The sequence below is a fragment of the Glycine max genome, chromosome 8, assembly GCF_000004515.6.
Source record: "Glycine max cultivar Williams 82 chromosome 8, Glycine_max_v4.0, whole genome shotgun sequence".
Classification (NCBI taxonomy): Eukaryota; Viridiplantae; Streptophyta; class Magnoliopsida; order Fabales; family Fabaceae; genus Glycine; species Glycine max.
Window position 1 is genome coordinate 36,413,441 of NC_038244.2, and position 72,089 is coordinate 36,485,529.

At 32.7% G+C, this 72,089-nt stretch overlaps 2 protein-coding genes and 1 pseudogene across 4 annotated transcripts; 1 reads left to right on the top strand and 2 right to left on the bottom strand.

Moving 5' to 3' along the window:
* Positions 1 to 18,233: 18,233 nt before the first annotated feature.
* Positions 18,234 to 20,122, bottom strand: LOC100797876 (probable mitochondrial import inner membrane translocase subunit TIM21; annotated as a pseudogene).
* A 127-nt stretch (positions 20,123 to 20,249) lies between these two features.
* Positions 20,250 to 20,770, bottom strand: LOC113002331 (protein phosphatase 1 regulatory inhibitor subunit PPP1R7 homolog). The gene is made up of 2 exons (XM_041018445.1): positions 20,522 to 20,770; positions 20,250 to 20,388 (listed from the first exon to the last, which is right to left on the bottom strand). The coding sequence occupies exons 1-2, from the start codon at positions 20,768 to 20,770 to the stop codon at positions 20,359 to 20,361; spliced, it is 279 nt and encodes a 92-aa protein (XP_040874379.1). The 3' UTR covers positions 20,250 to 20,358.
* Positions 20,771 to 22,398: 1,628 nt separating this feature from the next.
* On the top strand, positions 22,399 to 33,281 carry LOC100792782 (uncharacterized). 3 transcript variants are annotated; one of them, NM_001254437.1, is given in 4 exon segments: positions 22,514 to 22,764; positions 23,525 to 23,816; positions 25,678 to 25,728; positions 32,836 to 33,281. In NM_001254437.1, coding segments are annotated over 4 exon segments (975 nt in total). In that variant the 5' UTR covers positions 22,514 to 22,525; the 3' UTR covers positions 33,229 to 33,281.
* The last annotated feature ends 38,808 nt before the right edge of the window (positions 33,282 to 72,089 follow it).

Consider the following 72,089-nt stretch of genomic DNA (forward strand, 5'->3'; position numbering starts at 1 on the left):
TTACAAACTCGAAGGGTGACCTGAATCGGGCGTCAACCCTGTAGCCTGCCTTAGTGCGTGAAGGCTAAAAAAGGCCCTTGACTTCTTGTGTCCTCACACCCCAACGATGTCATCTCGCTTCCTCTTAGCCAAAATGGAGGAAGGAACATTGGGGGAGACCTCATCAACACTAGTAATAGGCCTAACCTCAATGGCAGGTTGACCCCTCTTTTTAGCAGGAGGAATGGCAGCAGACGATGACACAGTCCCACTAGCAGGTCACACTAAGTGTTAGTCTAGGCCGATACCTAATTCATACACCAAAAAGGAAGAAAAAGTAGTACATTTATCGTCCAAGGTAGCAAGGGGATTGCTCATCTATGGAAGAGACAAAATGCCCCGTGCGTCCAATGAGGCCGACAGCTGCTCCAAAAATAGCTTTGTTGACCCTCTCCACAAGGGTCAACAGATCCTTGTTGAAAGACTTAAACCTGGTAGGATCAAGCTGCTACTAGAACGGGAAGCGGGGCTCCCTGTCCCGGTTAAAGATCAATGGCAGGCCATCAGTCATGATGTTAGTAGCCAGAACCTTAAGGAAATGGTCCTTCAAACGAAAAAACACATTCGAGTCAAACTTGAACAACTTCTTGGACAGGATGTTCAAGGAGATCCAACCATTTTTGTCCATTAACTCCATCTAGAAAAAATACAAAAACACCAGCACACTGGGCCGAATGTTGAAGAAAGGGCATAGGACCTCAAAGGCCCTCACCATGGCCCAACTATTAGGGTGGAGTTGAGAATGGGCCACGTTCAAGTGCTCAAGAAGAGCACACTGGAATGCGGTCAAGAGGAGAACTAAACCCAAGACCTTGAAAAGACACATGTACATGAAAAAGATGGGTGGATTGTTTGATGCTGCCCTCAGAAAAGAGAAGTCATCACTCCCACAAGCTTGGACGACTATCTTGCAAGAGTCTACAGGACTTGCCAATTTTACTTGGAGTTGCAATACAGTGATGCTCGCCACAAACGTAATGAATGACCGATACTTCAAAACATCATCCTTTACCCATTCAAAACCAGCAACGACAGGGGGGACTATGGCGACCCAATACTATGGCTACATCGCACAAGGGAGGACGCCCTAATGTCTTCACAACCACTTATCCTTGCTCCCCTAGAAACAAAAGGGGGGAGAATCATAGTGACCAGGACAGATTTCTCGACTAGGGAAGCAACGGAAGGTTACGCCTTCCTGTGGAGGCCAGAAGTGCCTCCACCAGCATGGCACAAAACCCTCAACCTTTCTGAGGAAGAGGATCCACTGTTAGAAGCCCCATGATGATTGCCCTCTAAGGAGGAACTGCCGATGGAGATGACCTTTTGGTCCACTAGGTGTTGCTGAATCGAACCCTCAGAGTCACTACCGCCCATGCCAATGACGGAGTTAGAAAGGAAAAAAGACATGATCAAAGGAAAATACCTTGAAAAGAGAAGAAGACAAATGAAGAAGAATCACAAATCGTGAGCACAAGAAGAAAAGAGATTTTGAGAGAGAGATAGAAAAAGTCAGAAAATGGTGACAATTAGAAATCAAACATCGACTCCATTTAAAAGGGAGGCAGACTCTTCAGTAATTGGCAAGAGCTGAAATGGTGCCCTAAAATTTCGCACCACAACGCAGCTCCACTCAACCACGATCTGTGTCTCCAGTACGTACCCACTCCATGAGTGACACGTATGCAAGATAACAAAAGATAAAACGTAACGTTTGTCTTCAATGCATTCTCTAATGGTCAGAAAATGGCAGAATCGTCAAATACAAAGACTTCTTTCACCTGACACATCAGACCTCACTTGTGAAACTAAAAGCATGTCCACCCTGAATAACTTGACAGAAGCAACCTAGACAACACTTGTCCAGGCTGGGGGGCCTTGACAAGCATAACAGACCTATAATTCTCACACCTGCTGAAACTCGCGACCCTCCTACCTATTAAGGCTACTACCCCCGACATCAGGCAATCTCCCACGCCACGGGACAATTACCCTCGACACAAGAATATCTCTTTCGACATTGGACAACCTCTTTCAGCCACAAGCCGGCTCAGAGCTCGGGGAACTTATGTATTGTTCACGGTCCACAAAATACATGTGGCAAGCTATGTGACACTCTATTACACACGTCAACCTTCCGTGTCATCCCTGGCACAGGAGCATGTACATCTTGCTCTTACCAGCCAAGCTCTCAACTGATAGATTATATCTAAGCTACACATTATCTATAAGCCTCAATTATCTATTGGCTATTATCTACAAGCCGATAATTATATGCAATGGTTGTTACACCATTGTAACAGGCCCTACAAACAAGGACCACAACTTCCACTCTACACTATAAATACCATGTTCTTGCGAACTCTTTTCATACTCACTTATACTCTCCTAACTCACGTACTTACTTGAGCATCAAAGTCCTCTGCTTTGTAGGTTCCCACTTTTGTCCTCTTAGCATAGGCTACTCTGAGTCCGATGTGCGAAGTTCAAGAATCCACCTTAGCCACGTTCACCATGACATTTGCCAGCACTAGATTTTGGTAAGTATAACTGCTTATCTATAGATTTTTTTAATAAATAAATATTTAAATCTTAATTTTTTTTTTAAATCATTATATTATTTATTCACCTTAGGAAAATATATATGGTTGTAATTTAAACTTTTATAATTTTTATTTATAACTTTTAAATAAAAGTTATACTCTTTATCTATAATTTTTAATTATAAATTATAATGAAAATGTTGGAAAATATTTAAAATATTATACTTAGAAGTTGTAAAATAACTGAAAATTGTTTACCTCAAGTTTTTTTTATAATAACTATTTAATTACCTAAACTGAATTATAAAAAGGATTTTAATATTTTATAATTTTCATCATTAAATTTCAATTAACAAATATAAAATTTTAATTTTGATATGAAAGAGAAATTAAAGATGATGCATTAGATGTGATAGTCATAACATGAAGGATAAAATTTTAGAATAAGACAATTGTCTAAATTCTATTGGTGATTATATATAGGGTTATTTAACCCCATTTTGACTTAGGGTAAGTTAAACAAACCCTTAATTTTTAATAAATTATAACATTTGTAATAATTAATTAATACCAACAATTAATAATATATCATGTTATTATAATTACTTAATACCATGGCAATATATACCATGCATTCAACTCAATCTGATCTTTGGTACTAAATTCCAAATAGATAAAAAAAAATATTTTTTTTTCTCATCATTGTCGTGTTTGAGCTTCATATAGTCATATTCAACACAACCATCACCTACGTAAATTGGTTGAAGATAAAAAAAGATTAAGTAAAATTCTACAACCTTCATTGGCGACAAAAATTATTTTTTCTAAAGGCACAAGCGGTATGTCATCACTCATTGTGATGACTTTAGGATCACTAGGGCATTCAAACATTATCCCTTCGTATGATGGAATCATGTCACCATCGCAATACACATGAACGGATACACTCTCCATATTTTAAGCAATATGGTGAATATCAGACAAAGATTATGAGTTGCATCTAATCCTTGTTGCTATTTATATTAGGTGATCAACAGTTCTCTCATGATTTATACCAACGGCTGAGATCACATCGAAAATATAAATAGTTTACAAGTCTTAATTTATTACGGCTGGTTTGCAAAATTCGAAAAAAGTAGTGTTCAATCAAATTGTCTTGTAAAAAGCATCATTCAGTCACATTGTTTTAAAAAAAAAGCAATGCGAGATCAAATTGTCTGGGAAAAAGCAAAGTGAGGTAGAATTCATAATTGTGAAATTTCAGTTAATTTGATAGTCAATTTGGCTAAGAATGATTTCAATTTCTTTACTTTACTGTTGTTTTTCATGAAATAATAAAGATATTAATATCTTTGCAGTTTGTGATTAGCATAATTTAGAAGATTTCAAGTGCTTTGGAGGAAAATTGATGCGAAAATTGGAAGAAAAAGTCTTGAAGAAAAATTGGAAGAATTGGACAGCTCACTTAGCACGCAATCCAGGCTTAGCGGGAAAACTCAGGCTTAGTGTGAAGAATGTGAATGTATGTATACATGATTTTGATGATGTCAAAGAAGAATCTAACAAGGCTGCTTCAAATGATAAGCATTTGCTTCAAGAATAATTCAAGATTGCTTCAACAAACAAAGCCTTGTTTCAAGATTCACTAAAGACCAAGCCTTGCCTTAAAACAAAGTGCTTTCAAGACATGCAAGGCTCTGGTAATCGATTACCAGGAAGTGTAATCGATTACCAGAAGACAGGGTTGAGAAATAGCTGTTGAAAAAGGTTCTGAATTTGAATTTTCAACATGTAATCGATTACCGTATGTCTGTAATCGATTACCAGCAACGAAACTTTGGAAATTCAAATTCAAAAGTCATAACCCTTCAAATTATAACTGTGTAATCGATTACACAAACATTATAATCGATTACCAGTGGAAAGTTTTTAGAAAATCTGCCAACAGTCACATCTTTTCATTAGATTTGTGAATGGTCATCAAAGGCCTATAAATAGGTGACTTGGGCACGAATTTTAGATAGAGAGTTTTGCTTGGCAAAAATGTCTTATCCTCTCAAAAGACAGTGAGAGAGATTCCAAAAGAACTTCATTGTCAAATGCTTTCTCAAAAGAAATCCTTGGCCAAACACTTGCAAAATCTATAAGGATTCCTACATGATCTTTATTGTAATATTCTTCTCTTGAAGAGAGAATTCTTCTTCTATTCTTCTTATTCAATGAGATTGGTTAAGAGACTGTGAGTCTCTTGTTGTAAAGCATCTGAACACAAGGGATGGGTTGTCCCTGTGTGGTTCAGACTTTGTAAAGGATTTTACAAAGATAGTGGAAATCTCAAGTGGGTTGCTTGAGTACTGGACGTAGGCACGGGTTGTGGCCGAACCAGTATAAAACTGTGTTTGCATTCTCTCTTCCCTTATCTTATTTATTTTGTTGCAATCAATTGTGTCTTGCATGTTTAAAGAACATTGTTAAATTGATTGTTGTTGCTTCTTCTGTATTCTAAGCCTATCCCTCTTAAGATTATTGAGGCCACAAGGTCCAACAAGTGGTATCAGAGCAGGATTCTTGTATAAAGTTTAAAAACTTCAAGAATAGATATGGCCTCATCCAAATTTCCATTTTCTGAGGGAAATTCTATCAATAGGCTCTTATGTTCAATGGTGAGGGTTATCATTATTGGAAAACCCGAATACAGATCTTTATAGAAGCCATAGATCTAAAGATATGGGAAGCCATTGAATTTGATTCCTTTATTCCTACAATGGTAGAGAGAAATGCAACTATATAAAAAAAAAACTAGAGAAGAAAGAAGATGATGATGAAAGAAGAAAGAAGAAGATTCCTCTTTAGCCCCAAAATGCTAAGTGCGATCAAATTGGGCACATGAGATTCAATTGTCCTGTGTTTAAAAGAAGAATGGAAAAATCCGACAAGATGAATTTCAAAGGGAAGAAAGAAAAGAAAGGATACATGACTTGGGAAGATAATGTCATAAATTATTCAAGTGATTCAGAGTAGAAAATCATAAGTCTGGGTATCATGATGAAAGACTATGAAAATGGAGAAGAGCAAAGTCGATACATTGATAGCAATTTCTCCAAACACATGACATGCATCAAAGTTTATTCATATTTCTCTCCAAGATAAATGAATATGCGATATATGGAGACAACAAACAAAGGCCACTTGATCAACAACCCCAACAAGTAATATCAAATGATACCAACAGGTCACTTGTCTTTGATTGATTACTTTTGATGCTTGTTTTCTACTTGAGTTTAGACTGTCCTTGATGATTGTGATTGAATTTGATTGACTGTGTTTGATGATTGATTGATTGTATTTTTTTATTGTGTGTTTGATTGTCTTTGATGTTTGTTCCTGATTGAGTTTTTGATTGTTTTTAAAGAATCTATTAAACTTTTCAAATTAGTTTCATGTTTTAAGAAAACTATTTAATTTAGAAAAGGAAATTTTGAAATTGAAATTTGAAAAGTTAAATTTGAAAATTGAAAATTAAAATTTGAAATTTGAAATTAAAATTTGGAAGTTGGAAGTTGGAAGTAGTTATTGGAAGTTGAAAGTTAAAAATGGAAGTTGGAAGTTGGAAGTGGAGGTTACTGGAAGTTGGAAGTTGGAAATGAAAGTTATTAGAAGTTGAAAGTTGAAAATGGAGGTTGGAAGTTGGAAGGGGGAAGCTACTAAAAGTTGAAATTGGAAGTTGGAATTTAAAATTTAAAATTTAAATTTAAAAAAAAAATTGAAATTTGAAATTTGAATTTTGAATTTTGAATTTTGAATTTTTTTTAATAATAGAAATTATTGTGTATAGTTAGTTGATTGTTAATTTAATTAATTTGATTTGAAATATTTGATGATTGATTGTGTTTGATTGATGTGTTATTGTACTTGTTTTTGCTTGATTAATATTGAATGATTGTTTTAATGCCTTTTGGTATCACTTGATTCTCATACATTGCAACAAGTGGTAACATCTTTCTCCTTTCTATTCATGATTTGTTTTTGATGTTGACAAAGGGGGAGAGAAAGATAAAAGATAAAATAGTAAGAAAAATTATCTATTGTTTTATGAGACAACTTTTTATATATGAAAAATATGAAATCTTCAATTGTCTCATATAAGCAATCATTGTAAAATCAAGGGGGAGTAAACTATATGCAAATAGATATTTTCTTTGTTGTTGCTCCTAACCTACAGGTGGTTGTCATCATCAAAAAGGGGGAGAATGTAAATCATGAAGATTTTGATGATATCAAGAAGAATTTGCTTGAGAAATAAGGAGATGTAAATCATTCAAGCTTTGATGGTGTCGAGAAGAAATCACATGTTTGTCATCATCAAAAAGGGGGAGAATGTGAATGTATGTATACATGATTTTGATGATGTCAAAGAAGAATCTAACAAGGCTGCTTCAAATGATAAGCATTTGCTTCAAGAATAATTCAAGATTGCTTCAACAAACAAAGCCTTGTTTCAAGATTCACTAAAGACCAAGCCTTGCCTTAAAACAAAGTGCTTTCAAGACATGCAAGGCTCTGGTAATCGATTACCAGGAAGTGTAATCGATTACCAGAAGACAGGGTTGAGAAATAGCTGTTGAAAAAGGTTCTGAATTTGAATTTTCAACATGTAATCGATTACCGTATGTCTGTAATCGATTACCAGCAACGAAACTTTGGAAATTCAAATTCAAAAGTCATAACCCTTCAAATTATAACTGTGTAATCGATTACACAAACATTATAATCGATTACCAGTGGAAAGTTTTTAGAAAATCTGCCAACAGTCACATCTTTTCATTAGATTTGTGAATGGTCATCAAAGGCCTATAAATAGGTGACTTGGGCACGAATTTTAGATAGAGAGTTTTGCTTGGCAAAAATGTCTTATCCTCTCAAAAGACAGTGAGAGAGATTCCAAAAGAACTTCATTGTCAAATGCTTTCTCAAAAGAAATCCTTGGCCAAACACTTGCAAAATCTATAAGGATTCCTACATGATCTTTATTGTAATATTCTTCTCTTGAAGAGAGAATTCTTCTTCTATTCTTCTTATTCAATGAGATTGGTTAAGAGACTGTGAGTCTCTTGTTGTAAAGCATCTGAACACAAGGGATGGGTTGTCCCTGTGTGGTTCAGACTTTGTAAAGGATTTTACAAAGATAGTGGAAATCTCAAGTGGGTTGCTTGAGTACTGGACGTAGGCACGGGTTGTGGCCGAACCAGTATAAAACTGTGTTTGCATTCTCTCTTCCCTTATCTTATTTATTTTGTTGCAATCAATTGTGTCTTGCATGTTTAAAGAACATTGTTAAATTGATTGTTGTTGCTTCTTCTGTATTCTAAGCCTATCCCTCTTAAGATTATTGAGGCCACAAGGTCCAACAAAGAAGGCCACAAGGAAGCCCAAAGGTGTGCTTAGCGCGAAAGCCTGCGCTCAACGTGAAGTCAACATGAAAAATAAGCTACCTTAGTCCTATAAAAGGAGTAGGAAGCAGAAGGGAAAGAAACAATCTACACGTCAGGATACCAATCCCTAAACCACCCCAGAGACTCAGAGCTCTCTAATGAATACATCCTAAATCTGAGTATCTCTAATAGGGGAAACCCTCTATCTATGTCCATTATTCCCTTCTCCTCCTCTATCCATCCCTCTTCTTCTATTCACATCAGCCCCTAAATTGTAAATCTTCTCATGACAATGAGAGGCTAAACCCCCTTAATTAGGGCCTGGCAGGCCTAAAAAGCCAAAAGATGTAGTATATGCTTCATATCTATCAATGCAAACAAGTGTTTTCTTTCCTATTATCCTTTCTTATTTTAATTTCATGTATCATTCATCCTTGCATCATCTATAGGGGTTAGACACTTGAAAGAGAGTAATCCTTAGTAGAAATACAAGGAAGGTCTTATATGCATAAATTTTAGATACATTTTTGCTTTAAGTTAGTGCATCAGAGATACTTTTGCTTTATGCCAGTGCGTTAGAGACATTTTTGCTTTATGTCAGTGCGTCAGAAACACTTTTGTTTTACACCAATGTGTTACAAACACTTTTTCTTTACGTTGGGGAATCCAATGCTTCAAACCCTAACCCTAGGTCATAAACCTTGAACCCTAACCCTTATATATAGAAGTCATATTCACCTTCATTTAACACATTTGCACAACACTTTCTTTCTCTATTACTTTCTTCCAACTTTGTTAACACAATACACATGTCTTCCTCATCTATTAATTGGTTAGTGTGCTATAATGATTAAATAATCAAAACAAACAAAGACATTTCAATGCCCCTGTCCAACGTTCTTTCAAACAAAAAGAGACCTCACACTTGAAGCCTTGAAAAGAAAAATCCACCAAAGGATCTGAATTCAACCACTGGACCAAGTTTGTGATATTTCATTTCGATACCCACATCTAGTTGGGACAAAATGCTCAAGTTTACATTTTACATTAGTATAACTTGTTGACGATTAATACGTCAAAGGTATGATTGTTGTTGCACGCCAACATGAGGTTTTTAAATGCATTGAATTGTATGCAAACATCTAGCTACATACACTTCACATCTAGAACCTTCAACCAATATCTCATAAACCCCAATATTATTCAAATCCCTAGTCCCATGTTTCACATACATCTGATGCAACCCAAGAAAATTTATTTGAACCAAACACATATTCATTTACTCAATTTCTTTCCGCACCATTTTCCACCAATTGTTAGACTCACTGACATTTGGTGTTATTGAGTATCAACCTCACCATTACTAGAGTACCCCTACAGCAGAGCCTACCTCATCAACCTAACCAAATGAGCTTGAGTTTATAACAGAGCTTGACTTACCTAACGAAGAAATTGGTCCCTTTAGTGAGGATGAAGACAAAGTTTTACGCGATCAATCTCAAGAAGATCATGAGAAAGAAGTTAAGAATGTTTCTCCAATAACAACCATACCACCATATTATATGCCACCACACATGCATAATGTTGTCCTCGAATCTAATTTTGAAGATTCTAAATATGATCATACATTGGATCGCGAATAAGTCCAACATCTGGTGTGGAGTCTCTTTGAAGGGATGCATTGTAAAAAAAAAAAGAAGAAGTATAACATGCTTTGCAGCAGTATCATGTGAGCAAAGGAGCTAACTACAAGACATAACTATCAAACTCAACAAAGCTAATTATCATTTGTGATGACGATGGTTGTGCTTGGAGGTATAGGACAACATACATCCTGGCATGTAACAAGTGTGAAATATAAAAGCTTTGAGAACCCCATACATGTTCAAATCCATCAATCTCCCAAGATAATGGAAAGTTATCTTATATGCTCTACGATAACTATTAAAGATAGTTCCACGATTTATTGAGATTGTTACAAGCTATACATGAATTTCTTCTTGATATGGTCGTGGAGAAGGAAAAACTACCAATGCTGATGTAAGCTCCATTGGAGCTTGTAGGCCTACGATCTTCTTCATCAATGGATTCCTTTGCTTCTTGGAAGATGAATGGCAGTGGAATGGAGAAAGGAAGAGAGAGAGAGGAGACGCCACTTTAAGGAGAAGATGAGTCTAGAAGAAGCTCACCACCATAGGAGGCCATGGATAAGAGCTTGGAGGAAGAAGGAGATGAATGAAGGGAGAGGGAGAGAAGAGCACGAAATTTTATGCTTTAAATGAGCTCTGAAATCTGAAGTTTAATATTCAAATGATCAAAGTTAAAAAAAATGCACACACATGACCTCTATTTATAGCCTAAGTGTCACACAAAATTGGAGGGAAATTTGAATTTGAAATTGAATTTGTGGAGCCAAAATTTCACTAATTATGATTAGTGAATTTTAGTTATGGTTCAGCCCACTAATCCAAGATCAATTCCAAGATTCTCCACTAAGTGTGCTTAGGTGTCATGAGGCATGTAAAGCATGAAGGACATGCACAAAGTGTGACTATATGATGTGGCAATGAGGTGTAGTAAGCAAATGCTCACCTCCCCCTCTAAAATTTAATTGGATTGAGCTTCTACCAATTCAATTAAATTTATTTCCCAACACCCATCAAATATTCACTTAGTGCATGTGAAATTATAAAACTACCCCTAATACAAAAACTAGTCTAGGTGCCCTAAAATACAAGGGCTAAAAAATCCTATATTTCTAGGGTACCCTACCTACATTATGGAGCCCTAAATACAAGGCCCAAAAATAATGAAACCTTAATCTAATATTTACAAAGATAAGTGGACTCGTACTTAGCCTATGGGCCCGAAATCTACCCTAAGGCTCATAACAACCCTAGGGCCTTCTCTTGCATCTCTGGCCCAATCTATTTGGAGTTTTCTATCCAATGCCCTTGTGGCATAGGATTGCATCAAATGCCACCACAAGCAGGTCAAACAATAGAAGGTTTTGTGAAATTCCATTGCCTTTTATGGAGTTTCAAGGTGTGTATTGATGGGTTTCAATATTGCAAGCCTATAGTTCAAGTCAATGGAATATGATTGTATGGTAAGTACAAGGAACCACCCTCCTTGTGGCAATTGCACAAGATGACAACAATAAAATCCTTCCAATAGCCTTTGCCATTGTTGAGAGTGAAACAATAGAAGCATGACTTTTCTTCCTAAAAAATTTTAAAAAGGCATGTCACCCCACAAGATGGTATATGTTTGATTTCAAATAGGCACAAGTCAATAAAAAATGCCTACTCAAGACGTAATAGTGGGTGGGCGACGCAAAATTCTATACATGTGTTCTGCATTCGACACATTGAACATAATTACATAAGAAGGTTCAAGAACAATGACACCAAAAAACTAATTATCAATATGTGTGAGTGTCAAACTTCTTCTCTGTATAGTAAATATCACTTAATTTTGTATTATGAATAATAATTGAAATTTTATGTTTATAACTAGTCAGTATTATGCAAGGACGAAACCTCAATTCAATCACTATTATAAAACTTTGAGGGAGGAGGCACAAGCTGAACTAGCAATTAATTGGCTTAGGGAGATTCCACAAGAAATGTGGACTCTCACATAGAATGGTGGTCGGCGATGGGGGCACATGACCATCAATCTTGTTGAGTCAATTAATTAAGTACTCAAGAAAACATGAAATTTACCAATATGTGCGCTAGTAAAATCAACCTATACAAGGTGAAATGCATTGTTCAACCAAAGAGGGAGAGAAGTCGCAACAATGATTACATCTAGCCAAGTTTATACACAAGTACTAAACAAGGCTATGGAAGATGCACAAAGAAAGGCAAACTCTCATATTATTCTTAAGTTTGATTGATGTGACACAAGTTCTTAGTCCAAGAGATAATTAACCTGAGAGAGATTCAACTTGCTGGAAATTTCACGGTCAGGTTGGATGGAAGGTGGTGTGACTGTGGAAAATTCCAAAAATGCACATGTTTTGTTCTCATGTTGTTACTTCTTGTAAGCATGCTCAACATGAGTATAGGAACTATATACATCCTATGTATATATTGGAAAATGTCTCTAACGTGTACAAAGAATTGTTTGGGGAATTTCACAATGAAGCATATTGGACACCGTGTCACAAGCCAAGAATTTGCCTCGACCTAAAGATGAAAAGAAATTCTAAAGATTGTTTTGTCTCCTCTCGTATACACACCAAAATGGATATCCAAGAACTAGGTCAACCAAAACGATGTTCCATATGTCGCATTCCAGGTCATTCAAAAAATAAATACCCCCACTGTGTAGGCTCAAGCCAACAACGTTAAGTTTATATCATATTATTTGTATTTTAAAAAATTTGTTGTATTGTTTCAAACTTAAATATTTTGTTCTATTGTTTGTAATTTCATATTTATTTTGTAACTTAAATATTTTAGTTTAACTCAACTTGTTGGTTAAATATTTTTTTAATTTCAATTAAGTTGTTGATTAATTATGTATTTTAATAATCAAATAAAATAAAAATCAAAGAATTTCAACCCTTCAAAAAATGATAAAATATAAAATATGCAAAAAAAAATTAAAAATAACATGCAAAATAATATTATTTTCAATGTAAACAAAACATAAATATAGATAACACACAAAAATATAAAATACAAAAACAATTTAATAAAAAGAAAAAAAATATAAAAATCAATTAAGAATGAGTTCCCTAGAAATTGATTTCTTAACGTTTTGAAAAAAAAAAAAAACAACAAAGAAATGTAGTTAAACCGTATAAAAAAATGTAGTTAAGAAATCGATTTCTTAACTAAGAAAAAAAAAAACAGCATGTGAGAGATTGATTTGGAGGGAATTAATTTCTTTGAATATTGTGTTGTATCATTCATGTAAATAATTTTTTAGATATATTATTTGAGTAAAAAAATCAGTTAATGTTCACAATTATCACAAATAAGATTTGAGATGGTTCGAGAAGTGTTGAATTTGCTTAAAGACATTTCTAGCAATATTTTTTGTCTTTGCAATGACCTAATGAATACTTCAAACTATAAATACACGGGCAAAAGTCACCATTGTTATGTCAGCTAAAAGAAAAATAGAAGATAGAAGCTGGAGGGAGATCCAAAATCAACAGTTGATCATCGATCATCATTATTAGTAGTCCTTGTCTTGGCTAGAGAATCTACCACTTGGTTTTCCTTCACGCGGAGACTGGGTCAGCACAAAACTAAGAAAATCACAAAACAAATTTTAGCTCCAGATGACGCAAGAAGGTTGAATGTGCATAAGACATTCATAGCATTCTTCATAGCCTTTGCAATGACTTCTCTCATTAATACCTCAAACCTACAAAAATGAAAAAAAAAGTTGTTTATGCTGCAACCTAAAATTGGTCAAGTAGCTAGAATTGACGTATATTAACAAGCTATGCGCAATTAATGTCATTCCTCAACATAAAAGAGATAGCATTCAACAATTTATTTTGTTTCCATATATGAATACTAAATTAGAGACATGGACTGTTTAACATTAACTATAGCCATATAATAAAATGGTAAATGTGTCAATTGAACCGATGTTTAATACCTTTAATTAAGGTATATATTTTTATCATACTACTTGGCTAGAGGCCTGGTATTAGATAAGCCCTGCCAACTATTAAAAAGTACCACAACATCCTCAAGATTTAGAAATGATAAAATTAATTTGTAATTTTGTGTCATGTTTTGAATTTGTGTGTGATGATTATTTTAAAATATATTTTATAAACATTTTAAATCAATAATAAGAATAAAAAACTTTTAATATGTATATAATATTTAATATCTTTAAGCATGATAGAAAATACTTTTTATTTGTTGGCATCACCAAATCAAATTGTTTTTCTCTCTTTCTTTTAATTTTCTTCATTACCCACGGATTTTTATGTAACCCACGAATTTTATAATCAATGTAAAAATTGTTGGTAAAATCTGTTGATAAGTTTATAAACACGGACAGAAAAAATCCGAAGGTCAAATCCATCGGTAAATAACAAAATTGCCCATGCATTTAAATCCGTATGTAAAACCTATCGAAAAAGATCACATACCGACATATTTCAATCTATCGATAAGTTTCCATCAGTAACATTAAAATACCAACGAATTTGAATCCGTTGGTGAAAATTCATCACTAATTAGTCTTTTTCTTGTAGTGAGGTGATTGCTATTGTAGCAATGGTTTGTACCCTAGTTATGTGATTAAGGTGGTGGCTCCACTTGTAGAAGTTGTGAGAGCTCTAATTCTGTTAGCTTGTGTTTTGGCAACACATATTTGAGGTCACTTTACATCTAAAGTGCATTGTTTTGTTTTACAATCTACATCAAGAAGATAGGTAGTGGTGACATATATTATGTTGGTACTTTGCATTGTTGTTTTACTTAAATGAAAGTAAAATACCTTATCCAGTGTTGGTTTTTCTTCTTGAGTACACACTACTAAAAAATAAACTTTTAACATCGATTGTTTTTGACATTTAATATCGATTTTTAACCGATGTTGAAACTACCGACGTTAACATTATCAATGTTAATATCGATTTTCAAAAAACCGATGTTAACATACACTACATAACATCAATTATTACGAAAACGGATGCCGTATGTAAGAAATATATTAAAAAAAAAGCAAAAACAACATCGATTTTGATTAAAACAGATGTTGTAAGGTGCATAACAACATCGTTTCTTAAAAAAATGATGTTGAATTGTGTATTCTGAAACGCGTTTTACATCGGTTCTAAAAAAATGATATAAAAAGTGCCTTTATAACATCTATTTTTTATAAAACCAATGTTAATTTATGTATTCTAAAGTGTTTTTTTACATCAATTCTGAATAAACCGATGTTGAAAGTGTATATACAACATCAGGTTTTGTCATGTTAATTGTTCTTATGACATCGATTTTGGCAAAACCGATGTAAGAATACTTTCTACATCAATTTTAAACCAACCGATATTTTTTATAAAAAAAAAAATTACTATTTTATTTGTTTTACAATAAACCAACCAGAATCAATTTATAAAAAATGTATTAATTTTAAATTAAAATATTACTTTCATTACAATATCACATTACTTGCAATCTCATAATATTGATCTAAAAACAAATTCAAAAGATAATTATCAAACTATAAGGTATAAATATTACTCATTTTCAACTTACTCACATATATATCCTACCACAAAATAAGTAAAACTATATTTTTTTAACTAAAACTTAAAATAGGACAATTACTTAGGCAAGGCAAGTAACTAATGTTTCTTAAACAATATTGGTCCACCAAGCACTTGTTATAAGTTATTAATATTTTCATTTTAAAAATGAAAATTGCAACCTAGTCACTATATAAGTCATATTAAGAGTAAATGTTAAATAAACTAATTATCTTAGAATGAAAAATGTTACATCTTAAAATTTATTTTGATTAAGCTTATATAGAAATTTAGTACCTAAACAAGAGCTTGACTCACATGTTCTGCCACACTCTTTGCTCTTCAATTGCAAACAAAGAAGAGCTAGAGAGTGATGTTAAGTTAAATGAAGTGTTTGAAATTTAAGAAAAAAAAAAAAAAGATGAAGCAAGACGCAAACCACATAGACAGTTATTCCGGTCGAGCTTTGAGGGTGTGAATTGTGTGATGACTAAGCAGAAAATAGGAAAATGGGACAGCTAGGCAACCAGGCAGTCAAGGATCTAAAAAATCAAGGAGTTGAGAAGAAGCACTAGGCAAAAAATAACCTAAAATAACCAACTCTAAGCGAAGAGAATACACATGAAGGGTGAGGTGTATAAGAGAGAAGGAAATGTGTTGATGGTGTGGATTGTGTGATGTAATTCTGACTTCCTCTTCTCTCTCTAGTTCTGCTACTTTTCTGATTTCGTTACTCGGCCTCCTTTCTCATTCTATCAAATACTACTCTTGTAATTGGTTACTACTCCTACGTCTTCACACTGGGAGTTGATTTTACTATGAAAAATAATATGCTTCAATAACAAACTTTAAGTTAATAATTAATTAAATTAGAAGACGGGATCTTACCAAATATCCAATTTTGATCATCATCCCATGTTATCCCCATTCAAAACATCAATATCCTAAAATATAAAAGATCTAAATATAAGTGTAACAACTACTGATAATGATTAATTGATTCGAAACAAGAATTAAAGATGATTCAGAGTTTAAAGCAATTTCCTAGAGACTAAAGGTTGCATAAAGAAGAAAAATACCCTGTAATTTAATTACCCCAAAAATAAACTTGAAAAACATTGCAAGCTGGAGTGGGTTTGGGATAAGAATGATGAAATTAATTTAAATTAAATAGTACTAAAAGGAAACAAGCTAGGTAATATGAACTTGACACAACCTTGCATTTTAGATTATGCATACTAATATATAGTTGGAGTTATACCACTATTCCTTTTTTCTATTCATTTAAGATGATAGCACGTGAAATGAGAAATGCAATTAATAATCTCATTAAAATTATTTTTAACTTTCTAATAATTGGAATGATAGTATTTAATATTGTCTTGAACTTTTTAAAAAGACATAAATAGGAACAATTTTTTTAAAAAAAAAAGACAAATAAAATGGAACAAATGTAATGATACAGATTTACAAAGCTTAACTTACTTGACCACTGAGTGATGGATCTATTACTGCACCAAATATTAAATTAGCAGTAGGGTCCACGAGGTCATATATGACCTCTGCTGCCGTGTTTACCTATAAATGATTATATTAAAAACCATAGCATACAAAAGGGGTACCATACGTACTGCATAGTAGTTTGCAAGAGCATGATGAATTCAATAGATAGCTTATCATGAAAGCCAAGTATTCCTCAAACAACTATTAGCTCAATTAAAATTCCAAGTTCACAAAATATTTCTTTAGTGTTGTTTTATATCAAATATTTATTAACTAGTTTTACATCCATTTTTATCAAATACTTTTAATTTAATTAATTATTTAATTTATCAACCTTTAACTTTTTCTTAATTAAGTTATCAAATATTTCTCAAATTTCTGATTAAATTTCATCTTCTAGCTAGACTCAACTTTCTAGAACTTAGTGTCAACCAATGGCTCTAAATACATCATTATGTATTTACAAGTCTGCCACTTAAATATGCTGCTAGTACTATTTAAGCTGGAAATTATAAAGTTTAAGGCTCCCACTGTTACTTAGGACTAGAGTAAGCTTTTCTCTTTACTAGTTTAAGTCACACCTCATCCATTTAAGCCAAAACAACAGTCCTGCCATAGATATGATTCTTTTTTAAATTATGATTATAATTACTATAATTGTATAATAAATATAAATTTCCACTAAACAAATCATGGAGAAGAAAAACCTTAATTATATGATTAAATTCTAAATTGAGGATTTATATATAGGTACTAAACTAGCTAATTAATGGGAGTGCCTATAAAAAAAAACTAATGAATGGACGTGCATTACAATAATAAAGTTAGAATACATAAACTTATTAGTATATTCATGAGTTATTTTAAAATATGGATAAAAATCAATACGACCGCAGGAATCATGTACTAATTGATCATTTAAAATTCCATTTCTCTACCTCTGACCAGTGCCCTTTATATATATATATATATAATCTGAGTAGCAAACCAACCACTTCTTTAACCAACAGGGACTTCTGTATTTTTCTCTCCTCTCTCGTTTTCCTCATCCATTTGAGCTCCTGTGACAAGCATTTATTAGTTTCATTTTTAAATTTTATATATGATTCTTTTTTTCTAATTTCATGTCCATAGACTTCTAAATTTTCTGAACCTGAGACTTGGGATCTACTTTTTCACAATATTTGACTTTCTTTAATTCTCTTTCCTTCTTTCAACTTTCATCCCTCAAGAAACATGGACTGGCTAAGGCGGTAAATGCTTATGGCTGAAAAATGCAACATCCATAATGGACCAAATATTAAAGATCTGCATCAAGTATTTTAGAATTCTTATGATTCTTCAAGTTTTATTTGTATGCGTGAAAATATGAACTGCATACCAATTGGACTGTAATAAGAACAGGTAAAAGGTTTTTTTTACCTTCTAGTATAAATCAGAAATTCAAAATTCTTATGATTCTTCAAGTTTCATATGTATGCGTGCAAATATGAATTGCATGTGAATTGGACTATAATAAGAACATGTATAAGGTATTTTTCCTTCTAATAAAAGAATTTGTAGTAAGGTTGACACACATAAGATAATCGAAATACACAGCCAAAACACACAAAAAAAAACATTGAATAGTGCCTATAGCCTGATATTATTCACAAACAATCCAATATAATCAAGAGCTTAAGTGAGATATTAGGGGCATTACTGAAGGAAAAGAATTGAGTGCAAAATAACACACACACACACACATAATGCCTAACATTTGCAACAGGTTAATCAATGTGCAGAAAATAAGATAATTAAGTTCATAACATTTTGAAGCTCAGCTACAATAATATCCTTTCATTTTCTTTATCTAGGAAGTATTATGCAGCAGGGTTATGACCTATAATTTGTGTTGTGAAAAGTATGACCTCACAATCAAAAAAGAAACACAAATAACAGTCTACTATCTACAGGTTGAGTAATCCGCAAATGTAACAGAACAAAACCATATATCATCTAGGCTACTTGGTTGGACTATAAGATAGAATGTATGACTCCACAATTATTTGTGTTGTAGATGGTGCTCTAATCTCAAGTCTCAACAATCAAGTAAGTAAACTTCCATTCATTGTCAGTGCCTTTGAATTATTCTCTACTACAATTCTCTGGTAACAGAGCCATAAATGAATTATACTAATGCTTAAGGTATTCGATAGACCCTGACCTCTCCCTCACTCTCTAAGAGTCCAAATGTTTCCAACTTGATAAGGTCCCACCACCTCCTCTCTGATTCTCTGTGCCTTTTTTCTTATTTAGAGGCAAATGCCTTATTTCTCTAATTATCCCAGCCCGAGCTAACTAACAAATAACAAGGTAACAAACAAACCTATTGTAACTGACTATTAACATGGTTACCCGACATACAAGAACAATAAAACAATATACCCAATGAAACCCTCCTACACCTTGCCTCTCTTCTCTCCTTTCTTTTTCATCTTTTTCTCCTCCCTCACAACATTTTCTTGAAGTTTTTTGTTTTGTTATCTTATCCCAAGGATTTATCAAAGTTCAAAATAGTTCTTATAAAATGTGTACGCATTGACAAATAAATTTCAGTAAATGTTGTTAGATTTACCTCCACATGCTCAACACCTTCCTCATCAGTCCATACCCTGTGAGGAATTCTTTGGCAAGCAGCTCGATTTCTACTCTCCTGACCATGACAAGTAATTGGAAATCCAATCCTCATCCGTACCTGGTACAAAGCAAATCCATCCCAAGTGAACACAAAATCAGCAAAACGGTATAGAACCAGCCGCTATTCATTTCCCAAAGCAAAGTTAACTTACAAATCATTGTTTGATCTAGAGCTTTAGCATGTGCAAAATTTATTTTATTTTTTGTACCATTCAGCATTTGCAGTAAATACAACATAGTTGAAATTTGAAACTTGAAATGCATGAGTAATTTTGGCCTCTATTTTGGTTTTCTTTGCAAAGTGGAAATTAACGAAAAAGTTCACTGACCTGACCATCATCCTGAATTCTTTGAAAGCCTTGTTATAGATTTTCTACCTGTCACCAGCTCACAATAATGAAACAAATACTCATATTTTAGCATTGTATAACATGTAGCATTTTCCTTATAAAAAAATGAGGAAGGTGTATACTCCTTAGCAGAGTAATTGAGTCGCTCACTCACGGACCTTATTGGTGGTTTCATCAGCTTCGTTGGATTGGGATGTTTTGGAATAAACGGGCCTTGATCGTGGGATTAGGAAGGAAGGGGGTGGAGGGACATTGAGGGCGTGGCGGCGAGTGGTGAGAACGCGCGTTGTTACATAGTGGGCGCAGGCTGAAAGTGTGCAAGATTCTGCGGAACATAGCGGAGACTAAGACTCTCTATTCTTCTTCCACCACGGCATTGAAGAAACAAAGGAGGAGAGGGGTTTCAAGTTTCAACAGTGACACAACAGGGTTCACAACCTTACTTCAACCCATCACGACAATTTACCCATAATTTATTGGAGCCAAGTTCAAGAAGCTGCAGCTGATGGAAGTGCTCGATCTCCTCAATCTTGGCAACTTCGTTTTTGGACACGTAGAGTTCCTTGAGGGTATCAGAGACCCTGGAAAAGCCGTGTAGCGAACTAATCTCGTTGAACGCAACATTGAAAACAAGAAGCTTCTTAAATACGCCGACATCAGGAATGTTCTTCAATATCCAGACAAAGCATTTCAGCACATCCAGATAGAGCGTTAATGAATGATATTGAGAGTTACCTCGAGAGTGGAGAGGCCGTTCTGGGAAAAGAAAGGGAGAACGACAGCGTTGGTGATGAGGTTTTGGCGAAGGGAGAAGGGAGAGTTCCCTATGCGCAGGTCCAGCATGGACAAGCGATTCACGGTGAGGCAGGGTGGCAACTCGACCAAGTCAAGGTCGTGGAGCTGGTAGCTCGTGAGATCCAGAAGCGTCGATGAAGGAACGTCTTCGTCCTCAACCAAAACCACTATTGATTCCTCCTCCTTCATTATTTCACTATTGCAGCTACAAATGAGAGGGGTCTAGGGTTAGGAAATTGGTAGTCAAGACGGAGGATGAGGGTCTGTATAAATCCACAATGAATTTAGGAAACAATATAACATCTTAACAAATTCAATTTATTTACAATTATGCTACCACTCTATTTTTAACATTGATTTTATCGATAATGACGATGTTAAAAGTTTTTTTTTTTCTAGTAGTGACATGTTTATTTCATGTTGCTTATTGTTAGTATGGTGTTACTAGATGAACTTATTATGGAGCTATGGTGTTATCTAATAAGTTTGTTTAGGATATTGTGGTATAGAAAATTACATAAGGGTTAAGGTGAGATTGTGGCATCTGGGTTATAGAATAGAATGTTGCATTTCACATTGGAAGCTTTTAATTTTGTTTCCTACAAAATTTGCAATTTCAATTTATAAGTCATAGAAGAGTGTGAGGATGATAAGCATTATAAAGATGATGCATGAGTGAGTAATAATTTGTAATGAAGACCGGTGATGATAAGCATGGCAAATTATTAGTGAAGCATTAATTTAACTAGGTTAATAGAAAATGACTTGTGAGGAATGATAATCATGTCATATGGAATCATGATAGAATATACACATGCATACTAGTTGTTTTTTTAAAAAAAATGATCAAAGACTTCCAATATATTTTTTTGTATCATTTTTTCTCTATAGTAGTGTTCATACCATGCTTTTCGAGGATTGAGGTAAAGATGATTTAATAAAATCAAACATCACCTAATTTCTTGCTTTCTTTTGCTTTCCTTTTCTTTGTTGTAATAAGTTATAAAACTTTGAAGTATTCGAATTTGGATCCTCCTCTGTATCTCCCCACTTCTGGATTTAATCTATCACAAACAACATTCATAACCATGTCTACATAAGGATTTCTGTTTCCTCAACGCGGTCTGGGATAACAGATGCTGATACACTATCCCCTCATCTTTCATCCACAAATCTATGGTCATATAAATGTTTTTTCACCCAAAATGTTTCATCCCTATAACGATTCCTACATTTTGCACATGGACAAGGAATGTGCATTAATTCATCTGCAACTTCCAGGTCTCCTTTTAGCAACTCGAATGAAACCATCAACTCCATTTTTGTATTCTTCACTTACAAGACCAAGGCGATCCTTTCTCCGTAACATCCAACTTCAATCTGGTCTCATTACTCCTGTTGTTGATTTAACACATTAAGATAATCATATGCTTAGATGAATATAAGTATAAATAGAACGAAGGAAAACAAGAAAAGGCATTTGCTGAGACCGTTGTAGAGATACCCAGAGATTAGCTTAATCGAGGAGAATGAAAGAAACCAATAATAAACTCAACAACAAAACAAAGAAAAAGAGGAAAGAAGACAAACAAAAATGGGAGAGAAATCAAACCTGCAAAGTGCAAACAGAGTTCTTCAATTGTTCACAATGCTTGAAGTGGAACGTTGAAGTCGACGCAGGAAATCGATAGAGGAAGTGGAACGCTTTGTAACCTCAATGAACCCATTTTTGTTTTTAATTTCAATTTTTTTTCTCTATTTTTAATTTTCTTTTTTAAATGTTAAATAATAAAATAATATATTTTAAGCCATGTGACTAATGTTACTTTTGGGTGGGCTCTCCTAAAAAAATCCTTTTACTTTCACCCCAAAATTTTCGAAGCTCTAGTCATACAGCATAATACTTAATACCATCGGCAACAGCGGAAAAAGGGAGAAACCGAAATGCAATGTTCTTCCATCTTTTATCCTCAGACACATAAAATATGGTGCTTTAAGCCAAGTCTTTCAGTAACGCCACCGCCACAACAACAACAACAACAACGAACCTCTCACGAAGAAAAACCGAAGCCGATAACCAGTGTTTCGAACCCATTTGTGAAGCACTGCCTCAAACTTCGCAATTCCTCTTCTTATCGTCGCTCTCATGCTTCTGCTATTGTTGTGGGTGCTACCCCTATAAGGTCTCATGTCTTCCCCTCTGTTTTTCTTTCAATCCTCCTTTTTTTTTTAAGGGTTGAGGTACTTTGACAGTGACCCTTTTATGATTTTTTTTTCTTTTCAAATAATGTTTGTTGGTTATGTAAATGTTGTGTTTTTAAGTTACATGACCGTCCAAATTCCAATCTTTTGAGAAAAAAAATAGTGGGTTTTGGAAATGTGCATTTTTATGGCGGTTTAAAACAACTTAGTGGGATTTTGGACTGCCACAAAGTGTGATTTCTTGCAATTCACCGAAAGACCAAATTTAATCAGTTTTAAAAATCAGTGAACCAAATTGAACAAAAAATAATTAGAGGACTAAATGGAACCTAAATAATAAATTAAAGGAAAAAAAAACTAATTTAACCTAATTAATATGAAGTTTACTGGAAAGGAAGCATTACTCTGTTTGTTTAAAGGGGAATAATAAAGAAGGAAAATTGGAAATAGGAAGGAGGAAAGGAAGGAGTGTAGCTCAAATCCTCAAAGTAACTTGATTGAACAATGTACAGAAAATTAAGTTTTGCCTGAACCTATTTTAATTGTTTGTGTTCTTATCTCCATTTATGATCCCCTATATGTGTACAAAATTACAATTTTTAGCAGCATATGGCGTAATTCATCTGATTTAACTTATTTTATATGTTTTTTTTTATTTCTCCACTTTTAAAGAACAAATGGTATGACTAAAATTATGGAATAAGATTACATGGATAGATGACATAAATTTGTTACTTGCAGAGAAATCTGCAGGTTTCGAGAGTCAATACAAGATGGAAGTGTTTTAATGGATTGTTTAATTCTTCCTGATAAAGCTGATATTCCTGATGGGTTGGATAAATCCACTGCTTCTGTTGTGCGCGTGAGCTCCGTAGTGATGAGAAAGCTTTCAGGGCTGCAAACAACTGAATCTCTTGATGCCATTGCCCTTATGAAAATTCCTGCCAGTTTTTTCAGTGTTGATGATCATCAGAAGAACTGCCTAAAGTGGTTTCCATCTGTTCATCGAATTTTAGTCCTTGATGGGATTCAGGTGACACACAATGTTACTTCTTCATTTTACCATTTAGATCTGAAATCTGAATTTTTGCCTGATATTACCAAAGTGCATTTCTCTCATGGGTGGTGCCACAATCCTGGTTTTTCCTTTGTTTGGTCAATTTTGTGAACTGCTGATTAAAGTAGGGCCCTACATACTTCTTATTGGAAATCCCACATGATTAAATTTAATTACTGAGTTTTCATTAAAAAAATTAATTGCTGAAAAACACTAGGTTGTCCAATCTTGATTATAAGAATTATTTATTGTGTATAATGTTGTGTGTCTTGGATGACCCACTAATCCTTTATTTATAATGAGCAAATAGGATCTAGATTAATTACATAGAATCAATCTAATCTAAGTAATAATGAACAAATCCCGAATAGCTCTCTAATGATAATTAAGAGAATAATATATACTTCTAACACTCCCCCTCAAGCTCGAGCATATATGTCATATGAACCGAGTTTGTTACAAATGTGGTCATCCTGATAGAAATTAAAGGCGATTCGAGTCGTGTGGTTGCACTAGATAAATATGGCTCAGCAACAGCCAACAAAGGCCAGCATAGAGGTCCACCAGGGATGTCTTGAGGCAGAGGGAGAGAAGACCAGTGTGATGCTGGCCGGAGATGTGTCACACGTCATGTGCATGAAATTCATGCCCCAAGGCTCTGCATGGGGTCACGTGCAGCAGTGTTTTGAGTTGGCTGTGCGTGTTGATGTCGTGACGGTCTTTGGCAATGTGATGACAATGCTTGAAGGTAAGTGCTGATGAAAAGGCATTGGGAAGTCTGCCAAACAAGGGCAGAGCAGCTATGCGGTACTGTTTACCGCAAAGAGGGGCCACGTGAAAAAGTAAAACAAAGGAAAAACTGATCAAGTGCAAAAAATAAGGCCCGACAAACGAAATAGTCCTGGAACGACTCAAAGGGGCTAGGCTTTGTCCGTCTCAGTGATGGGAGCTTGTCACCAGAATCAAAGGCTGGAAATGTGGCCGGATATGCTGGTTTGAGGTGTGGACTGGTGGTGTTTGGCACGGCAAAGATCATGTGCATGGGTGCATGTGAAACACCGGCTGAGGAGGCAGTGGCCAGAACTAGACAAATCCCGATGAGTTGAATGGTGGGGTCTCTGGCCGAAAAGGTTCATTAATGAGCAAAAGGGCTCACCGAAATGCTGAAATGGGTCGCTGGAAAGCAGAAAGGTCCACCGGGGACCGTAGGTCCCCAGTTGAGCATGGGTTTTTGTTATTCCTCTCTCAAGAAGAACCTAGCTGTCCCCGATGGAGCACGGGGTTTTTTTTATTCCTCTCTCAAGAAGAACCTAGCTCTAATACCATATAAGACAGTGTTTTACTGTGTTATGTTGTGTGTTGTGTATGACCACACAACCTTTATTTATAATGAGCAAATAGGATCTACATTAATTACATAGAATCAATCCAATCTAAGTAATAATGAACAAATCCTTAATTGCTCTCTAATGATAATTAAGTGAATAATATATAATTCTAATATTGATCAATGATCACACACGGAGCAAAATATCAAAGAGTGATCTATATAGTCTATGTTCTAATGACCAAAAAAAAATTTTAAGTTCTCATTCCTCAAAAGACACTAAGAATCATCTCTGCCCTCCCCCTCATCCTTCATATAGGATATAGGAGACATTTGTTGATGAGTGATGATGCAGAATATTCATGGACTTCAGTGACAAAAAGTGCTCAACTAATTTGTTAATCATATGTACTTCTACGTCAATGTTGCAAAGAGAAAATTTCATAACAATCTTGCTGGTTTCAAAAACGTCATGTGCCATATGTGATATTTTAGAATTGTTCTCTGCAGGATCCTGGTAATCTTGGTACATTGCTCAGATCAGCCGTGGCCTTCAGATGGGTAAGCAATTATCTTCCTCCCCTGGGCATGGTGTCAGTGAACATTGTTTTCTTATCATTATATTGTTCCTCTGTTCATGGTTTTCTAACCCTGTTTTATATATCTGGTATATGATTCCTAATATTTAAGTTTAACTAGTTTCAGAGAATGGGAACATATCTTGTCATTTGTTGAGTATTGACTGGTTTTAATTTTTTTTGCTCAGCAAAAATAACATATTATATTAAAGATGAGTACCAGAGGTACTAGAAAATACAATAGGAAACCCAATGTACAGATAGATCGGGACAAACAAGATACAGCAGCTAGAATAGCCCAAACTACTGAGAAAGACCAGGGCCTTCAACTATTCTCAAATGGCTGTCCTAAGAAAAACATCTTTGAGATTTGAGGACCATTGATTGAAATGTAAAGAGAAATTTTCTTCAAAACATCTGAGCCATGACCATAACATGAACACTGCATCATCCATTAATTTCTGGCCATCAAAGACCGCATTGGAGAAAATAATACTGTTCCTCTGCTTCCAAATCGAGTAAGTGAGAGCAAACCACCACCACTGCCTTCTTTTTCCTTGCATCCCTGCAGGAACTACACAAATATGCTGCATAAAATGCTGATCTGGATTATAAGGGAAAACGCCCATCATATTTACCCATGACTGCGACTCCCACCATAAAGGATTAATTTTACTGCAGTGGAAGAATAAGTGGCCTGCAGTCTCTTCCCCTAATCTGCAGAAAGGACACAATTGCTCTTGTAACTCAACCCGCTTCTTTTTCAGATTATCTTTAGTTGGCAATTTGTCTTGAATCAACCTCCACGCGAAGATAGCCACTTTCAGAGGGACCCTAAGCTTCCACAACTCCTTGAACTTTCCATCCTGACCATCTTCCACTGTGACATGATGAATTGCCTTGTAAGCGCTCTTAGTTGAATAACAGCCACTAGGCTCCGCCGCCCACTTCCAATGATCATTTACTTCCGGTCTGATTATGATCCCTTCCAGCTGCTGGAGGAAAGCATCCGCCATACCTATCTCGCTATCAAACAAAAGTCTCCTCCACTTAAAATTCCACTCCCACCCCCCTTCTTTCACAGCACCTATTTGATGAATGAATTGATGTTGTTGATCTGATACGGTGTACAATCTAGGATATATCTCAGCCAAGCTTTTATCTCCTCCTATCCACCTATCCTCCCAAAACTTAAACTTATCCCCACTTCCGACCCTCCATAGAATCAACCTGTTCAGCTGGTGATCTTGATTTAGACTTTGATTGACTATCTTTAGATCCCTCCACCATAATGATTCAGTGTTGTCCCTCGAAGCTCCATCAAGACTCCTCCAACCTCCGTACTTCGATTCAAGGACTCTAGACCAAGTCTCCTCCTGATTCTGAAACATCTCCCATTTCCACTTTCCTAATAGAGATGCATTGAACGATACAATATCCTTGACTCCCAACCCACCTAGCTCCTTAGGCTTACAAACCTTTTCCCACTTGATCCACGGAATTTTATTTTGATCCGCTGCACCACCCCACAAGAAATTCCTTTGTAACCTGGTTAGCTTACTAACCACCTTCCTCGGGACCCTGAAAAAAGATAAAAAGTAAATTGGAATAGATGTTAGCACGGAATTTATGAGAATCACTCTCCCCCCGAAAGACAAGTGTGTCTCCATCTCGCTAATTTTCTCTCACACTTCGAGATTAAGGGTTCCCAAGTCTGACATCTTCTAGGATTAGCACCAATAGGTATTCCAAGGTATGAGAAAGGAAAAGACATCAACCCACAATTGAGATAACTGGATGCATCATAAGTCCACTGCTCAGACACCCCAAAGGCCCCACAACTACTCTTGGCGAAATTTATCTTTAACCCCGATGCCATCTCGAAAGCTCTGAGAATTGCTTTGATAGTTCTTACATTCGCTAAGGTTGCTTCTCCCAAAAATATCGTGTCATCTGCATACTGAAGAAGACTAACCTCCACCTTCTTTGTGCCCACTAAGAAACCCTTGTACAATCCTCCCTCAATTGCTTTGGTCATTAGGCAACTCAAACCTTCGGCAACAATGTTGAACAAAAAGGGTGATAACGGGTCACCCTGTCTAAGGCCTTTCTGAGGATAGAACTCCTTCGTAGGGCTTCCGTTGATCAGGACTGAGATGGAAGCTGATTTAAGACATCCCTGAATCCACCGAATCCACTTCGGATCAAAACCCATTCTCCTCATCATGTAAATCAGAAAATCCCAAGACACTGAGTCATACGCCTTCTCATAGTCCACTTTGAAAACCATGCAAGGTTTTTGGCTTCTTTTGGCTTCTTTTGGCTTCTTCAACTACCTCGTTAGCAATCACCACACTATGAAGCATGTGTCTACCTTGAATGAAAGCTGATTGGCACTCACTAATTATGAGGGGTAACGTTCTCTTCAATCTGTTAGCCAACACCTTAGCAAGGATCTTGTATGTGCAACCAATGAGAGAAATAGGTCTATATTCATTCAAGCCTTGAGGGTCCGGCACCTTCGGGATTAAAGCTATGAATGGTGCGTTCAAACCCCTCGGAAAGACTCCATTAACATAAAATTCATCAAAGAATCGAAGAAAATCTGGTTTGATGACTTCCCAAAACTGCTTAATGAATTTGAAATTGAACCCATCTGGCCCTGGACTTTTGTCACTACCACAGCTCCACACAGCCCTTCTTATCTCCTCTTCCTGAAAGCGCTCCAGTAGCATGGCATTCTGCTGTGAATCAATGGTTCTGAAACTGATCCCGTTCAGAGTTGGTCTATGAAAATTTGTTTCCTGAAACCTCCGAGAAAAAAATCTTCTAACCTCCTCTTTGACTTCAGCCGGTTCCTCCTTCCAAACCCCATCAACCAGCAATCCATTTAAACTATTGGATCGCCTCCTGGAGTTTATCAACAAATGAAAATACCGCGAATTACAGTCACCCTCCTTAATCCATCTGGATCTTGCCTTCTGCCGTAACAGCGACTCATGAGTTTGGGCTGCCTCCCAAACCTGCTGCTGCAAATTCTTTTTAAGTGTCCGCTCATTATCATCCAATGGTCTATCTGCTGAGTCCTCTTCTATTTTGTTTAATTCTTCCTCTAACCTCTTGAAGCGGCTGAAAGTGTCTCCAAAATGATCTTTATTCCACTCCTTTATCTTCTATTTGAGAGCTTTGAGTTTGTTTTTCAGAACATAACCCCCCCATCCACTTTGATTGTTGGATGACCAGAATTCGGGCACCATCTTCTTAAAGGATACTTCAGATAACCAACAGTCCAATAATCTGAACGGTTTTGGACCCTAATCATTGGTTTTGGATCTAAATAGAATGGGACAATGATCCGAGAAATTTCTGGCTAGCGGTGTTTGGATTGATCCAGGCCATTTGGAGAGCCATTCTGGGGAAACAAAGGCTCTATCCAACTTGCTTTTCGCTGACCCATTAGGTCTGAACCAAGTAAATCTCTTTCCCACCCATGGCGCTTCTTCTAATTCCAGCTCCTCAATCCAGCTATTAAAATCCCTTATGCTTCCATCCACCAGCCCCCTCTGCGAAGACCCCACTCTTTCTCCATTTGTCCTGATGTTGTTAAAGTCCCCTATAATACACCAATATCCATTTGGATTCTGGTTTTTCAGCTGAGAAACTTTATCCCATAACACCTTCTTGTCTTGCAGGTTACAAGGGGAGTAGATATTCACAACATGCACTGCTATGGATTCTTTGCCCCACTTTCCTGTCAAAAGAATGAAGCCTGTTCCAACAGATTTACTCTCCACCTTAAGAGAGTTTTGATTCCAAATACAAAGGATACCACCAGCTGAATTTACTGATGGTACCTCCTCCCAGCAGAAATCAACATCTCCCCAAAGAGCCCTGCACATACTCTTATTAATACTTTCCTTTTTTGTTTCTTGAAGACATAAAAGGTCAATATGATGCTCCTTTACCATTCTTCTGATTGCTTGCCATTTAACCCCCCTCCCCAGCCCCCTTACATTATACGAAATGATATTCATAGAGACTTTCCCCTTCCACCCAAGCTAGCTGCCTCTTTTCCGTCTCTCTCTTCCATTTCTTTCAATTGTTTCATATAATCTCTTTGAGAAGCATCTGTTGTCAATCCCAATTCTTTAATCATTCTCCATAAGCTTTCTTCTGGAAGGTCCAAATTTTGCTCCCGAATCTGGTTTTGCTGCCTATTTTGAGCTAAAGAAACTTCTGATTGTATATGGGGGTTAGCTGATCCATGTCCTTCATTATCCTGCTGGTACGGTCCACTCTGAACATGCTCTGGGCTTAGAGCAGTTTGGTTCGAGTCAGCCTCACCTATATGGGCTTCAGCTCTCTTCAACTTTCTTTTACGGGAATACATAAGCAATGGGGTTAAAAGAGGTGTTGCTTTTAAAACTGGGCCTTTATTGGGGGTGGAGCATATATTAGGGGGGGTGTTAATAGTCTGGCCCGAACCCAGCAGGCCCAACTTCTCCTTTTCACATGTCTTTGGTGAGGAGAGTTCAAAATCTGCTTTTTCTTCCTCGTACGCCATTCCACCAACGTTTCTTGTCTGCTCCTTCATACCATTTTCATGCAAGTTGCCCATGTCGTCAGAGCTGACATCCCCCCCAAGGTCTTCTTCTTCCCCTAATTCTGTCTTCCCTTCTTCCTGCATCTCTGAATGCTCCCTGTCATTGGTCTGGAGGCATTTAACGCCTGTCAGAGCTTGGTTCGCTTGTTTCACGACCCATCGGACAATAGCTTTGTCCTTTGGGTCATTGCCATTCGTCGTCCCAGTCGCCGTGCCGTTTCGAGACTCATCCCCCAAGACCACCGCCGATCCTCCTGACCTCTCGTCGCCACCGTCCCTGTCCTCCGCCGCACCCATCATCACCGTCTGGGATGAGACTCCCTTTTGGGTTTTTGATGGCGCGACGTCACTTGGTCTTCTGCACTTATCTTCCTCGGCCATCAACGCTCCCTCCGACGCCGCCTCCTCCGTATCTACTGCCATGAAGGTCTCTCCCTCCTTTTCTTCCTCTATTGACTGGTTTTAATTGGTTGTTGAATGTTGATGAACTGCATTTTCTTTGTAGTTATACATTTCAAACCTGTAGAAGGTTACTCTCATTCATCATTCTGTTAAATTGGTGATGTTGTCATCTGTTGGCATTAACAGTCACATGGAATAAATTTACAACTTCATTTTCTCCTCAATGAGAACTTCCTCCTGTTTCCTAATAATTTATGTTTTATAATGTAATCATCAAATAAATTTGTCTTGTATTACCATTTGGCTTGAGAACTATGTTCAAATTATAAGGATTCGGGTAGAGGAAGAGGAAAAGAGAGATAAAAGAGACTGAATAATATCCCCTTGGGTATACTGATGTGGTACATAGTTAATCGTGCACTATGGCACCTCTATCACAAGAGAGAGCATTGAATCACCACCCTAGGCTGCTACCAATTTTTAGATTGCGTCATATTTTTCATGTCTCAGCTGCTGTGGTGCTGTAAATTAAGTGATTTTGTGGCATTCACAGTTGCAAAGGAGAAAGGATTTAAAAAGGAACCCGAGAGAGAGAGAGAGATGTTGTGTACGTTAGGAAAACTTAGTGATGGAGTCCAACTTCAGTTGTCCCTTCATCATGCATATATATATATATATATATAAATATTATATTCTTTCTAAATTCTTAGAAGAAAACATCTTTTTTTGGGATCCCCGTATTCTGAATTTAAATACCAGAATAGGCTATAATTAGGAAATGCCTTTCGAAAAGGAACTAAGGAGTTCTACAGGGACATTACATATAACACCAACGAGCTTTGATGCTAGTCATTCGTTGCTGTGGCAAGATAAAACAAGGAGCTCAATAATAAAAGACTGTTAGATAACCCATAGTGGAATAATTAGTTGGTTAGTTAGTTCAGAGTTGAGAGAATTAGAAAAATAAGGCATGTTTTCTATAAATAAGAAAGAGATTGCATGTTTTAGGAGAGAACTCAAGAAATATTTAGCAATCCCATTCTTTCAAGGAGATGATGCTTACCAATGGTACTAACAATAGGAGGTTAGGAAACCTAAGCTCTCATGGGAAAGTTTTCAAAGGGCTTTACTCAAGCATTTCCAGCCTGAATATGACCCAGGCCTGCATAGTTTGGGTTCAAAAAAAGGAACTGGTATCAAGGGAGCATGAAAACAGAAGAGGAAACAAAGGTACTTGGATACAAGAATACAAAGAATGAAAAGAAGGTTCTTCAGTGCCAGAAAATCCAAGAGAAGATGTAATCTTGAATGATGGGGTAGGAATTGATCTAGAGAAACAAAGGTAAGTGATTGATCAGACCTATAGGAAAAACGACCATTGTGGGTGGCTCCATAAAAGAGCATTTATGGAAGGAACAAGTGGCAGCCGAAGAGGTTAGGGGTTCAACGATCAAACAATCAACAATCATAAGTGATAGACAAGACTTGGGTTCTTCCAGGGAGGGAGATGGGTCATCGATAGTGGAAGTGTTCTAAAGCTCATGAATCATAACTAAGCTTCCCCCCACTCTGCCAGTTTACTCAATGAGTAGTTGAAACAATTCCAATGAAAGATGAGGATTGCTGTCCTGTGACCCCAAGGCAGAAGCATGACTCATGAGGGAATGACAACAAATGGAGGATGGTGATCCCAAAATGTTGAGTCAAATGACAATGGCAACATTGGAATCTAAATAAGAAAAGATGATCAATTTCAAGACCAAATAGATCAGACTCTCAGCCCACTTGCAGAGGCAATGATGCTCTGTTTCGAGGCTAAAAATAACACAGAAAACAAAGCATTGGAAGAGTTGGAAGCACCAAGTTGATTGAGTTTAACTTGGGAGGACTTGAGGCTATTTTCAAGCTGCTGTGTTAGGGATTATCTTGGTCACAAGCTATTCACCTTAATTTTTTTAAATATTCTAACACATTGTATATCCTCATTAATCTTTTAGAAAATTATAATATATCATCTTCAAATATTAGAAATCAAAATTCTTTTAAAATTTTCATACAAAATTAAAACTGTTGCATGTGTGACAGGATGGAGTTTTCCTTCTCCCCGGCTGCTGTGATCCATTCAATGAGAAAGCTCTTCGGGCTAGCCGGGGTGCCTCGTTTCAGCTCCCTGTTGTTTCTGGCAGTTGGAATCACCTGGAGTCGCTCAAAAAAGAATTCCAAATGAGGTTTCTGGCTGGTCATCCAGAGCATGAAGGGTTGGTCAAGCCAGTGAGTTCACTCTCTCCAAGCTTCTGTGATTCCTTATCAGATACACCATTGTGCTTGGTTTTAGGCAGTGAAGGAAGTGGCCTTTCAGAAAAATCCCTGCAGACATGTGAGCTTGTGAGCATTGCAATGACTGGAGAATATGAGTCACTCAATGTTTCAGTTGCTGGTGGAATTTTCTTGTACATGCTCCAACCAAAGAATACATGATTCTGTATTTGTAAGGTCTCATTTAAGCTAATAAGCCTCCTCTTGTCATGCTATTGCAACTTTGTCCTGTTTTTTCATTCTTTTTTAAATTAGGGCTTAAACATGTTTTTAGTACATATAAAATGAGCGAATTTTAATTTTGGTTTTTGAAAAAACAAAAAAAAATGTTTTCTATCCTCTTAACATTAAAATTATTGCTTGAAAGTCTTAAAATGAATGAATTTTAATTTGGTACTTATAAAAAATTTCTCTGGTTTTCATCCTTTAAAACTTGAAACCTCTATTTTTGGTCCCTAACATTCATATGAAGATAAATAAACAACATTCATTTTAGAAATCTAAAGTGTGACATAATATCACAGACATTAGCGTGTCATCTAGAGAGTGGTCACTTGACCTTTCTTTAAACACATTTAATGAGTGATGCATGATAATAAGAACCAAAAAATAATGTTTAATAATTTTTGAGGAATTAAAACTAGTTATATGGGCCAAAATCAAAATTTGTTCATTTTAAAGGAATTAAAATGTCTTTAAGCCTAAAATTAATATTTCTGCTCTACTTTTTGAATCTGTATATATAATTATAAAATAAGCTAGTTTTGATTTTGGTCCTTATAAAAAAAAAATCTTTGGTTTTCATTCTTTTTAGATTTGAAATCGCTAAATTTGATCTCTCTGGGTGAATTTTGGTTTTCGTCTTTGCTTGAAAAGAAATATTTGTTTTTCTTTCTTGTTGAAAATTGTTATTTGTCTATTTAAAATAAATAAATAAGATTTACTTTAGAATTTTTTTTTCAAAAAAAGAGAGAAATCATATGTTGACAGCTTTATAGACATCAGAGAATGTAACTTGGGAATTGGAATCATCACTTGACATTTTGTTAAACATATAAGCAATTGGAATCATATTCTTTAAGGATGAAAATTAAAGAAAACTTTATTAGAAACATTCTATAAGGACCAAAATTAATATTCAGTCGTTTTATAGGCACTCAAACCATCCTTTGGTGAAATTCTTTACTGGTCTAAAGTAAAATGTCCAAAGCCTCCTCATTTATTTAAAAATTAAAAGTGACCAAGCAATTCCACAAGTCAAAGTCAAATGTCTGTAAATAATAAAGAAGAAACCAATGTTATCAAATTGATAATCGAGGTTTTGATTATTTTATATATGCAAATTGTTGGCAACATACCAAGTTAGAGCTTTATCAATGTAACCTATAATTAAATATAACTTTGGTTATTATTTGATAGGTAAAGAGCATTATCTTCTATAAAAAAATTTATGACTAACTATGAAATAATTGTTGCAGCATTTTGCAAGAATAAGTGCTACTTAACAAATGGATGGAAAAGTTCTAGTAATACTGAAATCTTCATTGAAGAAAATATTATTCATTTTAGAAAATATAAAAATTAATCCAACCATATGCATATATAATTTAAAATAGGATGTCTAATTAAATAAAACGACATGTTTTTATTTTTTTACTTTTATATTATATTTATTTAATTAGATGCAGTTTTTCTCTGTTGTATATAAATTATACATATCTAACATTTTCGTCAAATTTTCTTTTTAATGAATATCATATGGAACACGTGTTATTATTTTATAGTAATATGTTAAATATTTAAGTGTTTAATTGCAGGAATTTTTACTGATATAGAATCCTTTTTCTGTAATATATAAAGGTTAACATATACTCCTATTTTATATATATACACAAAAATTCTCTCTACCTCGAAATTCACCGGTAAATTAATGATACTGAGTCCACGGGTGAGACATATTTCATCTAATAGAATGCTGATGTTTAAAGTTAACATCACGATGGTGTTTTTGCATATAATTGAAACTAATTATTTACAACTAATAGGTGTAGCTTATTTGACAACATATGCTGAGTTGTGTGGGAGGATTTGAATTTTTGGAGGTTTGATCCCCGCATATTATACTTTTAAGGAGGAATAAGAAATCTTAAGCATAACTAAATCCTGAATCGAGTGAGTATGATTATTGTTAATAAAAAAGAAACTAATTGTCTATACCAAAATTATATTAGATTATTTGTCAGTTGATAAAAGTTGAATAACAAGGCAGATAAATATATTTTAAAACAATAGTATAAAACAGTCGTGGATTTTTGTCAAAAAGAAAATAACAGTTGTGGACTAATTGTAAAATATATGGAAAAGAGCCACCACTCCTAAAGTCCTAATAGACGAATAAGGACATTATATATGTGATAAGTCTCATCAAAGAAAGAATAATCTTTTAAGATACTTAATGGTTGCTTCATTGCAAGTTCGAATCGACCAGTCTAACAGTCCAACCAGAAATTCGACCTATTGTTGGTTGGAGTTAAATTTTAGATTAGATTTATTGAATGATCAAGCTAATTTTAAATTAATTGGATTAAATTGATATAAACCTGTCCCGAATAGATAACTGCAAACCTGAACTTTTCCAGATTCAATTCAAGGCACAATCTTCTTGTTCTACAATAACTGCTGCAGTCAGCAGCATGCATGTGCTAGCATTTCTCAAGCCGAAGAAAACTAGTTCTATTATCTAAAACACAAAAAAAAAAAAACGAGAAAAAAATTTGTCCATAATATAAAGAGACAGATGCGTGTATTAGACAATTAGTGTTGGTCTAAAAAGATTGCCTCAATTAGTAGTTTTATTTATGTGAGTAACAATTAGGTTATATTGGATAAAATATTTTAATTAATTTATATTTTTTTATTAGTTAAAAAATTTATTTGATTGTTCGATAAATAAGTCTTTTTTAGTAATTTTTAATATTTTTTGGATATTTAATTGTGAATATATTAAAACACTAGCTTTTAAATTTTAATTTTTTATATATTTTTTTATTTTTATCTTCGATATAATTATTCATTCTTTTTGTTATATTTTTAAATAAATTATAATTTTATTATTTTTTATCATTTTATACGTTTCACTTACTTTAACAACTAATTTTACTAAATACTTTTAATTTAATAAGTTAATTTTTTAACTATTCTAAATATTTGACTTTTTAGCTTTTAACTAACTTTTCAACTAATTTTGTTATACTTTTTCAAATACCTTAATTAGCATTTATTCTTATTTATTTATTTTTTTCTATTTTCATTATTTCTCGTACACACATACTATATAACTAGACTTTAATAATAATGTACTGTTTTTTTTTCATTTTCAATCAATAAAAAATTGAAAGTATAAAATTACTTTACATTATTTTCTTTATATATATATATATTTATTCTTTCTCTTACTATGTCTTACTAACACATAGGATAGTAATATTTATCAATATTTTTGTTTTATATATAGCAGTCTATGTTGAAGGGAGGGCCGGTGAGGTGCAGTCGTTGACCACTACCAAATCGCCAAAGGAATATGAAACAGTTATTGATTTGCATGGGAGTTGAATTTGATGTCTAAATATAGAATGATATCTCGGTTCACTATTCAAGTTGCTTTTGCTGAACGTTCACCGTTCAAGTTTGAATATGTAACCTTTAATTTTATTTTTTCGTTAACAGTTTGAATCTAATTAAACTTTGTATCATATACAATATGCAACAAATCCATTGAAATATATAGTACTCAACATTAACAAATTCCAAGTCAAATAAGAAGACTGGTGAAATTGGTTCGTACATCTAAATTTCTTGTCCTATCTTAAATTTAATAAATAACGATTTGTGCACAAGATAGTCCTGGGTTAGTAAAAAAAGAACAAAATAAAAGAGAAGAAAAGTCATGGAATGATCTGGTGTATGATTCTTACCAATCTCTACATGATGATCAAATTAATATCCAAAATCCTAATTATTCTCTACATGACACATAATCAAGTGTTATTAATTTTTTTTCTTCAATTAAAAAACTTAAATATGTATCACTTAGTCACCATTAAAAATAAATAGTAATTTAGGGCTATCTAATAATTTCTTCTTGCAGAGTTATGGACGAAGGTGGGACAACATATTTATAGAACACCAACATCAAATTAGAGAACTTTTTGGTGTTAGTCATACACACAATTTTAGGCTTTTCTTCTTCTTTTCGACTAAAGACTTTGTGATGCAATCCAAAGCCAAGATTTATTAATATAGAATAAAAGTATACTAAAATAATCAATCAAGCCAAATACGAAATAAACCTAGAAAACACGTGTTATGCATTTTAAATTAAGGTTTTTCATTTTAATATGTATATATTTTTTATAATTAATAATTTTATATTAGAGATTAGATTTTATAAGTAGAAATAAATAAATAATTTAGAAAGGTCTTTTAAGCTATTTAAAAAATTAAATTAAACTTTTTTATTATACTCATTTAACATAATTTTTTTTATGTTTTATAATTTTACAAAAGGTAAAACAAAAAAAAAAATCAAATGCCACAAACATTTTCCCTCACTTTAGGGGAAAATTTTTGTGATTATAAGTAAAAACATTTATTTATTTCTCAAATAAACAGTAAAAATTTGATCTTTTTTATTATATCAACTCATCTCTATTCAATTTTTTTATTTACATTAAATTTTGTTTCGATTAGTAAAATAGTCAAAGAGGAATGAATAACAAGAAAAAATAAGATGATATAAATAAAATAAAAGGAGAGTAAAAGATATTTATTAGAATGGATAAAAATAAGAAACAAAAATGAAGAATTTTTTGGCTTATTTGGATGAGTAGATAAGTGAGTATAAATAAATAAATAAATTATAAAGGATGGATAAAATGCATTTTTCGTTCTCCTATTTTTTCAAATTTGTGATTTAGTCTCCCTATTTTTTAATTGAGATATTTCATTCTCTACTTTTAAAAAATCCATGATTTTAGTTTCTTATTTTTTTAATTGATATATTTCGTCTCTCACTTTTAAAAAATTTGTAATTTTAGTCTTGTTTCCAATTTTAAATGTTAATCTATGAACTCAGTAAACATTGACACATGTCTATTTATTATCTACATGAAAAATATTTTTTAAAAAATTATTTAATTTGCTAACAAACTAATTTATTAAAAAGATAAAAATGTACATAGTCAAATCTAAAATATTGAAAAAGGAAACTAAAGTTGCATATTTTTTTTAAAATGAAAAACAAAACATCTCAATTACAAAATAGAGGGACAAAGGATTTTTAAAAAGTAGGAAACAAAATATCTCAATTAAAAAATAAGATAACTAAAATCACGATTTAGAAAAATTGGGAGACAAAAATTATATTATTTTTTTTAATTTGTTTTATGTTGTACAAAGGATTTCAAGAGAGGGCATCGGAGAGAGACAGAGGTGGCAGCGTGAGGTGGTAGCAAGCTGGTGGTGGTGTTAGGATTTCGACAAAGAAAGGTTTTGAGAGAGAGGGGGGGATGAACACAACGAGTGAAGATGATCATATATGAGACCTTGTGTTTTAGTTTTAGAAGCAAATTCAACATTAGTTGTAGAGAACGATGTAATTAACAACTCAAATCTTATAGGGGTTCCTACAGATCCAATGTTAGAAACTCAAATCTTACATCAATTTATACAAAGGATAAGATGCAGAGATCATTGTGATTTTTGAGCCAAGGTTGGGTCCATGCATGAATGCAATTTCCATTGCCAATCCTCCATTACACGCTTTCTTTTACCACTATCCTTGAAGCATGGATATTGTGTCATATAAAACCTGGATTGTGCCCTCATTAAGCTTTCAAGATATTCACCGTTGGAAAACATTTGACTTCAAAAACTTGAGCTACTATAATATCTTGGTTGGTCATCCATCTCTAAGCTTGTTTCCCTAGCATGACAAGGTTAAAAGCATGCAATTGCTTGAAGCTCATTCCTTCATGTTCCTTCTTCATAGTCATCTTGTCCCAAACTTAGCCACTTAATTCCTTTTCTTTGTTGGTTGTTAGAGTCTCACCAAAAAGAAGTCATCATCTTCTGTAATTCATCTTGTAGCTAGAGTGAAGGGAAGCAAGTAGACAATCATGCAATAAGTTGGAATTGATTGAGCAACACATTTAACAAGAATTTCTTTACTCGCCTTTGAAAGTTGTTTACTCGTCAAATGATTGATGTGGTTTCAAATTCTATCTTTGATGAGGTCAAATACTATTTTTCTCCATTTGCCAACAGAAGGTAGTTTCAAATATTTGGTGGAGCCAATAGTCTTTGAAAAACCCAAGTGTGAAGAGATGCTGAGGAGTATAGGAGTTGAAAAAGATTTCTGATTTTTGAAAATTGATAATTTGACTAGAAATTTCTCCATACTTATCTAGAATCTCTTTATATTAATAGTTGTAATTTCTTAATTTGTAATTTGCCGCGCAAAATAAGAAATAATTATGAACAAATAAAAGATGTGAGGGATGGAGTCTCCTTACACACCTTAACTCCTTAACTCCGCATATATCAATTACTTTTTCAGTTATTATTATATAGATTATATAATAAGAATAATATTTCTAAATGTTTTCATGGTTAACAAATGTGAGAATCATTTCCAAATTCCGTGATATACTATTTTAGGTGGCCATGACAACATCTTAAAGCGCCAAAAACGACAATAGATGGAGGTTTTGGATATAGAATCAATTATTAATAAAATGGTTGGTCCAAACATTTAATTATTTTTCATAGGAAAACAAAAAGACAAAAGAAAGAGCATTACTAGTTTATATAGAATCTGAGCATTAGTGCCAGTTTGTTGATTCTTCTTGTAGGAGACAAACTTGAAGACCCTCCAATTGACGCATGCTACACTCTCATTTCTTTTATCTAGTATTTCTCTTGTATCTATTGTATATAGTATACTATCTTACATTATATTTATATATTAATCCAAGTAATTTAAAAAAGGTTAAATAGTCATCGTGCATCAGAATTAGAATTCACGTGGACTAACTAAAGATAAGTGTGAACATTTTGTTGTTGGATCATTCTCTAAAGGAGAATTCCATTTTCAAATGGTTTGTGTTTTGTTTAAATAATAATAATAAATGTATTTTTTTATTCTTAAAAATCAAAGACATACAATAACTCATACATAATAAACTAATTACTAAACCCCTTTATATATATATATATATATATATATATATATATACCGATGTATCTAACAAAGCTTAGATCATCCACAAATTAGTTGTGTTAATATTTGCAATAATTAACACTTATTCATCATATGTAAAAAAATAGAAAAATGAAAGTAAGATTATTCTTTTGAATTTCATGGTTATGCATTATTTATCGATGTAAATTATTTTACATTGACAGACAACAAACTACTATTAAATTTCTTTATTTTCTCACATTAGATTATATTTTAATTAAAATGAGGTTGGACTTGATGGAAAGTGGAGCAGAGGAAGTTGGTTACAAAAACATAAGGGGTTGGTTGAGTTATGAGATAGGAAAATGGGATTAAAAAAAAAAGTTGGACAAAATATTGGTGGTTAGAGTTAGAGTTTTGAGTATGAAGAGTTGAGATGAGAAAGGTGGCAAAAATAATTGGTGGTTGAAGTTTTGAGATGAGGGTGCAGCCGAGCAGGACGGAGGAAATTAGTCGTAAAGTTTAAGACGGAAACGTGGGATACAAGAGGGTGATTTTAAAAAAATTAAATATAATTTTCGTGTATGTTGTTTAGTGGTTTTTTTATTTTAATTCTTATAAAATATTTTTTTTCCTTAAAGCACTTTAAATATCAAATAAAAATGGAGTACTGGATCATGAGAGGATTTGGATTTTGAAATGGAGAAGGGTGGCAAAAAATAACGAGGGACAAAAAGATGGAGTTGAGATTTTAAGACACGAGAGTGAGAGATTGGAGCAAAGAAAAATGACCAAAATGCAATATATGAAAAACATGAATTTATTGCATAGCTATATTTACACTTGCAAAAATTTTAAAACAAAAATTTACCATGACTATTTATTTTCATATTAAATGTATTTTTAATCTCTATCGATAGAATAATATTCGTTTTTAGCATTTTAAAAATAAAGTGTGTTGCTTTTGAGTTTTTAATTTATAAGAATCTGTCGTATGTGATTTTATTTGGGTAAATTATCATTTTATCTCATGTGTAAATTGATCATAATTTAATAATTTAAAAATAAAATTTCAAATTTAATTTTTAAATATGAAATAAATGCGATAAATACAAGTCCTAACAATAAATTAATCCCTAAATTTTATAATTTGATGTCAAATTAATCCTAAAAAACATAAGTTAATATCAAATTAATTCTTGAATATTATAATTTAATAATAAAATCATCTCACAGAATTAATGACAAAATGTAATTAACACATTTTCTTACATACGAAATAAATAAATGAGAATTTTCATTCTTTTATTACCAATTTACATATTAAGGGATTAAAATGACTATTTATTAATCTTATTTTTATAAATAAAAAAGTTAAAATAGTCTTATTAGTTATAAGAAAAACAAGGATTTTATAAATAAGGGACCAAAGTTAGTCATTTTGATGATAGTAATGATCATGATAATGATAAAGATAATGATTATGATGGTTTGAGATATTTTAAACATGATAAATTATATCTTTTATATATTTGATTTTCTATTGATAATTTTATTGTTAAATGAGATTTTAATTTAAATTTATAATATTTTAAATATAAATCTTTTATTTTAATCTAAAAATGAGTTATTTTCATCTTTCTAATGTATTTAATTCGTATCTTAATTTCGAAATTTCTTACCAAACAAGAACAACGGAAAAGGTAGCTGGCTAACTGCTATACAGTACTGTGTGTAGGGCGATGCAGGTTGATTATTGTGGGGGCAATTGTCTCTATTAACTTTTTAGTTGTTATTTATTTATGTATAGATATGTATAATTATTATTTATTTATATAATTTAAAATATAATAAAATAAGTCTACTTATAATATAAATATTACTCCCACAAATTTATTTTTAATCTTATTTTTTTCATTCTCAATTAAGCATTTTTACTATTTTTTTTCATTCTTTAGGTGTATTTTACATATTATATTTGTAATTAATAAAAAAAACTATTTCATTCATTTTAAATTTCTTTTATCTTTATACACATATATAATATTTGAATTTTTTAGTTGTCTATCATTTAAAATTTATTTTCATCTTTCAATTAATTTTCAATATTTTTTGAAAATAAATTATCAATATAGTTAAAAATAATCTTAAATTATAATTAATTTTTCATTTTAAATTTAAAATTTAAAATATAAATTATATTTTTCATTATGAACTTTAATTATAACATAATTATATGTTAAAAATTATTTATTTATTATTTAAATTTTAATCATCTAACTTAAATATTTTTTGAAAAATATAAATTAAATATTTATCTATGATTCATAAACTAAAAATAAAAATAAGATTCTAGATCCCTTACTAGTCAGCCTAGTGGTAACAAGTGCGGTTGCTGTCTATTTACAGTATTTCACAAAGCCAAACCTATCACTATCAATCTCAAATGATTTGCACAAAAATCTGACATTATAATTGGCTATAATTTACCTGTAGAACAACTACTAACGCCATTGGTGTGACCAATTATACCCATTTAAATATTCTACGAGTATAGAGGCGGGCAATATTGTTCCCTCTGTTCTTTAGTTTTCACCAACTCACCAATCGAGATTCTTTTTTCAGAACCGCGCAAAACAGCATCAAAACTCCTCGTCTCTTCCTACTTACAGTACATCTCCTGATCTCCATTTTATTTTATTACAACGGAAAGAAGATTCTCTCAAGATAATTAATCAAATTTTTTAATAAAAATTAATTATTTAAAAAGTCAGTATAAATATTTTACACTAATATTGTGATGACCTAAAATAATACTATAAATTTACCCTCAAATGATTTTATTAGTTTATTGTTCATATGTTGATTTGATTATAATAGATTTGATAATTTAATGTTATTCAGTAAGCTTTTGCAATGGAGAAAGTTTATAAACACTATGTAATTAATAGGATACTTTCCTATAGAATTTGTAGTTAATGAATATGCCAATTTTTATTATAAAAAATCACAAAGGTTATCGGTGGTATTTGAAATTTGTAATCTTGTTTTTCTTAAAAAAAAAATATTTACTTTGTCTTTTCTACAAACATATTTTTTGTAAAGTTTAATGATTATCATCGGTGTAATCATAAATCATTATTGATACAATTTTTAAATTAATTATTATAAAAATTAAAAAATATATTATGTATGATGAATTGTGATTAAATGATTATATCAAATTTTGTATGTATAATTTTTTTCCTCTTTTTTATATATGTTCGTTTACTACAACGCCGTATACAATTGGGGGATTTTTTTTTCTTGACTTGAATATAGAAAATTAATATACAATTGCTTATTTTTTTAGGTTAATTTATTTTTAAAAGGTTGACATAATACTTATTAAATTGATTTTTTAAATATTTATTTTAAAAAACCTGTTGAAAAATTTAATTAAAATTTAGTTATAACTATTTTGACAGTACAAAGATGTTTTGATATAATTAAAGTTTGTAATATATAATTATAAAATTATTATTATATATATATATATATTATGTTTGGTAAGAATTTTAAAGAGTTTATAATCTTTTTACTAGTTTATAAGTTATTTTGACATAATTTTATTTTTCATAAGCTACTTCAAGTAGCTAAAAAAAATAAGCTATCTTATAAACTAAAAGCTTTTTTCTTCTTAATTTTATTCTCACCAATTTATTAAAAATCAATTTTATCTTTTATTCAACTGAAATTTTTTTTACTTATTTAACATTCTTACAAACACTAGATGCCATATTTATTTGCTTAGCTATTATGAAACTTGAAATTCTATTTTTTATTATTTTGGTTAATGTTAAAATATTTATTTTAATAAATTAATCTACTGTTTAATTTTTATGTTTATTTAAAATAATTGGTCATTAAACAAAAGGTGATAAAAAATCAAAATTATAAAGAAAGAATAATTTTTATTTTTCATTTTAAAATAATATTATAATAAAATATTAAATATTTAAAATTTGATTCTAAAAAAATAATTTTTTTAATTTAATTATACTTTTTTCAACCTTGAGCAAATTGATTTAGAGCTTCAAGGATTCAGTTATCTCATTCCTTTAATATTCTTTTTTATTTCTGAAATAGGGCTTTTCAGGGTCTTTGTTGTAGGGTTTAATAAAAGTTTTTATTTTGACTCGCATTATTGTAGGGTTCAACAATGGTTTGAGTCTGGTTATGTGTGTGATTATGATTGTAACTAAAAAGGATTTTAGTGAAAATATTTGACTAGGTTTGTTGAATCTAATTGGATGTAGGTAAAAAATTATTGAATCAATATAAATTGTTTCAGTCATATATCTTTTTGTCCTTAACTCCTTTTATGCGTTTTGTGATTTGTCTGATTTTAGTAATTGAATCTTTGTTCAATTGATTCTGTATATTTGTAATTTGATTAATGTTTTCAAGGGTCTTCCATCATACATATAACTCTGATTTCATGATTCCATTTGGCTCAATTGATCCAATATAAAAGGGTGGTAAAAAGGGTTTTCAAAATATTTTGAAAAAGTGAAAAAGATTTTTTCATGAACTCCTATTCACCCCCCTCTAGATAGTTTTGAATGGACCAACAATTGGTACCATAGATCTTGAAAGATAATCAAAACTTTAATTAAAGATAAGGAAAATGACAAGGAATCAATTACCATTTGCTGAAGGTGCATCAATCAACGTACCACCTATGCTTTGTGGTATAAACTATCCCTTTTGGAAAACAAGAATGATTTTTTTTAATGGAAATTGTTGATAGATGGATTTAGAATGTAGTGATAAATGGCCTAATTTCTAATAGTTGTTGTTGATGGAAAAATAGTTGAAAAACCACATGAGACATATGGCTGATGCAGAAATTAAGAAAGGTTAACATGACTTTAAGGCTATGAATATAATTTATTATTCCATAAACTCTAATGAATTTTTCAGGATCTTCGCTAGTAATTCAGCCAAAGAAATGTGGGATTTAATTCAAGTCACCATGAAGACATAGATGATGATAGAAGATCAAGGAAGAATTGACGAGACTCTTAAAACTGTCCAAATACAGGGACCTATGACCAGGAGTAGGACCAAACAGTCAGAGGATACCCTCCAACAAATGGTATCATATATACTTAACAAGGTCCAAGTGGAGAAGGATGAAGGCCTAGAGGCACTACCAAGAATCTTAATTGTTGTTGAAGGCCTAGACTAATTTGAAGGCCCATGCCAAATATGTTTTTTTTTCTATTTCTAATTTTTTCATTGTCATTTTGGCCCAAACTAATTTGAAGGCCCATGCCTACTTCTATTTTTCATTGTCATTTTAATTAAATAAAATTTGTGTCTTTCCAACTGCACCTCAGATACACTATATGTATTGAACTCGTTTTCAATAGAAGGGAATTTTGGAATTTTGCGAATATTTTGTGAGAGCTTCTCTTTGGGTTCCTTGTTGAACTAATCTCGAACTTATCAAGGTAATCCTTGTGGCATCTACCCTGACTTATCTTCCCTCTCTAAAAGTGACATCATCCAAACTCCGTGACCTATATCAAGTGATCCGCTCCTAGTAAGGATCATATCAAGAATGTATTCATACAAGAATATGAGACTTTCCAAATGTTGAAAGGAGAAACACTTGTTGATGTTCATAAAAGGTTTACTCACATAGTCAACCACTTAAAGGCATTAGGAAAGGTGTTCGAGGAAGAATAGCTAAATGTCAAAGTTCTAAAATCATTAAATAGAACTTACCAGGCTAAGGTGACAACAACTTCATAATCCAGCCTCAAAACTAAAGGAGCATGAGATAAACATAACTTGCATGGATGATGAAGAAGAAAAGGAAAAGAACAATAGCAAGGATAGGAGCTCATTACTTCCAATAAAGAGGATAAAGATGAGGAACAAATTGAAGGCTTAGACAATGACAACCTAACTCTCTTAGTGAGAAAGTTCAGAAAATTTCTCAAGAAGAACAACAACGAGGATATGAGATCATTTCAAAGGAGAATTCCAAAGAAGAGTGAATCTGCTTCTCCCAACTTCATTTGCTTTGAATGTAAAAACTAGGCCACATCAAATCCAAATGATCTGCCTTTTTGAAGAACCAACAAATTGGCGAGAAAAATGGAAGAAGTCAAGGAAAGAAGCTTGGGAAGAAAATGCTTCCAACTCTTCAAGTGAAAGTTCAGAGGAAAGGGAAGCTAATTTATGTTTAATGGCTAATGAAGAAGCATGAAGCAATGTAAGTGATTTTGAATCCAATAACAATTATGATCATTTACTTAATGCCTTCAATGAATTGCATGATGAAGCCCAAAGACTCACTTTTATCAATAGAACTCTAAAAGGTAAAGTTAGGTGCATGGCATATTGAGAAATTTACAATTCTGTAAAAAGATGTTAATAATTTAAGAAAGAAAAAGTGGAACTTGAAAAATCCATGGAAAATCTCTCTTGCAATTGTAAATCCATCAACGAGGCATCTACTTCTACCTGTGAAAATTACAAGCATTTAGAGAGTAAAATTTAGCACTTACAAAAGACTCTTGTCAAATTCACAATGGTAAGAGCCAATTTAGATCTTTTATTGGGGTCTCAAAAGTGTGTCATGGAAGGCTAGTCTAGGATATGAATTTCAAAGGAAGTGGAAATCTTACAAAAACTTTTGCCTCTACATTCATCACTTGTCACTTTTATATGCAAAAAGGACATAGATCTCCTTCATGCTATATAGAAAGATTGTTCCCAGTGGATTCTCAAAGGAACCCAAAAGACAACCAACCCAAGGTTCCAAGATTATTTAGGTAATCGAATCCACCTCTTAATAATTTATTACAACACAACTACAAAAAAAGGCTTTCAAAAACAGTTATAACACTCTTTCCATGAAGATTTTGAATCGTCTTTGAAGACACCATTGTGGAAAGCCAACACTTTCCACGACGGTTTTTGAACCGACTTAGAATTTCGAATTCTACATCAGTTTTCATAGAAGTTGTTTTAGAATTTTTTTTCTTTTAAAAATGTAAAAAATTGAGGATTTAAAAATGATTCTTCATAAAACTGTCTTAGAAAATGTACATTTTAAGACAGTTTTCTGAACTTAGAAAGTCACTTTTCTAAGATGACTTTCTGAAGAATCTTTCTTAGACGATTTTTCTGAAAACTGTCTTATTTCTAAGATGGTTTTTCATAGAACTGACTTAAAAAGTAGCATTTTTGAAAAATTAACGCAAAATTAAAGAGTGAAAGTGCAATCCATCTCTCTCCAGCATAGGTAAAGAAAAGTATCGAGCTTGACATAAAACCTAAAAAACAAATCAAAGGCATATAAAATTTATATTGTTAAAGTAAACAATCACATACAAAATATTGAAATTTGGAAATGCTAAAAGTAGGAAGAAGAACCAATATACTGAATTTACTACCCCATAATTGTTGTAATTCCAATTCCAAGTAAATGTAAATATAATGAATGACAAAAAAGAAATTATGTTTAAATACATCTTTATTTGTATAGTTTATCTCAATTATGGTTTTAGTTCTCATATTCTAAAAGTTTGGTTTTTGATCTATATACTTTTATTTAGTTTAGGTTAGGGACTGTCCTACCAACAATATAGCATCACATGTACCCTTTAAGAGACAACCATCAAAACCAGTGTCCAGTAAGTTATAGGGACCAAAAACAAACCAGCATGTAACTATAAGAGCTCAAACTTAAAGAGAATGAAACTATAGAGCAAAAACCTAAACAAACAAAGCAAAACTATATAGACCAAACATTAAACATTTAAACCAAAATTGAGATCAACTATAGGGATGGAAATGTTAATTGGATGGCAAATGTTGCTCATCTAAGCCCATGGGTTTGCATGTTATTTTGGACCCCCCCTGTTCCATGTCAGCTCCTCCTATTGAGGGATGCTATGGGGCTTTCGTCTCCTAGATTTGTTCCTGTCTAGCCTTTTTTTCTTGGGGCTTAGCCCTCCTCAACATAAAAAATAAAATAAAATAAGGATGAAAAATGCATTTAAAGTTTAAACCTTATAATTATGACAGTGACAAAATATGTTATCAATATTTCTCAAGCATCTAGCTGGGGGCAATTTTTGCATAGTTTGTCTTACTCAGAATCTCTAATTATCTTACAAAACCTTTTCTCCAATTTTCAGCATCACCATTATAATATGGACTTGACAACTACCATTCCAATACATCTATGCTAATAATTCGCATGGGTGTCACCTCTTATTAGCAAGTTTTTCCATTTAGTATTATTTAAAAACAGAAACACAACACACAAAATCCATGTTAGAGTATTTAGTTTAGTGTTTTAGAGCTTATTAGGATTCTATTTGAATTCTGTTAAGCTTGTTGGCAGTTGTATCAAACAACTAAGCTTCCACCGCAATCATTCTACTTTTATATAAATATTGTTCACTTATGTTAATCAATGTAATGAAAAGTATTTTCTCATTCCAAAATATTAGAACACTCTTTCGCTTTCTCTTTCTCCCTCTCTCTCTCTACACACACACACACACACACACACTTACATTTATAACAATATTGATACCTGGGCATATTTAAAAACACTATTAGCATCAACAACAACTTACAACGCAAAAAGCTGTGAAGTATAATTTTACCTTAGTCAGACTCATCAAGCTTTTTACTTTGGTACATTTGAATTAAAAAATATAACTAAGGCATTACACAAAGGTAGAAACAATAAATTATTTTGAAATCTAGCTAACAATTACCCCATTAAGTTATATATTTGAACTTTTTTATAATGAATATACCTGCAAATGGCTCTTTACATGTGCAATGTTGAGTCCTCTGAATATTGTTTTAAAAATAAACAAAAATATAACAATGGTTTAATACTTCAGAAAGCCCACTATGAACCAACCAAGATCCTAATTTTGTATTTGGCTCATAAATGCATATTTACCCTTGGACATTATTATTTAATGATTTGACAACAACTAATTTAAAGATTAGGAATAGGGTAAATTACAATGAAATATTGGTAAAAATATTTGTAATTTATGAACTACTAACCACTCAAGTAGTTAACAACACTCAAAGAATGGTCAATGAATAGTCACCTGTTAATATAATAAACCACTTGATATATACACCATACCTAAACTAGATGACTTGTTATACCAAGAATATTTGTTTTTTTGTAATTTCTCTAACATACTTACACTTGAATGTGCCAGTGTGTGTGTGTGTATTTGTGCACATCTATGTTTGTATATAAGTGAATTCTGTTAAATGTGTGTAAAAGTGAAATAGGAATTGTCCAAAAATAAACACTACAAAGATGTAGACTAAAAACCACTACAACTTCTGTTGTAGTTCTTCATACAAAGTTCCTAACTTCTGTATTCATGGAGAAGTTTTGTCAAAGAAGACAAATTTTTATTCTAACTTCTAAGCATCTTGAACAATATAATTTTTGAATTTAGAAACTAAAATAATAATAGAAAGACCCATCTTGCAGGTACTAGAATATGAAACTTACAAGGAAGTCTTGGCCAGTCCATGAATATGATTCATGTCTAGTAGTAGCCTAGAAAATTGCAAATGCCACATAGAATAATAGTACTGCCAATGAAAAAATAAAAATCTCCCCAAATAGAGGTAAGCTCACTGTCTTCTGACCATAATTTTGACATTTTATACTCATATAAATTAAAATTAGAAAGAGAAATTAACAAAACTTGTGGCATGCAGAAAGAACATCGAGCATATTCTCAGGCCAAAAAACAAAGAGACATTAGTTGTACCTTAAAGTGAGGCTTACAATAAAATTGTGCATACCCTGATAAAGAAAACAAATTTAAATTAACATAAAAAGGAATTTTAAAGCTTTAGATTGCTTATGTTCATGACAATGATGGTGTTGGTATTAGTGCTCCTAAATCCTTTCTTTCAAGAGACTTTCACTCTCTCCCTTTCTTTTCTTACCCTCATATAACTTGTGTATGAAATAAACAAGGATAATGTAATATAATACGATTGGCATATGTTAATAACTTGAATTGCTAATTCAAATTTTCAATATATTTATACATAACAAATTTAATTGTGCAAGATTTAGAACCAATACCCCCCCTTCATGCACACCATGAAACATGATATTTTGTTAATTAGAAAGAGTATCAGAGTAGAAGTAAATTCAAATCCAAGGAAATTTCAAATCCAAGGAAATGAGTTACAAATCCAAGTAAATTTGAAAAAAGTTTACTCATACAAAAGGTAATGTGTTAAAACTTAGAACCTTATGAGTTGAGAGCATACCATTGACTCCAGACAAACCACTTTTTGCATTTATATGGTGAAATAACTCCTTCAGTAACTAGCTTCTTCACCTGCCACTTAACCTGCCAACTTCATGTTTATCAAATGAAACTCTACAACATGTGCATTTTATGGTTATTAAACAATTCAAAGGTATCCCATGCTTATAAATCTTATTCTTTCTCCAGAAAGAGCTTAGCACATATTGTTCCTAAATTGAAGTTATGTAGGACGATTAGTTGTTGGTCATTTATATTCACACATATTTAAGAATTTCAAACTAAAATCCTAACTTCAACATCAGTCCATAGAGTACACTTAAACCTTTACAAATTAACACTAAATACTAGTATTAATAACAACTAAGAATAATAGCAGCTAACAATAACCTTTAGAGATGATGAGAATTTGGAAACATAGAAATGGACAATAACGAGGTGTATATAATCTTAAACTTGTGATCTTGAAAATATACCTTGAAGGCTAGAATTATAGTCACAACTAGTTAAATGCTTTGCAAGTGCCTCTGCTAATTTCTTTTGCCAATTTGGTGCATTTTTTGCTTCACATACAGGACAAACTATTGTTGTCTCTATTGTTAAATTTACACTAGGAAGAAAAATATTATATATATATATATATATATGCACTTCCTTTTGAAGAATTCAACAAGAGTTGTTACAAAGTTCTACATATATGCATCCAATATTACAAGTCATAGAAATATGTGCAACATAGACATCCAAAACAAAACAAAGCAAAAAAAAAGGATATATAAAGTATACCTTCTAAGTGGAATCAAGACAAAGAGACCAACAAATCAAACCACAAAAAGGAAGCCAATCATCCAACCAAATGCATGTTCTTTAATAGCACCTAGATTATTACCTTCATTTCCAACTCCTGACAACTCATAAGTCGTCCTATTTAATCCCAACAGATAAGAAGCAAATCCTCCTACCATATACACATACATAGATCAAACTCTAGAAAACAAAAAAAATACAAAGAGTAAATCCTCCTACCATGTGATCATACCACAAATTTATTCATACTTAGTAACAGAAAGAAATACAAAAAGAGAAATGTTTCAACTTCTTTCTCTTACTAAAAAAGAGAAAGAGTAAGTGTGACTGTGTGTGAGACAGTAAGTGAGCATTTTCACATAATAAGAACACTCATTCTCTCCCTGTTATCATTATCATATATAAACATTCAAATTCATATCAAAATCTTTCCACAGTCAGAAAACAAAATTGAACATTCACAAAACACGCTTAGCCATAAGTAAATTAAAAAAAGTGACACAGACCGGTCACAATGGATATTCATAATAACTTAGTGACACGAGAGTAGTAGCAACACCTCCTAACCACCAAACTCAATCATTCAGCAAAACCATAAAAAACACTTGGCACATAAGTTGGCCTACTCGTTTCGGATACTCCCCTACAATCCTCTAAGCTCCAACAACCTAAACAACACATAAACATAAACAAATTACAAAACACCAAATCATAGTGCACAATGCAAACATCTTAATCTCAATGAAATAACGAAAAACATCGTGATTTTCAGCAAGATCAAATGAAATTGTGAACATAAAAGCACATAATGACATCATGAAAACCCTTTAAAGCAAGAAGAAGAATAGTTATTGCGACACAATCACGAGGATGGTTGAACCGACAGCGGTAACTGAAGCCACAAAAACTAGTCCTCCAATAATAAGTGCAATCAACCTCATTGGGGTGTTGTGAATACAATTCCTCCCTAGCCCCACCCATTCCCAATTACCACATAGGCTCTCCATTTTCCACAATCAAGATCGAACCTGCTTCACATTCCCCCCCCCCCCCCAAAAAAAAACCCCTTAAATCACAAACACCAAAAACATAATACCAAAATAGATTAATTAGATACCTTCGAGCCTGGTTTGGGCTTCAGGCCTGACCCATTCTGGTGGCGGATCAGACCACGAACCTTCACTGGACCAGGTGTACTGCTCCATTGAATCAAGCCAAACTGGAGAATGGAGCTAATTCGACACTAATCAAAAACCACAATGAAAGACTCTAATCAAATGGAAACTAAAGAGAGAGAAAATGATGGCGTTGACCATGACATCAAAGAGGTTTCGGTATCGAACATCGAAGGTGAAGTTGTTGCAGAAGTTAAACAAATGTTTTTGAAAAAGTGAGATTCCGAGAGGAATCTTGGGGTTAAGGTGATAAAGATTGTAAGGGTAGAGGTTGATGAAGAAGGAGGAGTTGGTGTCGTGAAGGAATTGGAGTGGATCGAATAGGGTTGCATCGTTGGGTTCTTGAAACTATGCGTTTGAGGGAGGGAAAGGGGAGATGAGTACGGTGACGAATAAGAATGAGGTAGAGACCTTGAAGTTGCAGATGCTGAGGTCACGAATGTAGAGGTAAGGTTGGGGAGGAGGGAGAGAGAGATGAAAAAGAAGGTGAAAATAAGGATGAGTGAGAGAGAGCCCATGACATTGTACTCTAGTATTCCTTTCGAAGACGGTTTTCTAAAACCGACATTGTATTCTCGCATTCTACATCAGTTCTTGAAGAAAATGATGTCATAATGTATTTTTAAAGATGATTTTATTCAATTATTTAAAAAAATATCACCTCTTTACTTACGACATTGATTTTTGTAGAATCGTCATAAAATCAGTCTACGACGCTTTTTATAATAGTGCAAGTTTCTCTTTATTAACGGAACTTTCACTTTAATGATAATTTTTCCTATAGTATGTCCGACAAGCTTTTAACCGGGCTAAGATCTTTCCAATACATATTAAGTGGGCACCTCCAACATCAATTTATAGTTTTTGGAAGAATTAATTCCTTTTGGTGCTGGCGGTATTTTCAAACCTAAATTATCAAGCCAGGAACACCTCCTTGACTACTAGTCCAACTGCTGAAGAAATAATGGATCATATTTCTAATCAGAAATTTTAAATTTTATTTCTAGCAATGTTAACTTAAATAAAATGACAAACATTCGTACTAAGAAAAAAAATGCGTAAATGCTTCATGTACTCAAAAGTTCACCGTAAAAAGAGATAAAAGAGTATATTCGTAACTATATATCCGAAAATCAAGTTGAGTCGTGGGCGCGTGCCCGTTCATTATATCAAATATGATTCTTTTATGATATACTTTTATAATATAAACTTTACTGTTATCTCATCCCAAAATTATTGTTCGCTTGGAATATTTTTCAATGACAGAATCTTTTGTTGAAAAAGAAGATCGACGACTGATAAGAAAATATGGGAGTACGTGCATATGTTTTTTATGGTCAAATTTAAGCTCTCAAATTAATTATGCATATGTTTAAAAAAGTTATCTTGAATAATTAATTTCTATAATCAAATGATTTTTTAAGGTTTTATAATCAATGATAAAACTATAAAGATAACATTACTACTTTCATTTAATTTGTCATTATAGAATAAGTGTCCATTTGTTTTAATTTATTTAAAATTAATTTCGATAAAATTAATATTAAACTGTAGATTAATGTGATTGAAATACTATCAAATTAATGTTAATCATAAATTTTACATTAAAACTTATGTATAGATTATGAATAAAAATTGTTTCTCAATGTAAATAAAGGGGGCATAAAACTGAAAGAGAAACAAATAATTTTTTTATAGAACAAAAAAATTATCAAATAAATGCGCAAGAAATATTCCAATCCATTTACATATAAGCCTCCTCTAATGTTCAATCAATAGAACATGATATTTTGGTTTTAGCGGTATGGAATTTAACACAGTAAATAAGAGTTAACCACTATTCAAGTATTCATGCTAGACATAATAAAATTATCAAGTTTTACTTTTATTCACAGTCAAGTCGTAATCGTCCAGCGCTCATCTTTTTTAAATCCTCATGTTATGCATTTCTGTTCTAATATTGGGTGATGTTTGACCACTGTTGTCAATTACTGACTTTTTTGTTGGTGAAGTTTCAATTACTGACTTGCACTCCTAATGTTAGGTAGTATTGTAATTTGGCTTTTTTTCCCACTTAAATGGAGTGTTCAACTTATCAAGGAAAAAGTTTATATCCATTTACTATTCTCAAGTTTTACTTTTATTCACAACTGTTCTTTTACCGGTGCGTTACACGGAATTAACAGAATATTTAAGAGTTTTTTGACTTATCATAAAACAAACATTATAAAAAATTAAACGACAAACTTAAAAATATATATTACTCACCTTCCCATGATGCATCTCACCAGTAATAAACATGGATATGAATTAAAATATTTATTCATCTATTTTGCGTAGGACTATGAAAAAAAGATTGAAACTAAATAAAAATAACAAATGACAAATTATTCACTTCCTTTATGTTTTATTCACATTCCTAGTATATTGACTCATGAGTGAATGGACGACACAAATATTTACTTATCTTTGTTGTCAACATATAAAAAATACTTATAAGTATTATTCAAAAACTTTGATTGATTAAATTGTTAAAATTATAGCAGGATTTTTTTTATCCTAGGAATCAAAGATAATATCAAATACTAACAATACTCATACAACCTGTTCAATTAATTAAGTTAGACTATTTTGATAATTCCACGAGGATTTGAGAAAAGTTAATTTAGAAATTCAGATTTTGATTAGTTTTTTTTAGAATAAAAGATTTTAATTAGGTTAAAGAAATATAATATTGCAATTGTAGTTAAAAAAAATGCTTATTAAAGTGTGAAAATAACTTAAATGCTTAATTAAAAAGCTATAAGGGGGTGAATCATTTTATGATCAACTTTCATCATGGAAGTATTAACAAATACATGTATTTAATTTGTTTTTTTATTACGTTGTTAAATATAAATTAATTAGATAAAATAATTTTTAAATTTGTTTATATAAAAATATTTTGAAAATAAGTTGTGAGAAAATGAGGAAGAAAATATATTCATACCAAAATTATTAAAATAATGAATTATAAAAAGATACTAAAATTATAATAAAATATAAGTTTTATAATAATTCGTATGCTAATGTACTTCCGTACCAAATATTTATTCTTTTGCTATGCTTTATCCATATTTTCTATACTAATCAATTAATTAGATACATTTTTAATGTGTAAAAATAAGAAAAGAGTAACAATTTTCTGCGGCTTTTTAAGATTTTAAATTTTAAATGTGTAACAATTGAAACCAAAATTTAAATTGAATTTCATTTTTTTTCATTTAATTAAATATAAATTAATGACTTTTTAAAAAAAAATCAAATTAGATTAAATAAAAGAATACATTCAATTAGTAAGCAAGAGAAAAGAGAAATCTTTGTTTATTACAATAATCAATTAAAAAATATTCAAATTAAAATAAAACATGATTCTCTTGGTAATTTTATTGTTAATGTAATGAGTTTAACCTCATATATAAAATAGTTTTATACCGTTATTAAATTATAACATCATTGTTGATATAACTTATAAAGTAATTAACATAAAAATCAACAATCTTAACATACAAGATGGGTTGGGATTAGATGCTGGTGTAAAACTTTTTAAATTATCATCAGTGTGTAATCCTTTTTTTTATAATGTGATTTAAGCTATTTTGTTAATCCTATGATGTAAGTATATTTTTTTTAAGCTTTTGATTTTTTTATCCGGTTTGTTCTAAATTATTCATACTTTCCATGTTAGATAAAAAAAAATATTGAATAAATTAAAAGCTATTAAGCCAAAAGATAGGAAGTAAGAAAAAAATATTTATATTCAAACTAGTATAATAATAGATAAAAAAAATGTTTTAGTAGTTCTCGGTAAATTAGAATAAGTTTTTCAGTATATTTATATTAAAATATTTGTTCTAAATTTATTATAACCAAAATAAAAAAAATAGTGTACACTAATAAGTTAGATGATAATGTGATTTATGTAAAATTTTCATTTCCAATGAGTTAAATATAAATTATCCTATTTGCTTTTTTAAAAGAAATCATTTCCATGTGTTATTTTTTATATATTTTTTCTATATTAAAAAATTTACATTTCAATATCAATGTATAAAAAATTATCTAGGTCAAAGTAAATATTAAATAATTTAGTTAAATGAGAAAATAATAAATTAGAAATGAATAATAATAACAATTTGCCTAAAAATTCTTAGTTTTTATAATTAAATAAAAAATATAAACAAAATTAGTTAATATTTTAGAAATTGAGAAGGTAAACAGATTTTGTGAGACAACTTAAATAAATTAAAATATATTCTTTTGTGAAAGTAAATAAATTAAAATATATTTCACTGCAATGTAAATATAGACGTTATTTTCTTACTATATCATAATTTAAAATAATTTATTCAAATTAATTGATTGAAGAACTACCTATTAGTTAAAACAATATATATATATATATATATATATATATATATATATATATATATATATATATATATATATATATATAAAATTAAAAATTCTAAATGTTTCAAGAGCACATGTACCTTAAATTTAATAGGCCATAATTCATTTCCAAATAAATGAGATATAAATAAATTCTCAAAATTTTAACAAAAATAATAACAAATAATTTTTTGTGATTAGTAGTCGGAAAAATACATGTACATATCGTGGATCTAATTTTTGTCACAATATGGAAACACATTATTTAATGATTAGAATTTCATGCTTATAAAAAATGATTCAAAAGGCTACGCTGGAGATTCTTGTTTAAATATAGGCCGGCCGCACTTGTGATGGTTCCCAAAGATCCAATATGACTCACATATTTGTAATTGTAAAAAAAAATAAAAAAAATCAAACCATGTTGCCTTTGACAGTGTTTTTGAGTTTGTTATTTTTTCAAAATATTTATATCCAAAATTAACAAATTATAAAAAATATATAATGATGTTTATTTTTTCTGTTAGCGTTTGATAAATAATTTTTTTTAGGACAATGGAAATAATTAATTAGTCTTTTTTATTTACTTTGTTATAAGAGAAAAAATGAAGGATTATATTATGTTGAAGTCATTATAGGAAGATATTAGCTTAAAGATATTAAAATTCATGTTTTTTTTTTGTAAAAGAATATTCATATTTGAATGGCTTACATAAATTCATTTTATAAACTCCCCTTAAGAGGAAAAGTCATCTTTCGAGAGTTTACGCAGACTTGTAAGAGTTTCATAAACTTGATTCGTGGACTCAACTCGTAGACTCGTAAGAGTCTACTTCATATAAAAATAATAACAAAATATCTATAAATAACATATTAATTAAGCATTTCAACAATATAATAAAGCAAAACAATAAATCATAAAGTTCAGAATAGTTAAATAATCAAGTCTAGTAATAATACAACACTACTAGATAATAACTTGCAGAGATTATAGTAATGATAGATCATTTTCATCGAGAGTTTGATGTTATTAGAGAAAAGGGTTTGATATTATTAAAGGTGAAAATTTTGTATTTGAGAATACACACTAAATGAAGGTATATGCTAAACAGACAAAAAATGATAAAAAAATAACTTACATTTTGGTCTAATTTTTTTAAATTGCTAACTCGTTGACTTGGTGGTAAACTTGAGAGTCTTCCGAGTTTACTTAAAGTTTATAGAGTTTGCCCAGAGTCTACTAAAAACAGAGTTTACTCAAGAGTCAACTCGCAGAGAACAAGTAGACTCTTAAACTCATAAGAGTTAGTGAGTTAACTTGAGAGTTTGATAACCATGAGCATATTAAATACCTTATAAAAATTCAACAAAACTATTTTCTAACATTATCAATTATCAATTAAGTCATTTTTTTCATAATTTGATGTTCATGATCCAAATATAAAATTCAACAAAAAATTTATCCAAATACAAATCCAAAAATCAATTTTTAATACAAATTTGTATGACTAAATAATATAAACATGACATGATTAAAGACCAAAAGATATATATATATATATATATATATATATATATATATATATATATATATATATATATATATATATATATATATCTTCTTTTTCCTCACAATTGTGTTCCTTATCTCTTTTTCCTTTCATATAGGCGCGTGGCACACACACTGCAAATTTGTCAACCACATACAAAAATGAGAGAAAGAAAATCAGAGCAATAAAAAACAAAAGGAAATTAATAAAAGACAAAATTAATTGAAAATGTAAATAAAGTTAACACATAAGAAGAAAAATAAAAAAGTCTATAAAATGTAAGAGATTTTCTTATTTTGCTTACTCCATTTCTTCTTTGTTCTCTCTTCAAATCAAAGATTTTTCCAACACAGCACCATACATGTTTTTACCATCCTAGAATATTAGAAAATTATATATTTCCATTACTTTTGTTTCTAAGGTACAAAGATAATAAGAAACAATTAAAAACTTATAGTATGGATGAAAGATAAGGAAAAAATTGTTTGATTTTTCTTCTTTGCCTGTAAAAATACTTAAGAAGAAACAATAAAGTAAACAAAAATAATACATAAGAAGAAAATAGTTTAAAAAGTCTATAAAATGTAAGATATTCTTTACTTTGTCTATCACATTTCTTCTCATTTCATGACTTTTGTTCCCTAAAGGTACAAAGATAATAACAAATTAACTAAAAAAACTTATAGCAAGTGAATGAAATAATGGAAAAATCATTATATTTTTTCTTGCATACCTATAAAAATAGTTAAGAACAAACAATAAAGTAAGTAAATAAAGAAGAAGAAGTTAAAGTTAAATATTCCAATGGTTTCCTTTCCCTAAAGGCACAAAGATAGAAAAAAATAAAATAAAAACTTAAAAAATCTCTTTGAGTATTATTATTAGTTTGAAGAAAGTATATGTTGAAAAAAAAAGTAATATGTGGTTACACAAACACAAATGATTAAAAAAAATGTTCATAAGAATCAAGCCTTTAAATCTTACTAGAAAATGTAGATTTAACATCGTCAGGCTAACATCGGTTTTTGATAAAACCAATGTTAACATAAACACGGTGACATAATTGTAAATAATGTAAATTAGTTGACATCGGTTTTTTAAAAACCAATGTTAATGTAAGTTCGTTAACATCAATTTTTCAAAAACCAATGTTAACGTAAGTTCGTTAACATCGATTTTCTGAAAAACCGATGTTAACGTTTGATAAGTCAACATTGATTTTTTCAATAAAACTGATGTTAACGTTTACATTGCTTTGTTAACATTGGTTTTATATTGAAAACCGATGTTGAAGGTACATTTAAAAAAATTAGAACACGAGCCCTATTTTCCTCGTGCTCTCTTCTCCGTCTAAGCTTCATCTTCGCGATTCTATCTCCCTTTACAGCCACCGTGACAGCTCACCATCGTACCCAGGTATTTTGCTGCATCTTTTTCGCGACTCTGTCTTCTCCTCTGCATCTTTTTGTATTCAATATCATGACTGAGTTTGGGTCACCTGGCATGGCTGAGTTTGGCTCACGTCACATGGATGAGTTTTAGCTTCTTATTTTTTTTATCCACACATTGGCTCACCTCGCACTGGTTTGCTTCTTCTTCCTCTTATTGTTTTCTTTTTTTTAGTGCTTTAGATATAATTGTTGCTATGTGGTAACTGTTGTGTGTTAGTATCATAGGAATTGTTGACTCCCTCTTGAATGTAGTGAATATTCTCTATTTTATGCACCAATAATACTATATCAATGTGATTTGATATGAGTGGTTAAAAGTGTAGGAATTCTCACTTTTTTTACGAGTGCAAGTTTAAATCTTTGATCTTGCCATCCTTATAATACTTGGTTAGCACCTTTTTCTAGAGAGATTTTCTAATGTTTAAGTGTGTTCGGATATCTGTTTGAAGAGTGTTGAACGAAAAATTTGCACTTTTCAACACACAAATGAAAAAGCTACGTGAGTGATGAGCTGAGTTTATCATTGGATCAATTAGATGGGTAATCCAAACATACTCTAAGAACTTGAGGAACTACAATTCAATAAAATTATTTGCAATATGTGTAATAATATTCTAAGTAGGCTTCTATTAGTAGTTTCAATGTGTATTTGATCCCCTCCCTATTCAATAATATTAGAGGTTCCTCATGAGATGTCCCTCCATTTTGCTATTTTTTTAAAATGATGGTAGAATCAACCAAGGTCTCTCTTTCAATTCCTTGTCAAACAAACAAAATAGCATGCAGTTCAAGACCTAAAAGCCTATGTATTTCAATGGTCTAAGCCAACAACAAGTCAGAAGGAGGACCACTTTAAAATTAAACTGTCAAAGTTCAAATGATCAAATCCAAACCCAAAAGCTAGATAAATGTATGAATATACTTGTTTGTCCTTTGGATTAGGCAGAGTAGGGTGGTGAGGCATTGCAGAGAGAAGAGAAAGGTTCATAATATTATGTGTTGACCTATGAGGGTAGGGTCAGGGCTCCCCTAGGGTGCATAGGGTATGGAGTGGTTCAAAGCGTGTCTCCTCACTCCATTGGGTTTGTTTGTCTTAATTGGAAGCTTCATATTCATGTCATATGGGTGAAGTGAAGTGTTGGACATGCACTGATGCCATTGTTTTCTTTTGTGGGCGCATGTTGTCCTTTGCATTTTGTGTTTACGATTTAGTGGGTTACTACTAAACAGGCTAAACAGAACGTAGCAACAACTTTCAGTGTGAAACAACCACATCATGCAAAACTAGAGCATATATTTATAATTTGGTCCAGTTTGGTAGTTTTCATTTCTCTTTTTGTGTATTATGCTGACAGCACGAAATAATAATTAATGGATTGGCTTGGGTGTTGGGCAGCACTGATTGAAATTTCTGAGCTTCCTCTTAGGACAGAAGGTACAAAGCAGAACATACAAAGTGAGTTGGACATGATTGGCCTGTACATATAGACCACTCACCAGATATAGATAATGATAAAGATTAACTAAGATACACTTAAGGCACATATCAAAATACAAATGAATTGATTTGAAATTGATTTAATATAATCAAAACTCAGAATTGTAGTGATATTCTCTATTTTAAAGATGCATTCTATACTCAGAACTCAGAAGTACTAGTTTCATATGCTAAGAAATTAGTTTTAACCACACAATTGTGTGATTAAAATAGCCTCTCTATCTATAGGGTGATTTTCTTTTTCCGTAAGTTGTTTGTTTCCCACCCATGTTTCCTTTGACTGTAGTCACTGTACATTATTGATTCCACTGCAATTATGTAGTTACATACTAGAATTTATTTTATTTCCATTTTTCTAATTGTGATTATATTTGCTGCTAATTCTAGGATAGAATCATGAGCAATAAACATATGATCTTTTTATATTCTTCAAAATTGTTTGTTGGTGTATGAACTATATAAATGTAAATCAGATCTTGTCAGGTTACCTAGTGTGATGGATTTATTTGCTGTTTAGATGTTATTTATTATTTTTCTATATAATAATCATTCCTTACTTGAACCCTTTGAACAAATTTTGAAGTGTCCACAAGAAGCCAACCAACATCAAACATTTACAAAGGCATCCCATCTGCAGGGATTTCTCTGCTGCTTTTGGTGTTACATTGGGATTATTTCAATTGCAGTAGTATGTTGTAATTAACCCACCTGGATTTACATTGTCATTTATGTTGGATTTGTTTATTATACTTTCTACTGAACACTCAAAATGATGCTTGTAACTAAGATCTTATTGTTTGCACGATTGGTCATTGAATAGGATAGAAACTTTACAGATTTAAATGATTTTCCTATTTATTTAAAATGTTACATGTGTCACAATCATTTGATGCGTGTTACATGTGTAGAAAAGGGAAAATGACAGTAGCAATTTTTTGTTTTCATATGTTTTGATCATTTGATGCATGTTAAGATAAACCATATACATTGTTCATGGACCTAGCACCAATATAAATTTTGTTATTTTCTGCAAAATGTAATACATATCCTTGTTGTGGTAGTATGGCCCGTGGACCTAGCACCAATATAAATTTTTGTATTTTTTGCAAAATGTGATACATATCCTTGTTGTGGCAGTATGGCCCATGGCTTATTGGCCTATGCTTTTTATTTACATATCCTTGCAAAATGTATAACCTGAATCATTATATTCCAAGTAGACTAGCATAGGTGTTACAATTTTTCAACTTCATTTTACTCAGTTTGCTATTACTTCATATGTGAACTATGATCATGTTGTTCTTAGGTATTCTGGGTCAGGGATGATGAATTTTATTCATTAAAATGGATAGTTTGTTTCTAAATTCTGATATTTCATGCTGAGTTGAGAGGGTTTGATTGATAATACATTGCGTTGTTGTCACGTATTCTTGCCTTCGCCATCGATTCACCCTGTGTAACATCCCAGTTTTCATGAATTAAATTAAAAAGGCTTTTCATTTAAAATAAATACAGTTTTAAGAAAAATGATGATAAGATTTTTGTAATTAAATAAATAAAGAGAAATAGGTGTATTAAAATAATGGTTTGAGAGAAAATAAAAAGGGTATTCATTTGATAGGAAATAAAAATTTCTTTCTACAAAATAATAAAAATAAATAAATAGAGTAAATAATAAGTGGTAAGTACCCTAGCTATAAATAGAACATGTTAGGTGAGTTTTCACACTGACGATGCATACTCTTTCTCTCAATTTCGTTTTCCCTTCTTCTCCTCCCAAAACCCTCTCTTTTCCCGCAGACCACCACACCTGTCTCCAAAAATTACGATCTCAGACTCATTCACCGCTAGATCGTCATGAAATTTAAACACCAGGTTTCAAATTCAATTTCTAGTGTTCTCACCATTGGGAATTTTCAAATAATGTCGGAGTTGAGAGAAATACACTTTGCATCGTAACATTTTCTTTTCCCATAGAAACCCAAAACTATCTTGGTAAAACTATGATCCTGGACTCGTTAACCGTTGGATTGTTGTGAAATGTTTATATGTTGTTTGAGATTCAATTCCACACAAATTCACCTTTGGGATTTGCGAAATAATATCCATGGAGAGAGGAAACTGAATTGCACGAAGACAGTACAAAATGGAGGCTTCAATCCCTTCTTCTCTCTAACATTTGAGAACCCTATCAGAGCAATCAAAGGAAAAAATTGAGCAATATCAGGAAATTGCTAAAGATGCCGCTATCACTATGGGAAGACACGTGAGCCCGCTTAGAGGTAAGGGATGAGTTTATCGCAATTAGGGGTTAGAATGAACATGTGTAGGAATCCTTAGGGGATTAATTTGGGATTTATTTTGGGATGTTTATTGAATTACAATTTTTCCTTTATGATTATAAATACAATATTGATATCCTGATGCAAATTGGTTGATAAAATAGAGTACTCTTGGTATTTTTGTTTTTTTATACCTATGATTTTGATATAGTTGTGTGAAATTATTTGAGGGGTTTTACTTCCCATGTTGTGATAAACCTTTTGTATAAATTGTTATATTGAGATTATGATATGGTGATTCAAATTATCAGTATGTGATAAATTGAACCTGTGATGAATGATGAAATACATGTGTATTGAGCTGTGAGCTATGAACTGTACAATCACACAATTGTAAGACCCTTTAAGGGCGACAAATATTGTGATGGGATCCACTGTGGGAACCCGATGAGTTAAAATTATTTTGAAAACAATTCAGTAATTGTGTGTATTGCATAGTTCATAGGTAAAGTGTATATGATTCATGAGGTGTGATACATGCTACTTTGTGATTATACCATTGTGATTGAGATCGAGTGTATGTGATAAATTGAGTATGTATGTGATTGAGATATATATGTGCATTGAGATGTTGTGTGCATTGAGTTGTGAATTATGAATTGTACAATTACACGACTATAAGACCCTTTAAGGGCGACCAGTTAATGCCAAGTCCCTTTAAGGGCGACGAGATAAAAATATTTTGATAACAATTGAGGAGTCGTGTGTTTTGTGCAGTTCATAGATAGAGTTCGTGTGCTAAAATGTTTTCTGGGTTGGACCTGAATCAAGAGGGAGTGGCCATGACGGACTCTTCGGAGTGTAGGCCTTGGGGGTCACCCGATTTGAGTGCTCCTTTAAGCCTGTGCCAATCCCACATGGTTGGAGCATTCTCACAAAGCAGCGTGACCCTAATTGGTCTCCCTATGATTTTACCTAGTGAGAGTGACCTGACTTACTAGTGTGTTGTTTGTCTTGTCATGTACTCCTAGGCGCCGACGTGGTTTTTCACTGACATGGTACCACATTGCATATAAGATTGAGTCTTAGTGTATAAGTTGCATAACACTTGTGTATTGATTGATATTGATTGACTTGATGATATTGTGTTTTGATCCTTGAGTACGTGAATGTTGTGAAAATGAATGAAATGTGTTGTGTTGTGATGTGATGTTGGACGACAAAATGGCGAAATGACGTGAGTTATGTTTAAGTAAGTTTTATTTTGTTTATATGATATTTATACCGACATGTTATCTTATTTCTCTCCATTAGTTAGGAATGTGATAACTCACTCCCTGTGTGTTGTTTGTGTTTGGATCCTATGATGATCTTGAACTTTGTGTTCGGGGGAGTAAATGACTAGGTGAATTGCTTTAAGGAACCTTATGTTGAAGGTCGTCGGGACACAATGCCCTGATAGGATGTGACATTGGGGCATAAGTTTTTATATTAACTGTATGATGTTAGTCTATTTTATTTTACCTCACTGATTTAACAAAATATTTTTGTAAATTTTGACGGCCTTATTTTGAGCCAAATGTTTTTAATACGTTTTAATTGATAATAGTGAAGTGAATGTGAACCTTTTATCCACCTGAATTTGTTTACTGATATTTTTATATATTTTATTTATTTATATATATGTCGGGGTAGAGGGTGTCACACCCTGCCTCACTCGTATATTGGTGTGTTTTCTCTCACTCCATACTATTCCTATCTTGCTATGTTAATGATGATTTTTGTTTGTTTCTGCTACAAGGATTTGGTTTGTGGAACTCGTGCTCACTGCAAGGTCTGTTTGGGGATCTAACAATGTCCGTTTGGGGTGCTCACTATGCAGTCCGTTTAGAGAGCTCACGGGGTTTCATTTTGAGTGAGGTAATTCAGATTCAGATTCACAATGTCCTGTGCATGCTTAATGGCTAGCTAGCTAGGTGTCTGTTGCAATGTGTATAACACCATGACAAATGTAACAATGTTCAGGTTTTTCTTTTATTGTTGTGTGTTCTGAGCTTTGAGGACTCATTGTCTCACCAAACCCAGGACATACATAACATAGGCATGGTATGACCATGAGCTCACCAAACACAGTAACACTATAACGCACACCACCCACCCTTCAACATTCACTCTGGCTGAAATTGACAATATTCAACACTTAGAAGGTTTTAACCTATACTATAATCTTAACAATCACACCTCTAAGATAACCATAGTTCAATATGGTAGCCATCTAGCATAAGTTTAGTCTTTCTCTAGTTTCCAAAACTATGTCTTTGCATTAACTCTAGAGGTGCAACTCATGGAAAATGCAGATTTGACTAACATAATCCCAAAATTGAATTTGATTTCAAGATTGTGAAGCAACTACATATTTAAATTAAGTATAAAGTGATATTTGTTGTAAAATGTATCTCCTAAAATGTACTTTAATAAATTTAATTGGATTTTGTGCCTTGAATTCATAGTTTTATATATATGATCGAATTTTACTTGATATATCCATGTTTATGTTATATCTCACTTAGCATTGAAATATTTAATTTGTAGGCACTATTTGTCTTGTTGTTTGCATCGTGATCATGACATTCGTTGTTAGACATTATATTGATCATCATCACAGGTACAAAAGTTTTTCATAAACTTTTGATGTCTATTTTTGTTATGAATGTTTTTGTAAGTTGTTGTCTGTCATTAATGTACTTTGTTTTATATACAACTTTTTTTCATCATGAGTGAACCTTAGATTCCCGTTTGAGATTGAATACAATGATTCTTGCGGATAGTTTGCATTAATCGCTATATTGAATCTTGAATTGTCCATTTGGACAGTTTGGGAAGAATCATATTTTTATGGTAGATTTATGCGTTAAGGTTAAGATTATTTTGTTGAATTTGATGAAATTTCAAAATAATGCATTTCTAGTAGTTTTCTGAGTGCATACTTGATTGTCGGGGAATTAATGTCACCGCTTTCATGTCGTGTACTTAGAGATCAATGCGAAATGCTACCGAAATTTTGTCAAATTTAACAAAATAAGCTTTACCTTGACGTACGAATCTACCATAAAAAAATATCTTCCTGAATGGGATAGGGCCACACCTTAAATGAAAAAGTGATATTTTCATGCATCAAATAACTTTCGAAGTATAACGGAGTTATTATTTAGATGGATCGAAGTTGGATGAATGAAAGTCGCATGAGCCTTGCTTATGAGGAAGGCGTGGAACAGTTCCTACAATTTGCTTTAGAAAGAAGTCGACCGGATGAAAACGGGAATTTTTTTTGGTCCATGCATAAATTGTTTGAATAGGAGAAGGCAAATACTCGACGACATACGGGAGCATATGTTGTGTGATGGGATTAAGAAGAATTATACAACGTGGATATGGCATGGTGAATTGACAGACATGCAGAGTGGGTCCCAATCTGAACCGTTTGATGTACAAATAGGAGATCGCTTGGATGATATGATTCGTGATCTTGGACAAGAGTCTTTTCAATAAGCATATGCCCCTATATATGATACATTGAAAACTGATTCAAAGAAGCCTTTGTATCTGGGGAACAAGAATTCCTTAACGTTGTTGTCAGTGGTGTTAAGTCTGGTTAATGTGAAGGCTAGATATGGGTGGAGTGACAAAAACTTTAGTTCACTGCTTCAAGTAGTGCAACATATGCTTCCAGAGGAAAATACGTTACCAAAAGTTATTATCAGACCAAGAAGATATTGTGTTCGATGGGTATGGAGTATCAGAAGATTCATGCTTGCCATAATGACTACATACTGTAAAGACATGAGTTTCAAGAAATGCACAAATACCCTAGGTGTGGGATATCACAGTACAAAGTGAGGGATGATGACAAGTGTAGTAGTGACGAAAACTCAAAGAAGGGTCCCCAGCGAAGGTGATGTGGTATCTTTAGATCTTTAAAAGGTTTAAGAATTTGTTTGCTAATGGAGACAACACAAAAGATCTTACCTGGCATGCAAATGTGAGAAACTGTGATGGAATGATCTGTCATCCAGTTGATTCCTCACAATGGAAGAAGATTGATCGTTTGTATCTGGGTTTTGGCAAAGAGGCAAGAAATCTTAGGCTTGGACTAGCCACCAGTGGAATGAATCCATATGGCAATTTAAGCACTCAACACAGTTCGTGGCCAGTTTTGCTAGTAATTTACAATTTTCCTCCTTAGTTGTGCATGAAACAAAAATACATGATGTAGTCTATGATGATATCTGACCCAAGACAGCCAGAAAATGACATTGATGTTTATCTCAGTCCCTTGATTGAAAACTTGACAAAATTGTGGGAGGAGGGGGGTTTTAGTGTTTAATGGGTTTCGAAATGAGAATTTTCATTTGCGTGCAATGCTTTTTTGTACCATTAATAACTTTCCAGCATATGGGAATTTGACCGGTGATTGAAAAAAGCATTTAATGAAAATCAAGAGATGAAACTACGCCGATACCGTTAACTAGTGACCAGGTCTTCCAACGGGTTCAACACCTGAATACTATATTTGGAAAGACCCAAAAGAAGGAAAAAAGTAAAACATGCATATGGAAGAAAAGGTCGATTTTGTTTGATCTTCCGTACTGGTATGATCTAGATGTTAGATATTGTATTGATGTTATGCATGTGGAGAAAAATGAATGTGATAGTGTCATTGGGACACTCCTTAACATTCAAGGCAAGACGGAAGATGATTTGAATATTCATCAAGATCTAGCTGACATGGATATATGATCACAGTTACATCCAAGGTATGATGGTAAAAAAATATACATGCCTCTAGCTTGTCATACTTTGTCCAGAAAGGAGAAGATCAGTTTTTGTCAGTGTCTGTGCCAGGTCAAGGTCCCACAAGAGTACTCTTCAAATGTTAAGAGTCTTGTGCAGTTGAAAGATCTTAAGTTGGTAGGCTTAAAGTCTCACGATTGTCACGTCTTGATGCAACAATTTTTATCAGTGGCCATACGAGACATTTTGTCCAACAAAGTTAGGCTTGCCATAACTAGGCTATGCTTATTCTTCAATGCCATAAGTAGCAAAGTTCTAGATCCTGTAAAGTTAGATGAGTTGGAAAACGAGGTTGCTATTATATTGTGTCAGTTGGAGATGTATTTTCCTCCTGCTTTATTTGACATCATGGTGCACTTAAATTGTTCATCTGGTCAGAGAAATCAAATGTTGTGATCCTATTTATTTGTAATGGATGTACTCGGTTGAACGATACATGAAGGTCTTAAAAGAGTATACAAAGAATCTACACCATCCGGAAGCATCTATTATGGAAAGATACATTGTAGAAGAAACCATTGAATTTTGTTCAGAGTACATTGAAAAAGCAAAACCTGTTGGGTTTCCCGAGTCTCGACATGACGAAAGAGTGAGAGGTAAAGGTTCAAGAGGACTGCATGTTATAACTCCAAGTGTAGAAGATTTGCAACAAGCTCATTTGTATGTATTGAATAACAGTAATGAAATTTTGCCATACGTACTTCGCCACCAAGGTTTATTGAAGGAAAGTAATCCAAAAATGTCAAAGAACTGGGTCTTGAAAGAGCATAACAAGACTTTCCTGGATTGGTTTAAAGATACAATCTTTGCTGATGATAATGCTTCTAAAACGTTAAGAAAACTAGTAGATGGGCCTAAAAGAAATGTTATAACTTGGAAAGGATACGATATAAACAAGTATTTCATCTATACAAAAGCCAAAGACGAGAAAAGTACAATGCAAAACAGTGGGATTTCCTTAGGGCTGAATCTCAACACTTCGCTAGTGTACATGATGACAATCCCTGTGTAGCTTCCATCTCTTACTTTCGTTTTGTTGAAGAAATCTAGGAGCTTAACTATGTGAAATTCACTGTTTGTGTTTTCAAATGTAAGTGGGTTGACAGTAATATCGGTGTGCGGATCGATGATGTGGGATTTACATTGGTAGATCTTAAAAAACTCGTTTACCAGAATAACTCATTCATTACGGTAGAACAAGCTAAACAGGTATTTTATGTTCAAGACCCTTGTGATGAAAAGTGGTCAGTGGTTCTACACGGGAAAACAATTGGTGTTAATGTTGAAGATGATGATTCATACATTGATACTTACGTTCGTCCTTTGTCCACACTAATGTCTCCTAACATCATTGGATAAGAAGAAGCTGACGACGTTCATGCTAATCATAATGATCATGATGAAGGAGAATTAATTAACATCGTCTAATGTAATTTTTTTTATTATGTATTTCATTTCAGTCCATTCAATTACATAAGTTATTGACTTTTTGTGATTATGTTGAAAATTAATGTTTTTTTCTTTACAGGAAAATGACTACACCACCCAGCTCTCCTCCTCCTCCTCCTACCACTGATGCAACATCGCATTCCCTTTTTACCTTGAAGCGGACAAGAAAATCGACACACCTAAGATCATTGACGACTAGACCAATTGGGGCAGAGAGACCCCTGGTCCATGTGGATCCTGTAACAGGGAAAGCCGACGGTACCCACAAAAAGAAGTTTAGAACATATTTGGGTATCATCGCTCGCGATAAGGTAGATGTGACATACGAGAATTGGAAACAAGTCCCTGCTGCCCAGAAGGATTTGATATGGGAGGATATTCAGGTATTTAACTTAAATGTTGTATGTTGTTGATTAACAATAAAATTGTATTTTAGTTACAATAAAATGTAATTTTTGTTTGTCAGGCTGAATTTGATATACCTGAAGCATCTGATCTGAGGACAAAAAAGAAAATACTTCAAATTGTGGGGCACTTGCAACCAACAAGGACAGTGTCGATGACACTGTTTGCAAAAAGTATGACATTAACAAGGAAAAGTGGACCCAATTTTGTCAGAGTCGTAGAGACCCTTCGTGAGAGGTAGCTTTGTTATTTTCATTGTTTTAAACATTAAATTTACTTATTATTGTCAGTAATAATAACTTTGGATAATGTTTAATTTTTAAAGGATGTGTGAAAAAAGGCACAGGTCATTCAGAAACAAAACACTGCCCCTCACATGTTGTCTCGTGGGGTTATGAGTTTCTTGAAAAGAAGTTGATGGATAAAAGGAAAAAGAAACAACTGGAGGAAGCTACTCAATCCCGAAGCACTGACATCGTGATTGATCCTTCATCTCCCATTAGACAACACATGAAATGGAAGATGACCCACACCAAGAAAAGTGGTCAAATGACGTCTAAGGCAGTAAAGGAAATTGCTGACAAGATTGTAAGTCACTTTCAATTGTTAATTGCAATTATTTATGCTTATTGTGTGATTCAGTAAACCAATAAATGTGTTCGTTACATGATTTGTTGAAGGAGCAAGCCTCACAGGGTTCCTTTGTCGCCCATGGACGTTAGGATGTATCGACTGCTACCATTGGGCGACCAGGACACCCTGGTCGTGTGCGTACTGCTGGAGTCGGTGTCACGATCAAACAATACTTTGGATCAGCTCCAAGGACATCCCGCAGTTCTTCGTTCATGGCTCTCAAAGACCTGGAGCAGCTAACGCAAAAAATCAGGGACCAGCTGGAGGAGTCGATCACAAAAAAAGTGACTCGGCAACTAATGTTGTCCTTCAGCCAGATGTAGTCCCAGTTTCAATCGCAAATGCAATCACTGGGACTCACACTGCTTCTGAGCCAGAGGTTGGTCCTTTAGCTGCTTGTGTCAGCACAAAGTAGAGTTGTGGTAATCCCTCAAGAAACGATCCAGACATAGGTGACTCAGAGAAATACGGGCTATACGTCGAAGAAAATCCTCCCCGCCTGGTTGCCTTAGAAAGACTTTATGAGGAGTCGACAACAGTTCATACCATTCCTTTGCGCCATGATCAAGTCAAGGTTGGTGTTAAGGAAGTTAGAGATGCAGATGCTCCCATTCCTGTACCCACTGAAAAGGTTCAGTTAGTGCGGCAGACACTTAACGCCTTTGTTGCTTGGCCGACACATCTTGTGAAGTGTTTATCAGAACAAATATTTCAATGTCATTAAATTCTTATGTTTTTTAATTAAAGTGTTCACTGTAATTAAATTATGTTAATTAACTATGTTGGATAAACAGGGAGTTGTGGGATCGACAAAATCTGTAGATAGGCCGGATCATGATGTCGATGATCCCCTATATCTTAGACATTGACCATCCCACAGTTTTTTCTGAAGCTGTTGCAGGTTATGT

Bases quoted from the DNA above. Each gene is read 5' to 3' on its own strand.
- LOC113002331 (XM_041018445.1), bottom strand. From the start codon at position 20,770: ATGAAGGAGGAGGAATCAATAGTGGTTTTGGTTGAGGACGAAGACGTT. The intron at 20,389-20,521 runs GTAACTCTCAAT...CAACGAGATTAG, and splicing joins ACGGCCTCTCCACTCTCGAG to TTCGCTACACGGCTTTTCCA.
- LOC100792782 (XM_006584505.4), top strand. From the start codon at position 22,526: ATGCAATGTTCTTCCATCTTTTATCCTCAGACACATAAAATATGGTGC. The intron at 22,765-23,524 runs GTCTCATGTCTT...TGTTACTTGCAG, and splicing joins GTGGGTGCTACCCCTATAAG to AGAAATCTGCAGGTTTCGAG. The intron at 23,817-32,835 runs GTGACACACAAT...CATGTGTGACAG, and splicing joins TAGTCCTTGATGGGATTCAG to GATGGAGTTTTCCTTCTCCC.